Consider the following 72,089-nt stretch of genomic DNA (forward strand, 5'->3'; position numbering starts at 1 on the left):
TTCTTAATATATGTTCGTTTGTTTCGTTTGGAACTGTTTTTTTGGATGCGTGTTGGCTTTTTGGCAATGTATTTTATACTATATTATCATTGCTCAACATAGAAATTTTTTCATGTATCAATTCATAACGTTTTAACGATTGTCTAAGTGAGGTACTTTCCTTTTATCTTCAAAGGACTGACATCACTATTCATTTAGCTCAAGTAGTTTTTACAAATTTTTCGCTTCGTATGGGTAAATACCTCTTCAACACACCATAGTTAGATCTTACTACGGTGAGATCAGACTTTTATAAGAACTCTTATTTCTGAATTCTTGTGAAATCAAAATTATATTCTATACTTCTTATAAGAGTTCTTAAAAATGATATCACTTACACTTCATGAGATAGTTTGTAAGCAGGATTGTTTTTAAAGATTTACTGAAAAGGCATTAGACAAATAAGTATATAAAATTACCAGGATTTGAAACTTTTGAACCTTTATTGAACTAGTATAAATATCTGGTATCATCTATTTGGGTTGCGGAGATCCCGACATATTTAGAAAAATTCGTGTGTAAAATTGACCTGTTATTGACAATATACTTTTATACAACTGAATGTAAATGGTTCAATCGATTGTACTTTTTTTGTTTTGGTTTGATTTCCAAAAAAAAAAAAAAAATCGTAAAGTAGATTCGGATGGGAGCATGGTCCCCCAGGTGCATCCCCGTATCGGAATCTATGATCACTAATTTTTTTTTACTACTGGATCAATTTATTTTATTATCTTCTATTAATTTGCATCATCAGATTGATGCTCATCTTCGTCATTTACAGGTGAGTCCTATTGATAAACTGAAAAATATTTGTAAAAATGATCACAGACTTTATCATTTGATTTACACATAATTCTTGTGCGTTTTTGTGTGTCAAAAATCAAGTATAAATAAATATCCAGTGACACTGATTTATAATTTGATGATCTATGATTTACAAAACTACAATTATATAAAATAACTATTTAATTTGTTGTGATTATTTTAAGCAATTACATCCACTATCCATGAGTTATTCACTAAACCAATCAGTTATCGATATTCTAATTCAATTGCGTAGAAATTGGCATTTTTTAAAATATAATAATTAAGTATTAAAGATCTCTTTATGAAAGTAAAAAAATTCAATCCAATAAATTCTGAACGTTTAAAAAAAAAATACAAACTGTGATAAATTTAAATCTCAGAAAAAAAAAAAAATTCAAAAATTTAATGTAAAATCACTATTGACGTTTTAAATGACAATTAATACACAGATAATAGTGTTCAAAACAATAATCCGTTATCCTAAAGATGTTTTTATATATCATTTTAAAATGTTTAAAATAATTAAAAATAAACTATAAAAATCGCACAATGATTTACAAAATATTTTGTTATTGTGTATCTTTGTTTAGCGAAGAAGAATGGGTTTTGTTTTATTATTTTATTATAACATTGATTATAATAAACTATTTTAACGAAATCAGAAGAAAACTTTGTCCTGATTTTCATTGAATAATATCCGATATGTAGAAGTATCCGAAGTAGAAGTTATATATCATTATTTTGATACATTTTGATACACAAAATAACAATAAGTAAATCCTTATATATTATAAATGCGAAAATAAGCATGCTTGTTTGTTTGTTTGTTTGTTACACTTTCACACTAAAACTAGCGAATGGTTTTTAATGAAACTGTACAGCAATATAGCTGATATATCAGAATAACACATGAACTATAATTTATGAAGATATTTTTAAAAAATAAAAAAATTTAATTTAATTTGACATTTACCATTTTTTAAATTTTTACAGAAATCTTTAATTTATGGTTCAAAATGATGATTATAGATGGACCAGATCTATAATCATCATAATTCTAATTAAAGAATTCTGTAAAAATTTAAAATACTAAAATCAAGAGAGTGTAGAGGCTATAAAGCGGTGGTTTTTATACCATGCATATATGAAATATACATAGTATATTAAGTTTAGTCCCAAGTTTGTAAAGCTTAAAAATAATGATGCTAGGAAAAAAATTTTGTCATAGGTGTTCATAGAATCACCTAATTAGTCCATTTCCGGTTGTCCGTCCGTCCGTCCGTCCGTCTGTGGACACGATAACTCAAAAACGAAAAAAGATATCGAGCTTTTACAGCGTACTCAGGACGTAAAAAGTGAGGTCAAGTTCGTAAATGAGCATCATAGGTCAATTGAGTCTTGGGTCCGTAGGACCCATCTTATAAACTGTTAGAGATAGAACAAAACTTTAAATGTAAAAAATGTTCCTTATCAAAAATTAAACAACTTTTGTTTGAAACATTTTTTCGTAAACGTCACTGTTTACCCGTGAGGGCGCCAATTAGGCGGAAATTTTATAATATGTGTACAAACTATACACTAAATGTCGGTCGGTAATGCAGAAACCTATAAAGTCATTTACATATGTACTATACTTTATTAGTTATGTATGTGTCACATGTTTGTATGTGTAATGTGATAAAGAAATCAACACTGACTATGCATGGTATTTCAACAATTAACTCAGTCAATTGTTTGTTTTCACTTGTTAATTTTAAGCCCAGTCAAGCGAGCGTATATCAATCTAGTATAATAATAATAATACACTAAATAACCCGACGAATTTCGTTTCACTGAGTTCATTTGATTATAACTTTTGATCAGCCATTATTAATCTTAATTAGCATGCAGCTTTAATTAAGTAATAGCAATACTACGTTAAGCTAAGTTCACCCGTAAGCCCTTTTAGTCCACTCGCCACAAACACAAACTTTACTCCAATCTCTTGGACAATTAGACCAAACTCTTGGAGGTCACAGCAATTAGACCTAACTCTTGGCCCACTTTGCTCCGCTCGCTGAACTCAAACTGTATTTCCACCTCTTGGTCAGTTAGATAGTCTTCGCCCGTGCACCTCTACTTCATAAATACCTATAATATAATTGGCCTCACTAAACAAAAACTTTACTTCCATTTCTTGGTCAGGAAGGTTTTCGGTTTGGCTTGAGCCTTCAAGTCTCTCTCTTGCAGTTTTTCAGTCTCTCGAACATAAACAACGTAAGCAAATTATAAATTTAACTTTAAGAGTTAAATTTATATAAAAAAGCTTGAATATCTGTAGCATAGCTGATTTTTTCAAAAAAATAAACAATATCTATACCTCTAAAATTAGAATATCAAGTCTTGGTGATTTTACACCGATAAGTTGCTAGAAATGCTTAAGTAACATATTAAACTCTTGTGCTAGTCTTTAATAACTTTTTTTTTACAAGTACAAAATTCAAACACAATTTAAGCTATGTGATTTTAGAAATGAATCGCATTCAATCGATGTGTATTCAATCGATCGAGATGAATGCCAATGTAATATCAATTGATTGCTTAAATAAACAACAATGATGTCTGCTGATCTATTTCAATCAATATATTTTTGATTATTTATATCTTTGTCTTACACAATGAATTAGATAAAGATGAATAGAAAATATTATACGATTTCTTGGAATTTTCATTTATGCCATATAAATTTTTCTAAAAATTCTCTAGACTAAATAAAACGACAATATCTTCACGCAGCACGTGGACGTGAATTTTTATAATAATAATTAGAGTATTGTTGTCTACATAGGCCTTTTGTGGAGGATATATCGTTCGAAAACTGTTTGAGTTCTATACATCGTTGAAAATCTTTAAAAAAAAAAAACACTTACAAAATGTTAATTTCTTTTCGAAATTACCGGACGCCACTTCCATTACAAAGTGCAGTGTTGTAATATAAACATTTCGTATAATAATGAGGTAGCGCAGTTTTCTAAGCAATTCAGACAACGGTAAAAAAATGACTCTTGCCAAGTTGGAAATAACCAAACGGCTAGAACACGAGTAAAAGAGGCGAACTCAAATTTTTTGTTACAATGTTTTAAGCCTCATATTTAAAGTATAATTAATTTTCTTGTAAAAATGTATGCCGAGTTTTGTGTCTCCTTAAGGTAGTACCTACACGAAAGTGATATTCCAAGAATTTCTCAAAACTCAGAATATAAAATATTTAATTCATAATACACTTGCTGTTAAAATTAGGAGATGATTTACCATGCCATACATGAGATATTAGCAATTAAAAGTGACGCAATTTGTACATGTACATGGGAGAAGTGTATAAAAATACACAAATTTACAAATATTATATTTATTTACCAATGAATGACGTCCACCATCTCTATGAAAAACTAATATAATGTAGAATACTATATTTAGAAAATATATAAATAAAAATAAAAATTATTTACCATATAGTTTCGATAAAAAACTTAAATAAATAACTCGTTTTAGCGATATTTTTTTATGGAGAGGATATAATAACTAATGGTAAAGTTATATATCATAGTATGTGTGTGTATACGTATAGAAGATTTGTTAGTGAGGAACTACAGTCTTGTGAAAATAATATATGGTATATGTATAATAGTCATAGCACAGTTAATGCACTGAATGATAGTATTAGTCCAAAACTTTTTGACTGGACGGTCGCGGAGGAACTACCTTAAAATACGACAAAGTGTCAGATCACATCTACTTCTTGCGCCCATTGTAATTTCCACGTTTTAGTTCAAGTTCCTCCCAAGAGACGAAATAATCTTATATTAGTTAAATGTAAAGCCAGATTAACACCAAGATTTTACTATATTCTTGCTCTACAGTGGTGTGTTGTTTGTTGAGTTATCGATCCCCCATAATCACATAAATACTTCGTTTTATGCAACTGTCATTTTATTTTCTTCAAATAAATATAAAACAATCGATTTAAAAAGCCAGTCTCCTAATATTTATCAAATAAATTGAGTAATTTATTTTTAAAAGTTTCGTAACTATGAAACATTTTAAAAATATTTTCCAATTATAGGTTATTATATTAAGTTATTGTAATGGGTCAGATATACGAAATCGAAATTTTCAACATATCTTTACGTTTCATGGCCAGGACAAGGCATTAACAACAATTTGGAGAAGAAGTATGTGTGTGTGTGTGTGTGTGTGTGTGTGTGTGTACGTCTGTACGCTCGTGGTCAAATGGAAACGACTTCGTTGAGGTGTCGATCGAAGCGCCTTAACGTCAATATAATATGAAAAAATTTAATATTATATTTTATATTCAGTCGACTTTTTGATTTATTATACTGCAAAGTTATTTGTGTGGACCACAAGGGTCACACCAAACCACCCCACGACTTGGTCTTGTTTATAAAATTTGTATGAATGTTTACCCTACAAGTACTTTTTTCTGCAGTAGGAGTATAAAAATCAGTCTTGTCTTGGTTTCAGTTTTGAATCGATTGACATCTTGATAGCTGGTGTTGAGGCCCTTGATTTTGCAGTTTTGTGCATGATTAAGATCGGCAAATTCTATAGACACCTGCATTGAATATTTCATCAACCTAAAATCTGATAATACCTGGAATCTATTATAATATTTAAATAATTTTTTTTCGAAATTTTTTTGTAAGAATTGACCATTAGAAGATATAGTCGTATAAATTTATGATATTCGCATTCGAATTCGTTATACCAAAAAAGAAGTGAGATCCTAAAATTTTTTATTTTAAATTCCGAAATTCACTGATAAAATATTTTACCCTAAACTATTAAGTTTATTTTATACAAAATAAAATATTTGCCAATATTTAAAGTTTTACTTTTAATAAACAATTAATCATTGTATTCCATATTAAATGATTTGAGATTCCCTTCAAAACACAAACCCAAAAAACAAACAAAAAAGGAACTTGATCATTGTTTATTATTGGAACAAAAATTCCATTTATAAATAAAATCAAAACACAATAAACAATTATGAAATTGTTTCATAAATTTTTCAAATTGATATTGAAATTATTATATTAGGAGTTTTGTGCTTGTTGATATGAAAACAATTGACATTTTTTTCAATCGCTTATAGATATTTACGAAATGTTTTTATTTGTTTACAGATATATTGAGTTATGGACTCAACAATTCCAGGACAATGTATATGTGTATTGTTGCAATCTGGCGTTGTCTATTTTATCATTAATTAAGTTTTTAAAATATTTTATGATCTTTATTTTTGTTCAATTTATGTTAAAAGAATATTTAATAATCCGACCACACACGATGAGTTTGAATTTTATTCCATAAATATTTAAGGTGGTACAAACAGAATTTTTTCTGCAAGAAATGGTAGTTTACATATCTCATTTTGGTACATATTTTATGCATCATACACATAAACTAAAACGAAATAAAATAGAAAAGGTTTATCATCTGTTTTCGATAAAAAATATTTGTAGAGTTCAATTGGACTTGAAATAGTGAAATAAAGTACTATTACCAATTTCAATGACCTTCCTATTTCGTAGCAAAGTGATTTCATAGGGAATATCGATGCTTTTTTAATTGAATATTAAAATAGCGTAAAAAAGATGGCAAAAAAAGAAATTAAAATTAAAATCGGCCAAGATATACGGATAATACAAGCATCTTAAACTACTAATGAAACAAATATTAGACAGAGATAAGAATGCTAAATAATTTGCCAGAAAGAAATACAAACAAATCTTTGATGGCTTTTGGTTATTCTAATAGTTATTTGAAAAATAATCTTTCTATGCAGCTTGTAACATGAATAAGCTTTTATTAAAAGAAAAAAATACGAAAACAAAATTATCGATATTCCATATCAGTGCCCAATTACGTTTTTCAAACTCACCTCTAGAACAAAGGCAACCCACATCTTTGTAATTTTTATAATAATTTTTTATTTTTATTTATTAAATTATTTTTTAAGTTCAAGTGGAGGAAGAAGAAGAAACAGGGAAGATCTAGGAGTTAGCAGGTGGAATGTATGGCGTGATCTTCTTGATAGGGCTTACCCTGATATACATCTAGATCTCCTAATAACGACATCGTTCGAATTTAGTATAATCAGTCAACTTTTCTGGTCATTCAAGGCAAAAAAATCAGATACGAAAATCACATCTAGTAAGTAATCATTAGTCTGTATCTTAACACTAGTAGTTGCTCGGCTGGAATTAATATTTAAAATTAGCAATATGACTGAAAAAAATACAAGTATTAATTGGGCTAAAGCGTGAATTAAGTAAGTAAAATAACAAACTGTCAATGCAGTTATTAGACAAAACTTTCGAAAAACAGCCGATTTTGAAAAATTATTGATGTTTACAGCAGCGCAAACATAAAAAAAGTTATAGTAGTTCATTTAAAAATCAAAAAGAGGTTTCTGTATATGCAAAAATCATGAACCAAAAAAAAAAATTTTCACTCAAAATAGACTTTATTAAAAATGATTAAATACAATTAAAAAACAAAATCTATATTCTTTTTAAAACATTATCTCTTAACTGAAATGGCTATATTTTTAACTAAACTTCTGATTCGGAATATATCTACCTCAATTTGTAGATAAGTGATAAGATTTTTCTCGTCTAAGCTCTTATTAAATTATTAAAAAAAGGGCTTTTTATAAAGAAAATACCAAAACTTCATTTTAAAACAAAATAAATTTACCAAATAATTGAAGAAAAGAATAACGGATCAATTAACGAAACGATAGTAAAATAGTAATTAAAGTCGTACTAACTTAATGGTAGAATTTGTACATGTAAATTTGTTGTAAAAGCAGAAAATATTTCCAAGAAATTTTTTAATTAACTGTATTTACTTTTTTAATTATGAATTTCATAAGTACCAAACAATAATTTAATTATAAGTTTTTATGACCTTCTTATAATTAGGTAGATATACGATTATTAACACGAGTGAATTATGTATTAGCCAAAAGGACCACCTGCAGTTTGATTAGCTTAATCGACCATAGGCTCTCTTTTTGTGTGAATAAAAACATTGAAATTCTTAAAGATATTAAAATTAATTACGTGAATTAATTCATACGTGTAAATATAATTAGGAAAATCAAACTATGTTTTCGGTATCGCGATTAAAATATTTGCTTCCTTTTTATATATTTAGAAAGCTGGTATCAATGACATGCATAAATAAAAATTGAAACAAGTAAAATTCACTATATTTAAAAAAACCCCAACATGTTTCGGGTACAAAGCTCTATACTTGCATTTGAAACATAGCTAAGAACACTTTCCATTAAATAACCTTTTTCCTTATAGCCTTCCCAAAACTAAACCACTGTTGAAAATCATCGCCTCTTTTTTAGTTGTTTCGGGTACAGAACCCTACACTTGAAATATGGCTATGAACACTCTCCATTAAATTACCTTTCAAAAAAAAAAAATAAAAAAATCGGACATATGTTAAGGAAGTACTCGGACAGGCAGGCAGACACACATACACATAGCGGTCAAATTTAAAACACCCCTCTCTTTGGTTCGGGAGTTAAATATTCTAGAATATTGATCCTATAAATGTGAACAAAAAGATAGATATAACTGGCAGAAATGATTTTTGTTGGTTAAACATAACCATGAAGTAAAGCTATATAGATTGGCAAACACAGATAAAAATCTAGTGTTTCACATACTTTTGAGGAAGTGTCAAAAATGGTCCATTAATCAACTATATTTCTGTTTTTTCGACCAAATTAATTATTTTTATGGTCTTTTGACTAAATTAAGATTAAAAACCATGATTTTTGAAAATGAGACGAGAAAAAAAATGGTCCTTATTTCGTTAAACATCCAGTTTTAGGAAAAAAGGGCATATTGTTTAGTTTTTTTTTTGTCCAATTTCATAAGAAATGACGACTACTGTGACTACTGTAAAAGAAATATGGATCAAGTTCGGCTTACCAATAGTTATGTAGTACCTACGTATCAGTCTATGACATCATTGCTCCTTGTTCGATATGGAATGGTGGTTAATGTGATTGTATTTGAAGGTTGCTTATATCGATTGAGCTTTGTTTGAAGTAGGTTTAGTCGGCTTCAAATTATCAGCGATTTTTTAAATTTTGTAGACATTCGTTGATAATGTGGAAGCGCCGAGAAGAATAAAAATTCGGATTTTAACAGTGACAACTCATAAATATAATATTTTCGTTTCCACGGCACAATGTAAAAAATTAACTTCCGACGCAAATCGGACAGAAAAATGTAATCTATATGAAAGTATATCGAGTTGTTGTTATAGGTACTATTGTAAGAAAAGTTGAGTTGTTACGAAACATATAATGTATACTTGATACTGTCCAAATCAATCTACCCAGCAAAAGTCCGAATAGCGTAGTTCATTTGTATGTATTTTCCTTATAAAATAATAAATTAAAAGTAATGACTTTTTAACATTATTAAATGATTCTCCCCTCTTCAAACAATACAATTGAAATATAGAATAAGTTTTAATAAAAAATATTGTTATTTGTAGGTATTGATAAAATGAATTAAATACATTTTTAAAACATTCCATTAAACAATTAAAAATTAAAATAACAAAATAACTTGGTAGGTATGTTTATTACAACAAAAATAACTTATGCGTAACTAAAAATAAAATAAAAAAAACTTCGTATAAGTTACAATCATATAATATAGATTATTTTTATTTACTCATACAATAACACGTAGATAATGATAATTCTACGCACTGTTCTTTGAGCGTACGTGCACGTAACAGTGTTAGAAGAAAGATGTCGTCCTATCTTCCAATTCGCCCCAATATTAGATCTTTATGGTCCAATCAGGGGAGAAATGTAAACTTCCAAAATTAAAATAAAATCAGAGGTGGCTTTGTAAAATGTCTGTATTGCGAAATATATCCAGATTTGAATGAGATCGAGCCTTGATGCAAAACTGTATCAATGGCTGTTATTTGAGATTAAATTATTCACGGCTCGTGGGCCAAATTTATTTGTTTCTCTCAAATTATCATTTTCGTTGAATAAGAAAATTTATCGCAATCAATGAGTAAAATAAGGTATCTATTTTCCATTGCCAGACCGTAGGCACAAAAAGCAAGCTGTAACGCTTCATTCGAAAATAAAAAGTGTGTGCTACTCGTGCGAATTATCATTAAGCACAGGGTAAAAGCTCTCTTTTCGCTCCACTTTTGTGTACAAATAACAATTTAAGGCACTTTGTAGCAGAATATACTTTTATAATAAGTATTATTTATATTTTATTATTGTTAATGGATATATTTCAAATATTTGCAATAAGCTTGGAAAGCAACCTTTTTATTTGAAACAGTTTATTAGTTTTTAAACAGAAAATTGACAATCTTAACCAACGAAGAAATAATATAATATTAAGCTCGTTTTGTTCGCGATCGTTAATTATAATTAACAACACACATTTAACAATTGTTCTAATCTTTTGGAAACAGTTCGATTTTCTGAGATCTCATCAAGCTTACCATTTGTTATGCAACGAGATATATGGAAAAATTTGTTTGTAATCTCAGTATAGGTTTCTTCTTTAGTGATTATTAATTTGAAATTTCATTTGTTTTCTATTACCTACTCTATAAATTGAATATAATTCAGACTAGGATTCGAGTAAAAACTCAACCGTGCTGTCTTAAATTAAAATTGTAAAAATGTCACTATTTAAGATAGTGTCTCCTAAATTAACTATCAAATTAGTGAATCTCTTACTATTTGGGCTCATGACTGCTGAATTCACTACCTAAATAGTGAAATAAAGTAAACTTCGCCTCATAGAAAATTATAATCTAGGGGATATAATGTAAACTACAAATTTTCCTTCACTGTCAAAAAATGTGCTATGTTTTTGTGATTTTCTAACTTTCTTTCTCAGGTAAGTTAATTTAATTATTTTATTCCCGTTTTGATTAATTTAAAATAAATGACTGTTTTCATGATGTTTTTTATGTTATTAATGGACTTATGTTATTCCATACCACTAGAGTTATGTTTTTGTTGAAATCAATTTTTCAATAATTTTTTGTATTAAATTGCTCATGTCACATTTTCAACAAATATCGTATCGTTAGATACTTTTTCAGTAAATATCTTATGGTGCGCAAATTTATGAAGTTTTTTAATTGAAAAATAAATGTAAACACGTTATATTTACAGAGGCCTGCACAAAAAATTCCTTGCCGCGTACGATGTTATAAAGAAATTTCATACATATAAACAAACTAGCATGATACCCGCTCGCTTCGCTGGGTTGGAAATCTAGTAAATTTAATGAAATCTGATAAAACTCAGTTAAAAGAGGTCACCACCTTTGAACGGCTGAACTGAATTTCATCTTACTAATAGTTTTTTAATGTACACATCAAGCCTTGTTGATTTGACATCAGTCTTGGATATATTTTAAATTATTCGACCGTTCAACCCCACTTTCATCCCTCCAAATATCCTTACGTCGAGGTTACAGTATAATTGCCTTCCCAGACCAGTACCTAGCTTCAATATCTAAGGGAAATTATGCCTTCGAAAGTTTTTGTTATGTAGATGTTAACACGTTGGTTATGCATGGCATTTCTGAAACTATTACGGTCTTAATTTAATCTCTTAATTTATATCTCTTTCTACCTTTCTACAAAAAAGGCACCCCCTTGGGTATATTTGAAGTTGCTTGACCCTCAATAAAAACTTATCTGGACAATTTTGGAACAAGTCATTTTTATTTGTAGAAATTTAGAAAAATTTGGGCAAAAATTAAGCAACTCATTTGTATATTTGTCTTCCCTGACAAGTACCTAGCTTCAATATCTTACAAAATTATGCCTTCGAAAGTTTTTGTTATGTAGATGTTATCACGTTGGTCAGGTATGGCAATTTCTAAAACTATTTCGGCTTTAATTTTAACCTTTTTCTACCTTTCTACAAAAAAAGACATTCTGGCCCTGATAGTCTTTTGTTTTTATTGTTTAATAATAAAAATGAAAATGAAAAAATCATTATTACTATACTGAATGTTAGCAATCTAGTATTAAAATACATTATCTTTGAAGTGCTCAGCACATTAATATATGTAATATATGTAATAACGTTTTGTTTGTGTAATCATTGGATAAAAAAATATACCATTGATTGCATTTTATTCCCGAAGGAATATGAATTGAAAGCTTCATGTCAAACAGAATGCATATAATACTTGGACTATCATGCCTTATTGTTTTGTTTAATGCCAATCAAATGAGTACAACTGATTTTTTTATAAAATTTTTTTGTAGCAAGTTCCATTGTAATTATTGACTTATAAAATAGAATATAACCAAAATAGAGCCAACTTTTTTCACTTATCATTTCTCGAATACAGAAATAAATTGATAAATTGATTTTGAAGATATATTCCATTAGTTCGAAAAGTTTCGATACTTAAATATTATGGCTACTTTAACTCTATACTTTATGAATTAGTTGTAATATTACTTTAAAATAGACATCCTTCTGATATAATAGTCAAATCAATATGGGGAGTACATTACGTTTGGTTTGATCAGGATATTTATTATGACACAACATAAAATGTCCCTGAACTTACTTTAAATTATCTCTAATATGTTTAACTTCTGATTTTTGACTACTCATTTTTTTGAATGAAAAAACATAAATTTTGGACAGAAAAATGCAAATTGACAGATTTTAAAATATTAATGCATTTTCTCTAAAATTCATGGCAAGTTGAATTGATTAAACATGTTTTACTTTCCTAGGTAACCAACATGTCGGGGTTTTGGGGTCATTTTTATTAGTTGCACTTTTTTTGGTTTTACCACCCAACCAGCAAACAAATTATAGCATGCGTAAGGAACATGGCTACAAAAATCTATCTAATGAAATGAAAATCAAGCTATCAAGTTCATCCTTTGCTGTGACAGGAGTTGATACTATTTCGTATTTTTTTTCGAGTTTTTCGACTGTTTCGATTTTTCCCTTTTAATTATTTTTATTTACCCTTTAATTATCATTATCTTTTAGGATAATAACTTGTATACCTATAAGAAGTTTAGGCATACCCAAGGTTATAGCAAGACTAGTATTTTTCCTGAAGCACAGGCTTTTGATATTTACTGGTCTATATAAAGTGTCCATCGACTTGCTCTTTTCTATGTATATACGTAATAAAAATTTTCGTTTTATAATTCTATGGTTCAGAAACCTTCATAAAGAAATTACTTATATGAGAAATGTATATCTCGTTTATGCAATCAAGATCGAAACAACAACAAAAAAATAAAAATACCTCTAAAGAATCTCTTATAAAATAATATTTCGAATATTTCACCAGAGTATATTTTTTCTTCTGGCTTATCTTCGATTCTCTTCAAACATTGTGGTGGTGTGGTTTGTGGTTAACGCAGTTGTTTTTGTTACTGTAACACGTTGATGCTAAAATGACAAAAACAATAATAATTAACAATGATGATAAAAATATTGTATTATCACCAGCCAATCAAATAATATTTCTAAATACAAAAAAAAAAACTTATTTTCACAATATTTGTAAACGCCTACTTTCGATAAAATTATTATATCTGATTGGTGTATAGTGTGGAGGACATTAGAGCCATAGTAGGCGAGCCATTGTTCATGTTATTGGGTTGTGGCTTAAAGTGGAGTTAAGAGTCTTTTGTTTTTATGTGTATACGTATTTATATGTATGTACTTAGATAAGTGTACTTACCATTAAGTCAGTATTATTTTCCTGGATTCTTTTTTATTACGTCTTAGATCGTGTGTGTCTGAGAAACACGAAGTGGCATTACAAACTGATTGTTGTTCTGTTTTGTAGTTTCAATAAAACGATATTCAAGTTTTTTTTTTCTATAGGTCTGTGATAAATATTTTTTCTCTTGCGTTGCTTCTATTGTGAGTGAAATTTTTTTTAATCATATTTATTCAGTTTGAACGTGTTTATGGATTTTATTGAAGGGGTCCAGACTTTATATACCCAATTCTTTCATTTAAAATATGGAAGCCAAAGTAAATCATTCTTTGACTCTTCAAATATTGCTTGCAAGGTTTTCAATAGAGAGAAAAGACTGCACCGCATTTCTTATGAAATTATAATGACATAAGAAAGAGAACGCAAATTTTGATTTGAAGAAAAAATTCGATTGCATTCATTTTTATAAATTTCGATTACCTATTTCGTTTTATTTCACTTCGTTTACCTGCCCAAATGTTACAAATCTTGTTATCCAATGTTTTTACGAAAGCTTTCATTTAGCTTTGAATCTGCTTATAACATACATTTTTGAAACCACAAAAAGAAAGCTTCAATAAAGATTTATGGAGGCAGTGATGCAAAATCTATATCGAAATAATATCGAAATAATATCAACGGGAAACTTTACTATTTTTTTTAGTTCATTAAGAGATACATACTTATTTATTGTGCTAAATAAACGCCTATAAAACTTGAAATTTGAGACTAAAAACTATCGATAACCCTTGCCAATAATAAACCTCCACCATTCAAATTTCTCTTTCATATCGTGTTCTTAAATTTCTTTTTTAATGTAGATACTTTTATCTATCTGCACCATATTTCACCATAATCAAGCATTCTTAAAAAGTAGATCGTATTAAAATGAAAAACTCCATTACATAACATTCATTCATATACAAACAAATTAAGCTTATAAAGAGTAAGTTATTTGAATACAAAAAATAAGAATACCTCATTCAAACTCAGATAAGCAAGAAATTATCTTTATGTACACATTTTCACTTTTATAAGCGAAAGTATTTTTTCAAATTAATTAATGATGCTCACAAAAAGCTTAAAACTTTTGGATATTTTTCTTCTAGTTAGTAAAAAGAGTATGTTGTAGTCCATACAAACTTGTCTAGATTGAATAGACTGTTTTACTGCGTTTTTGCAAATGTCTCAAGATACTTTTACAACCGATTATGCAACCTTTTCTCAGGATTTTTTACTTTGCGGAACAAATACCTCATCAACGCATGAAGATAAAATATCATTAAATTGGCTTCTACCACACAAGACATGTGTTAAGGATGTGTTCTCATAATTGTGCTACGGTTCTCTATCAAAAACACTAGTTCGAATTCAACATGTCACGTTGAGAATGTCTTTCTTTTTCATCCCATTCACTATAACTTCTGCTTGACTGTTGCGTGATTTTCAGTTTTAGAGCAATGATATATTTATTATATGCGTCTGATAAAATATCTTCTTCGAAAATGGTTTTTTTAAAAGAATTATCCTACAAAATTAGCTGTAACAAGTGTCATAATACTGAGTCTTGACGTCTGCTGAACTTGCTAGTGAAAAAGAGGTTCCGTCCTGTAAAGTAGCCTTGTATCTAAATGAATCACAATCACACTTCTAATATGATCAACATTTTTCTCGAATTGGGGATTTTTGTTCTTCTATCCAGAGTTGAATGAAAGCCCAAAATAATATATTATTTTGATTCTATTAGAAGCATAGTAAAATTTTAGTTTTGAGCAGAACAAATGCTGCAAGAGTAAGCGAAAATAACAATGCATCTAGTGGAATAAAGTAGATCACAATTTGTTCAGGTAATGAAACAAAACCACTAGGATTTTGATTAAACGTCATTATTTAGATGAAATTTGGTGAAATATGCTGTTTGAAGTGTTTATTAAATTGTCTGACGATAGGTGCACTCTCGTCTCCTACAGGGATCAAACGGCAACTTTAATCTTAGCAACTTGAACTTGAAAATTAAATAAAAAAAAGTTCAGACAAAAGTTAGACTTTATAATATGTGAGAAACTGCGTAGTGATTTACAATTCACTATCATACCTCAACAACATGGTTTTTGTCCTAAAAAGTCAACTATTACCAACCTTCTTACTTTCCAAAATTTTATTTTGGACAGCTTCAACTCTGGACATCAAGTAGATGCAATATATTTAGACTATGCAAAAGCTTTCGATAAAGTAAATCATTCTTTACTTATTTCAAAATTGATAGCCCTGGGTATCTCGGAACCGTTTAGTAAATGGTTGCGCAGTTATCTAACAAATAGACAGCAAATTGTAAAAATAAAATCCTTTACATCACTCCCTTTTCATGCTTCTTCCGGTGTCCCCCAGGGATCCCATTTAGGCCCTCTTCTATTCCTTATGTTTATAAATGACATTTCGTATATTTTTCCAGATTCCAATTTTTTACTCTTCGCTGACGATCTTAAAATATACTCTAGAATCTCTTCTATTTCCGATTGCAACAAGCTTCAATCGACATTAAACAATCTTATTGCTTGGTGTTCCTCAAATTATCTTCATTTAAATATTTCCAAATGTTCTATTATTTCCTTCTCTCGTCTTCATCGCACAATCCAGTTCTCCTACTATCTTGCCAAATCTCCTCTCGTTAGGGTAAGTTGTATCAAAGACTTGGGTGTAATATTTGATAGCAAGCTTACGTTTAATAGTCATATACTTACAGTAAGAAATCACGCCATGAAAATGTTAGGCTTCATAATACGAAATTCGTACAACTTTAAAAACCCTCTTAGCTTTGTTGTTTTATATAAATCATCAATTCAACCAATTCTTGAATACGCTTCCCCGGTGTGGAATCTTACTTACCTTAATAACAATATACTCCTTCAGTCCGTTCAAAACAAATTCCTAAAAACACTTGCCTTCAAATCTAATCTAATACCCGACGATAACTCCTATACTGTCCTTAGAAATATGTACAACATCCCTACCCTCCAATCTAGAAGGGAATACTTTGATATTATTTTTATATTCAAATTACTCCACAACCTCATCGATTCCCCTGAACTCCTTTCCCTTTTACAACTTCAAGTCCCTTCTATTACACTTAGAACTCCAAAACTATTTTACATCCCACCTCAGAAATCCAATTACATGCTTTCTTCCCCTATGACCCGAATGATGTTGAGATGTAATGACATAGGCATTAGTTTAGATCTGTTCAATTCTAGCACAAGCATTATAAAATTCAAAAATATACTTCGCACTCATATTAGCTAAATTTGTTACTGTTATTAATTTATATTTATATTATTACGTTGTTCATAATTAATGTTATTTTCATAATTATTGTTTTTGTTATTGTTATTGTTATTATCATATTTATTTTAATTGTTAAATCTTGATAGTTTTTACATTTTTCTATTTCTGTTATTTATTTCTTACTACTTGCACATAAATTTTTGAATTATTTTGTGTAAATGGATTTGTTCCGTAAATAAATAAATAAATAAAAGTAGCTGGCTTGATTTCGTACATTATCGTTTTTTATACGATTAAGTATTACGGTATGAAAATCTATTAAATTTTTAAATAAGATAAGAGGTCGCTTAGATAGCGGGAGAAACGAGATGATAACGAAGCAAAATGAGATAGTTTCTTTCAAAATAAGAAAATTGTTGCTTGTAATCGAGGAAATAAAACCGAAAAATAATAGTCTAACTAAGGAATTGACTCATCGTCAGCAGATGTATATGGGACTGATGAAAAATAATTGCTGAGTGTACTTAACAAAGTCATGTACACGAGTTAAAACATACTTAAAATTGTCGAAAGTATAATATCTAATTGCTTTCAAATTGAATTTTTTTATAATTCAATTCAATTATTATAATCATATTTTCCTCAAAAACGAGTTTTCGGCGAAAATCCGCATTTAATTTCTCAAATGTATATATCTCGAAAAAGGTGCGGCTTGATAAAAAATGTCAAGAATCAAATTCTCCAGTATTAATTATATGAAAATCAAATTATAGAGAAGTTTAAGTGTAAAGCAAGCACAATTTGATCGTACCAAAATATGCCATCAGTATCTTTATAGATATATACGGGATACCACAACTGTGGATGCATTGGGAACATAATCATCACGAAGCCACAAGCATTTGCATGTCTCCTCTTCATCTTTGCCTGTATCTTAATTAACTGAGAACGATTGCCGATTGGTTAAAAAAAATCAGTTTTCTTATTCCTTCCGGCAAGTTGCACATAAAATAAAAAAAATTCATTTTTCAAGTGCATTTGTCCGTTGGTTTGGTTCATAAAACAGAATTGGTGTACCGAAAAAAGGAAATTATTAGAACTGTAAACCTTAATTGCTGGCGAGCTTTCCTATGTTGTGCTTGCTTGGACTTATTTTTAACACCGCTCTTATTACTTAATAAAAACTGTTTAGTCTTTTTTTACACAACAGACAAGAAACATATTAAAGAAACATAACATGAACTCAGAACAATAACACTCTTCAACTCATATTCAGTACAAATTAATGATAATTTTAAAATATAATTATTTTATAATTGAATATAAGCAAAGTGTGAAGAAACACAATTGAAATTAAAATTTAAAAAAGTGTAAATGATAAAAAAGAAAGAAATAAGAATGACTGACTGACATAGACGACACATTTAAATAGACATATAATCAGACAACAATAGACATCATATTATATTATACCACATGTGTATGTATGTATGTATGTATGTATAATTATTATAATAATGTTTACTGAGAGAAGTATGATGATGTGCTCCACCCATTTATATTATATTTATTAAAAAAAATAAAAATAAATAAATAAAAAATAATATTGTTATTATATATATTTATCTATCGTTATTATAATATGATTTACCTGTATATTTATTGTATTTACAGATATGATATATAGATGATGTATGCATAATAATAAACGGGACCCACTATGTAGCGCATTTTAAATAATTATTGTTTTATCTATTGTACTTCATTTGGTATTAAATTTCATGTATTAATATAAAATGTATCTTACGTCAATTAATGTACTTTTATCGGAGTGAGAGAGAACACAGAGAGAGATTACTCTCAGATATTGATCATTTGTGCAGATAGTACCTATAGCAAGCAGCTTTTACAACTCACTTCTAGTAAAAAGTTATCTTTGTGTTTTGTTTTCCGGAAACTAATGGGTCAATTACACCCTATTTATCCTTAAAGCACCCCTAATGTGTTTATTTAATACTTATATAAAGTTTTGTTTTCAGAGCTTCTTAATAATAACAGTTAACCGCCACATCGCTGGTCAATTTCAACTTTAAAAACTAGACTACCTCATTACTACCACTTTCCCTTCCCTTATGTCTGCTTTTGTTCCCAATGAGTTTTAATTTTTTAATTCGGAACTCTAAATTTTATAAAAATACAGCCCATGTAACTTGCTGATAATGTAGCATTTTATAAGTGAAAGAATTTTTAAAGTCGGTAAAAGTAATGTATTCATAAATGATCGATTTGCACACAAACTTTGCCCATTTTCACCTTCTAAGGAGCCGAATTTAGGAAAATCGTTCCTAATCGGATGCCTTCGTAATACAAAGAACACACCCTTCATGTTTCAGGTCTCTAGGATCAACGGCTTAGGCTGTGCGTTGATCTGTCAGTCAGTCAATTAGTCATTCAGGACAAAGCATTTTATATGTATAGATAATAATAATAATATATAGATGGATGTCAGAAAAGCGGAAGTTAAAGTCCATTATTACTATTAATAATAATAATGGTAATAAAAGGGTTTAACCTCCGCTCTTCAGACATACATCTATAACAGGAGCCGCCCGCATTATTAGTTTTAATCTTTACGTATTTTAAACTACATATTTATCTGCGCTTCCACCAATTTGTGTCTAATTTTACAATGTATCTGAATATAATAATATATAAGCATTATTAAGCAGAGTTATTTTGAATTTTATAATGACTTTCAGAACATTTCATTGAAGATCAACTATACTTCGGCAAGAAAAAAATAAAAACTAATAAAATGACATGAATATTACAGTGTAATTGAAAAAAATTGTCAATGTTATTTACCATTTTTGAAATGATTGTAGTAATAATGGGGATAGAAAATTTTTTTATTTGATTAAACTTTATTTTTATTTTTTAACATGTAGTGTTATACAAATTCATTTCACAATAAATATATGAAAAAAAGTAATAATCATAGTATTTTTAAGCCCATCTATAGTGAAAACAAGTTCAAAACATAGCGAATAGATCGGTTTTATCTTTTCAAGTTTCACGAATTAGTCACATTAATAAATATCAATTTTTTTTTGCTAGAATTACGTATATACTATACAGAAAAAAAGTAAACGCGTATTTCATGAGTTTACGATTTCAATACTTAATTCAAAAAATAAGTATTTGAATGATTAAAAAATAAAAGTATAGTAAGTGAATATTTTCTTGAACCAAGAAAGTATTTAATTCCTATCATGTTAAGAACGTATTTTCTTGTAACTAGTACTTTTTTTACTGTGTATTTAAAGTTGAAAGTGAATCAATTAAACTACAATTTATCATCTGACCATCTGACTAATTTTTACACAGAAATTGAAATTAAAATTTGTTACATTCGAAAGTATCTGATTGTATATGTTTCAAAATTTGGAATGTAATTAAACAAGAGAAAATGTTCTGATTATAAAATACATATCTGCAACTTTGCTTATTAGAAAAATTTTCATTTTCTAATATTACTCGAGAAATTCGGAATATAAAAACTATAAATACTAAAGCCATATCTCGTTAATGATGCATCAAATCAAATGGCGATTCCACTTATTTAAACTTATTATATAAATTATTTCTCCAGAGGTTTATTGTACCTTATAACAGTATACAGGCCGTTTTAGTACTATTTACGGGATACCAATATCTCTTGTATGACAGAATACATGCGTTAACATACAGAATACAGATCTTCTGTTGTGTGCATGCACCTTACAAATACATGCTCAATATATGTATATAATACTTCTTACTTTGATGCATTGCTTGACGCATGTATTCTGTCATACTAGTGATATTTATGCCTAGATGGCACAATAACAGATAATCAGTATATAATTTATTTATAAGTTTCTTTTCAATGCGAAGCAAGAAAAAAATTAATCATTTATAATTATTCTTCTTAATTAATTCTTAAGTTTTATTTCGCAGCTTTTAATTAAAAACACATTATTCTCTCTTAAACTTTCAATTTGAAGCATTTCCAGCTTTTAGTATAAGATTCATTATTCACTTAGTGTTCAATTTTGTTACTACGTACTTTACTTCATCATATTCTACGCAGTCAATATCATAACCTTATTCGAGTAATTTCTGCAGGTATTTTTGTAATAATATTGATCCTCATTATGGCATATCCTATAATCATTTGGTCATACAATTAAAAAATTCTAATCAAAAGTTACGGCCTAGGAGTAATAATCTCGATTCTGCCAGATCTGTTCCTGTATTTCCTTACAATTTCAGGGATAATATGCTTTAGTAATTTAATCGATCTTTGTGGAGAGCAATATCTTTGCGAAATACTTTCCTGCTTCATAACTGGCCGATCTTCTCACTTGCATATTACCCTTCAAATCAATATGCGTGGCTGGGAGTTCAACGTAGATAGACTCTGACATCATATATATTCGAAAATATATCATAAACATTGATTTTGTGGCAAATTTCGACATCGTTCTACAGAACTAACAGCACCTGTGAGTGTATACTGGAGGCATCAGAAAGGGTAAATTAAATGTCTTTTATTTTTATTTTTCTCAGGCCTGTTTTAGGGGTATGTGTGCATTTAAATTTTACCAAATTGTTACCCAATATCCTGGAGAATGCTTGTCAGGAAGTAAGAATTTATATTTTATACACGCATTTTCTGTGCAAGTTGGCAAAAATAAATATAAAAGGGAAAACTTAACATGTTTTTTTTGTACAAAAAGCATAAACAGAAATCAGACACATACTCGGCATAAATAAAAATTGATAATAGCGAACGAATATGTACGATATGTGATAAAATCGTGAACATGTTCAACAACTTTTCATTTGGATTATCAATTTAATACAACAATATGAAATATACTTGGAATATTATGTGATAGAATAAATTTAGAAATGTGGTATATTTCTTAGAATCTGTTCTGAAGTTATATAGCAAAGCTGGTACAGTACAATATTGTGAATTGTTTTTTATATATTACTATGCGTTTCTAAGATTGTCTTACTTGTTGTGTCTATACAGAAACTGTATATAGAGTGATATGAAAATCGAATGCAAGTGTAGATCTTAATTTTCAAGTTTTTTATGACTTAGTAGCACCACTTGCCAATATATCATGGTAGAAGCGAAACTGCAAAGACAATTTTTAATTTAAGTTTTAAAAAGTTTAGCTGATGAAATACCATGTATAGTCAGCGTTGATAACGCAATCGTTTGTTTTTTTACGTCATGTAAGTAAATAAAGATAGTCACTCTTAGAGAGCCACATATACGGGTAAACAGTGATGTTTAAGACAAAATATCTTCATACATCACTGTACATACTGAAAAATACTGAAACACTGAAACTGTATGTTTTCGTAAACAACAAAAGTAGTTAATTTTTTTGTAAGGAGCATTTTTTCTAACGATTTACAAGATGGATCCTACAGACCGAAGGCCCTGACCTATGTAGCTCATTTACGAACTCAACCTGACTTTTACGTCTTAAACACGCTATAAAATCTCAGCTTGATATATCTTTTCGTTTTTAAATTATCGTGTTATTGGACGGGCAGACGGACATTTCTATTTCCATGCAAACATAACGTACCACAGTGAAGCGTGGCAGGGTACAGCTAGCAATAAATACATAACATAATGTTGACAAACATACCTTAAATAAAATTCGTTGAGTTGGAAAAATTATACATTGTCCCAAGAGTTCAGTCGGTTAAGGTGCTTGGCATGAATTCAAGAGCCTTATTGAAGCCTTCATTTGAAAAATTTTAAATTTATTATTTGAGCTATTTTTGTGAATTTACTAGCGTCTATAAAATATACCGTGAGAGACGTTAGAGATACAGCCCATGTTCAATTCATTCGCTTGCTCTACGTTACTCGCATATTTCTGAATAATTGTTATATTGTTACGTTACGCGATATTGTTAGTCAACAAACTTTAATGCCTCAAATTTTCCCATAACAAAACATTATAAAAAAACCTGTATTTGTATAACCACATGCATACCGTGTTGCATAGGTGTTACCAAAATCGAATCGATATTTATCTCGTTGAATTCGATATTTATCTCGTCACTTGAAGAGATGTTCTTTTACTTTCTTGTGATCTCTTTGACACTCGAGTCGCCTTTTATCGTTTCGTTTGTAAAATTCACAACGATATACGAATTTTTTCTGTGACTTATGTTTTCGTGTACCACAATCGAAAACTGTTTAAGAACAACACTCTGTATATTATTTGTCGTATTTTATAAACTTTGTATAACCAGTTGTCTATATCTTCGTAATTTATATAAGTATTATTGTTAAGACAGACATGTGTCCGATGTGGCGCTTATAAAATTTAATTAGCCTCATTTTTTTACATTGTATTGTACCATTGTATGGTTTTGTATGTACTTACTAAACTGTAGCTAGTCTTTTGATATTAATTTATTGTTGTATTTCTTGTATGTGATACGAATTGTTAACTGCGAAAATAATATTATTGCTTGCTTGCCAATGTAATCTTTATATGTTTTCTTGTAAAACTTGATTGTTGATGTTTTATTTTTTGTTTGTTCAGTTTTATTGTTTTCGATTTTAAGTGAAAATTGTTTAAAGTTTTCATAATGATAGGCGCCGATATAAAATTTTATGGAAACCAATTCAGATCATTAAGCCTTTTTTTGCAGAAGGTCTGATAGCAAAATAACTAATAAAAAACATAGTTTCAAAAATTATTTATCGTTCTTACTCATTTACGCATTTTATTGCATGGATTGAGGATAACATTTTTTCGGATTTTTGGAGTGGATACAATTAATTTTGTTTTAAAAAAATGGGCTCGTATAATAGTAATATCTCTGTTTTCTTGAAACCGGGTCAGATCATTAGATCACATTTATAGAGTACATAAAAAGTGTTTAATTTTAATTACTTCTTACTTTAAGGTATTTTTCAAAAAATAACAACAAAAAAACTGCGATTTAATAACCCATCAAAATGCTTTTAGAAATTTTAGTGCCTTTGTTTATACACTTAAATTGGTGATGAGATAAAGGCAATGTTTTGTATTTAATACAGCTATTCTAGGGAGAGTTAATAGAATGGCGCCATTTTTAGCCGAATAGATATTTTTATTTATGTTTGTGTAAGTGCTAAAGCCAATCATAGACTTATGATCAGGCAGTATCTGGCCGAACTAAAATTAAACTTTATTGGCTTAACTCTTTCTTAAAAGCTATTTAGTAATTTGTTAATTCGTCACAACAACACGTGACAACAGCAAAATAATTTCAATTTTTTTCAGTGAAATTTTAATTAGTAATCGGATTATCTGTTTTAGGAAGCTACGATGCCAAAAAATTGATTCGTAGATGGAACCGATTCTGATTTTTGTTTTTGAACGATTATTTTATCGATGGTGTTCTTCTTTTTAAGAAAATCTGCTAATCCGTTACAAGACCGTCACCTCTTTTCTAGTTTTTGTTATGTACGGAACTCTAAACTTCCAATTTAAACATTGCCAAGATGAATTTCGATCAAATTACTTAGAAAAAAGGATGTGGGTACTTATGTACGCACTTTTTTTGTGTTTGTTCAAGTGGATCCGATGATGGTTAAGATATGCCATTCGGTCAACTACAACTTTTTTTGAGGATTTCACACAAAAAAAAGAAATTTCATTAAATGGTGGGAGCGCATATAAATCATATATTTCATTATTATTACAACTGACTGTATGTACTATATATTTTTAAGGAAACTGGGATATTACTTATTATTATTCAGGTATTGAGAATAATTTATTCAGGAAGGCTTCAACCAGGCAAAAGATAGAAGGTCAGGCCGTGGCCTGTCCAATAGATTGGAGTAGAATTTGGGATTAGCTGGAGTAGTTTAGCGGGATGGATATAGTACGATGGGCTTAGCGAGATAGGTTAAGCGTAAGGGTTTTTTCTTACTTTTTAAATTTTGTCTTAAAACTACTTTTTGTGGCTAAAGTGATCAATTAAAGTTAAAGTGAACGCCGTCACTTTTGATATATTGCATCATGTTATATGTATTGCTTTATACAGAGTGATTTCTTACAAAGTTTTCGGTCAATTTTTTTAAGGGGGTTTGGAATATCAAAAAACGTTAAAATCCTGGTTTGCTAATTTTCGAGGGAAATAAAAAAAATTTTATTTTGTCGACAAGAAAGTTTGTTTCGTCTTTTTGTTAGCATTTTGGCGAAAAAAAACACAATTTATTTCAAAAATTTTTTTCTTTCGCCTCAATTTTTGGTAACTAATTTTGCGGTTTTAACGTTAAAAATTATAGGAATGGTATAGAAATGGTATAGGAATGGAACAAATTTTGTAGTCAATTTATACTATACTTTAAAGTATAAGAAATTTTACTTTAAAGAAAAAATCAAAATCGGTTCATCCGGTTAGAAGCTGCGATGCCATAGACACTAAAAACTACTTCCTAAAATGTTATTTGTAAAATATTCAAATATTGTATTCCAACTAATCTAACTCCTTTATGACAATATCAACTCGCCCACAACGGAACATGTTAAATCAAACTGACTGAACTAAAAATATTGGTTGCAATTCTTAAGAAGGTATTAAAAAACACATCTAAAACTCCAACTTACCCTAACATCCACTATGTATATTTATACACTCAAAAATTACTGGTTCCTTTTCTGTTAGGTTTTCCAATCTCGTTCATACAAAAATATGTCCAGAAAAACTGTAACGAACTAAACGAGATAGTCCTTAGTTTTTTGGAATAGTATCTTTTTTTCGATTCAAGCTATTCTGGACCCTAGACGTATCATTGTATAACGGTTTAATTATTGTTATATACTTGTTATATAGATTGTTAAATAAAAAATAAGATAATTTAAGATAAGATAAAATATCCTAGATAATTGTATTTATGTAAATTAGTGCATATAACCTATACGTGTGTTGTATAAAGATCCTACATTTGTTTATGCTTACGTTAAACATTATGGGTAATTATAATTGGGCGTTGTTAAAAAGGTGTATAAATTATTATCATAAATATACATACAGTGTCTTCCAATTTTATTCACTTTTATTACAATTCAAATTACGAAGAGCATCTCTGTGGGCTGTATTATGCATTTTGTTATTTCTATGATTGATATTTATTGGTTCCGATCAATTACTTTTATTTATCGGATTCGTATTTTTCTTTAAACTTTTTCCGAAATGATTTGGAAAATTTTCGAAAATGATTAAGCAAACCTTTGGAAAAATAGGGAAACTGAAAATATTAATATTACTATAAATTTTTTCGTTCATGTTGTGTTTTGGAATAGAGTTTAACAAGGAGCACCCTGTGAGTTGATTTCTTCAAAAACATAATTCTCCGCTAGCTCTCTCCGAAATTCCAAATTAACAATAAGTTACCAAGACGGGATGTTTCATTGACTGACAACGCACGGTGATTTTTGAAGTAATGAATTGTATATAATTGAATTCGTATGGCGGGTGACAGACGCATGTGCAATATAGCCCAAAATATCTTATAATTTGCTTTTTTTTTTAACTGAAAGAAATTTTGTTTTAATTTTAATTTTTTACAGCAATTTTCAGGTTTTTTCAAGTGAGAAACTTTGAATAAACCAATTCTCAAAATAATAGTTTTTTGTTCAGATTACAGAGGGAAGTAACTTTTCTACAAAATTTTTACCCTATACCATTCCTATAGTTTTTAACGTTAAAAACCGCAAAATCAGATACCGAAAATTGAGGCCCAGAAAAATTTTTTTCAGATAACTGTGATATTTTTTCCGCCAATATATTTCCAAAAATACATCCCTTTTAAAAAACAAAGACAAAACAAACTTTCGTGTCGACGTTCATGCAAAATAAAACTCTTTTCATTTCCCTCGAAAATAAGAAAACCAGGACTTTAACGCTTTTTGATATTCTAAACCGGATTTAAAATTTACCGAAAACTTTTTAAAAATAATCACTTATATAAAACAATACTTATAATTGTGCATTATATGAAAAGTGTCGGCGTATATTTTAACTTTATTTGATCACAAAAAGTAGTGTTTTAAGACAAAATTTGAAATACTGACTGTCTTAAACTAATATAGTTTGTTATACAAGAGCTAGCGGACACGACAGACGTCCTGTGGAAACGTAACCCCAATTCGTTAATACCTATACATTACTTAACCTGCTCGCCAAACATATCCCACTAAATCCCTCCCGCTTAACCCATCTTGCTATAATAAAAAATATCTCAGTACTATTAAAAATGTATACATACATTCAGTCGTAATATAATGAAATACATGATTTATATGCGCTCCCACCTTTTAATGAAATTTAATTTTTTTGGTGAGAATTCTTCAAAAAAATTTGTAGTGGTCCGAATGGTAAATTTAAACCATCATCGGATCCACTTGAAGACACACAAAAAAGTTCCATCAAAATCTGTTCTTCCGCTTAGAAGTACAGTCACTAACATCTACACACTCGAAATATATATAATTGATAATCAGACTGATAACTAACCTCTTTTGTTATTACTATTACTATTGTAGTATTAGCATATTCAAAACAATTGAATCTATAGGCTGTTTGATAATATGAAAAATGATGTCATAAAAGATGACATCTGCATAGATTATGGGTTTTCAAATCTATTTGTCAAAATTTGATAAAAAATAATATATTATAAAAAATTTGATTATAAAAAACTAAGCTTTAAATTTTTTATCTGTTATCACGTGATCTAAAACGATTTGAATTGACTGTATTTTGTAAAAAAATTACAAATGAGTTTTTATTATAATTTTAAGGAGAGTTTTTAAAGGGAGAGTTAAGTCAATGTTGCTATTTTCAGACAAATAGGTTTTATATCTGTGGAAGAATAAAATCTATTGTCAATCATAGACCTCTTATTAAGCAATATTTAAACTGTATTTAAGCTTAATTATTGATTCTGAATAATAAATCTACGATTGGCAGTAGGTTTTATACTGCCATAAAAATAAAATGTATTTACCTGAAAATGACAGCAGTGACTTAACTCATCCTATAACAACCCTATTATAATTAGAAACAAACAATTTGAGCGCTACCTATACTATCTTAATCGACTAATTTGTATTTGTTATTTTTTCGACAAAACATATAAAACACTTATAAATATGTAAACACTTTGTATGGGCTTTATAAATACTATATATTATTAAACCAACCAGTCAAATACCCTATTGCAAACCTGGATAGTTTCTCATGGAACATACTATATATATCACATGTATGATATTATACTTTGATTATAACAATCCGTCGAAACTAGGTTGGGCATTAATATAATATACTCTTTAGTTAATAATTACTAATTATTAGGTAATACTGGTAAATTATCTTTCTTTTTATGTTGTTGTTGTCTATTTAAAAAACACACCCTATATATATGACTTTTATTTTAACCGTATTTTATGTCCCACAGAGAAGCTTCTTTAAAAAAAAAAATGTATTTCAGATATGTCATACAAAATATGACTATTTAAACAAAATGAGAAAAAACAATTAATTTTTTTACAATTCTATGCGACTTATTTTTTAAAGCAGTCAAATTAATTTTTTAATGGTCATAAACTAGTTTTGAGCTTCAACAAAGCTTTAAGAAGTATGCACATCCTTAGAAACAATTATTTGCTAAGATTATATGAACATTACCGTCAAATGCATTAATAGGAAAGCACAAACTAAAAATGCCACTCTAGATTCTAAAGAGTTGTCAAATTTAAGTATTTAGAACTTATGAATGACGTCGAGCGCATAGTTTTTATTAACATTGCAGAAAACTCCCACAAGTGCTTAGCGGGACTACTTCGTTCTTCGTTTCCTATTTAGTATAAGTTTCACTATTAAATAAATATTAAAGAAATACGGAATTTACTAATAGTATTGGTTCTTGATCTAAAAATTTTGAAATAAGGTATCCATATTCCATTATTTACAAAAGAATTGGTAAACTAACATATGTTAAAACTTGAAACTTTTTGCGCGAAAGAAAAAAGGGATCTAGGTGTTATTATATCCTAGAAATATATTCAGTCCTTATTTAAAAGATTTCATTTTTTAAGTTATAAAAATTAAATTGTCATAATATATTTTCTAGTTAAAATTATTCGTTCTCATAAATACTAATAAATTAAAATTTACTTTAAAAAAATTATTAACTAAAAATAATCGGCTATTTATATATTTTAGTCCGGTCAAAATAACGGAACTCGACTGTAAAACTAAGCACTTAAGGCTGCCATCTCAAAGTTTCGGGAAGTCGGATGATGAAACAGAAAGTCAAAAGATAGTGAAATTAATCGAATCATACCACGACTGGTAATACAGTTCGATATTGTTGATGTTTTGGGTACTCAATTTTCAAGTAATTTAAAAAAAGAGCTGCTAAGAAATATCGATCTGAATATAAACAAATAATAGTAAAAAAAATTTTTTTTACTAAATCCTGGATAATTTATGTTGATCTTGCGAGTCGGGAGAGAATACACGATTTCGGCAGTTCCCGAACAAATCTGGAACCGAAAAGCCATTGTCTTATGATCACTAATATTGAAAATGTGAAAATATATAAACTTATGAGTCTTGGGTCCGTAGGATCCATTTTCTTAGCCGTTAGAGATAGAAAAAAAGTTTAAATGTAAAAAATGTTAGAAAAATAAAAAAATAACAACTTTTGTTTGAAACATTTTTTCGTAAACATCACTGTTTACCCGCGAGAGCGCAAATTGGGCGTAAATTGTATAGTATGTCATGTATGGGAATATCAGTGTGTGCAATATATGTATGTGTAATGTGATAGAGTAACCAACACTGTTTATGCATGGTATTACAACAATTGACTCAATCAATTGTTTGTTTTCACTTGTTTCAATGAAAATTAAATATCAAATATTATTATTTCGGTATCATTTTGAAGCGTAATCCTAATTTTTGTTAATATTAACAGATAGCTTAAACATGTTTAATAATTCTAAAAATGAAACTTAACGGTATACAAATTATTTGTTTTAGAATTGCTATATGAAAGAGTCAATGACAACCTGAATTGAATTTAAAAAAATGGAAGGGTTAATTAAAATAGATCTTAGATGGATGAAATTTAATTTTTTTATATAATTTGTGGTTTTCAGTGTTCAGAAGTCTAAGATTATACTGCTAAAATACTGTACATGTTTGACTGGACTATAATTATGTGTAGTCAAGTAGACAGTTACCTATTATATGTAGTAAGTCAATCATCATCTTTATACATATAAGTCCACTCTACATGACTATTAAAACTGACTCCTAAGTCCAGTAGTCATAATTGTGAAAGGTAAGTAATATAAGGTATATTCATTCTTACTTAAGTAACTATAAATATAATGATAAGTTTGGTGCACATAATTTTAAGTCAAAATGTATTATTAATTAATTTTTATATCTTTTTTTAATACATACATACTTTATATAATATTATCTTTGTTTAAAAATATATATTACTCTCTTATAATATGTTATAAAGCGTAAGTCAAGTAGCTTGATTGGATAACGCCTACTTAATTATTAACAACATAAAATTTAAAAGTTACAAAAAATAAAAAATGTTTTATTAAAAAACGTTTAAATTTATACGTAGTTTTTCAGAGTTATTTTTAAATCTTTGATAAGTGTAGTACTGATAGTGAAAAAGATTTTTTTAGACTTCTTTTGGAATTTTAAATGCCAAAGAAAATGCATTATTTAAACTACGAAAAGTTCAAATATTACCGTTTTAATAAATGTATTTTCTAAGAAAAAAGATTATCCCCTTTTAAATTTCAATTTAGTTCTAGAAATTTTTTTCAAAATTGAAAATTTCAAAGTGGCAAGTAATTTTTTTTGCAGACATTGTGTCCCGGTTTCTTTTTTTGTAAAATCAAAAACGTAATGTTACAAAGTCCATATTTATGATAAAATCCTTGCTACAAAATCATTATTGTTGTGTGCAAAGTAAGATCAAAACTAAGAAGGAATTTGCTAGACCAAAATCTTCGAGACATTCTTTAGCAAACGGTTGAGAATTGATTATTAAACCAATTCTTAAATAAAATAAACCGCATTAATATCGAACCTTCTAGAGACTTCATTTTGCGTCCTAATTTGAAATTGGTGTAAGGCCATCACTTCTTACACAAATGAATATTACTTAACAAAGAAAAAATGTTTAACACCTGAAAAAATTTCCATCAATGCAGCTCTAAGTTCCATTCTTATTAAGATAGGTTTAAAACGTATATTCAATTGGTTCATCAACTTTGGAAGTTTTCATACCACAGACAGGGGCACAAAGATACAAGATCTTCAAACGTTTTGTTTCCATAGATTTTCTGCAAATATGTGTCTAAAATATTATGCGATTAGAATGAGCTTGTAAATTAATAATCTTAAAATAAAATTCAAGCGGTTTTAACCTTTGTAATTTGTGATTCGTAATACAAAACCCTAAAAGAACACAGAAAAAGATTCATTCAACATATGATTAATATCTTCCTGTTTTAAAGTCACGTTACTTTAAAAAAATTAACTTTACTACGTTTTAAAAAAATACAAAAAGTTCATCATATTTACATTATCAATTATTAACAATCTTATAACTTTTATACCAAAAAAAAAAGAGAAGTTATATCCGAAATATTTCCGGCGGTAAATTTTATTAAGTGTAGACCAATTTAATACCAAGAATATGATAATGTTTCTTATTCAATTACATTAAATTAATAATATAATTAGTTTTGTGTAATTTTAATTATTGTTCTTTTTTTAAATTATAATAATATTAAAAAGTTTTCTGTTGATTTATATTTCGTATTATTCTGTAGTCGTAAAGTAGTAGTAAAATTGATTGATTCAATGGTGTTGGAGTGAAGAATATTGATTCGGAAATAAAATTTTAGTCGCACTTTCTCCGAAAGGTATTGTATCGAAGGTTGGAGTCTGAAATTGCGTATGTATTTACTGAGTGGAATGATGAGCAACTTAGACGGGATCTCCAAGAGGAAAGCCGCGTTTACTAGTGATGAGCAAGACCAAATCAAGGTTAATTTTAGTGTCTTGATCTTACACACTTAGGCTTGAACTTTGCTCTGTGTCTTACATACTTATCTTGGTCCTGATGTAATTAACTGCTCCTATCTATCCTGCTTGGTGTTGTACTTTGATCTTGCTCTTACACATATGAAAGGCCAAACAAGACTTGCAAGACCAAGGCCAATGAATAAGACAAAGATGTTTAACCCATTACACTAAATTCGTTAAAGGAAGATAGTCAAACACAGTCTTTGTTTTTGTCTTTGTCTCGCTCATCACTACCGTTTATCGATGTTTTAAAAGCTTTTCTCATCTCTTCAACTCCGTCAAATTGGGTGAGAGTATCAAAAATTTGTATGTTGGTTCATTTAGTGTCAAGAAGATGTCTTATGGGCTGCCGCACAGCACTTTTTCTATACCGAAGTATAATATTTTTCACGGTTTTTAAGGTTTTTCGCAACTATACAACTTGAGCACGTAGAGTTGGCGGCTTCATAATTTCTAAATGAATGGAGTTATGTTAAAAAGGTATCTTTCGCTGTTTTCAAAAAATCCACTTTCCAATAAAGAAAATGTAACGATCCACTTTTCAATGAAAACCAGAAATCGCTAATAAGGAGCAAAAATGTCTTTGGTCTTGGCTTGCATCTCACGACTATTTTTTTTTTGGACCTTTCGTACTCCGCAGGATAATTTTTTAGATAAAAAAAATCGACCTAATTAAACATAAACATGACAGAACTGTACCGCTGCTTCCACTGACAGTTACATCTTTTTTACTCGAATTAAATTAAGTGAATCAATCTTTAATTATAAAAGGAATTCTAGAAGTTCATATTTATCACCGAATGATTTAGAATGATTTTGTAAAATTGCATAAAGTAAGCAATTATTTTTAAAATCAATGGACACTATAAATTTTTCCATGAATGAATGAATGAATGAATGAATTCTCGAATCAGAGATGTTCATTCCAACACTAATTGATAATATTTTTTGATTTAGCTTGTCAGAGTAAACACGTAACAAACGTAGTATGTTTTTTTTTAAAGATCTACGATTCTGATAAACTGGGGTCACAGGAAGTACATGTCCTATTTATGATCATATTGTACGCGACTTTATTCAAAAATTATATAATTATATGTATGGATGTATTTTTTTTTTCAAATGTTAGTGCCTTTTTTTGGTTTCAATTTTCTTTTTTAATTTATATTTTTATCAAAATCAGTTTTTATTGTTTTATTGTTAGGAGACAATTAAAAAATTATTAATTTAATCGATTGGAAGACATTGAATTTAAATGTGAAGTTAAAACTTTGAACCCAGAAATCGCCTACATAGGAGAGGAAGGCTTTAAACTTTTTTTTGGGTCTTGAAAAAATCCAGTTTTTTGACCAATTACAAAAAAACTATATTCAGCAACTAAAAATTGAAGCTGAAGTTTTTTCAAATAAAAGTTGTAGCTGAAGTATTTGTTCACATTTTCGTTTTATATTCGAATTTCTAATTTTAATATTGCGCATTTTTGGCTCATTCTAACATACGCGAAATACTCTTATTTAATTTTTCTGGAGCAAATTTTATAAATATCAAATAGTATGCTTTGCCATTTCTTAGAGGTTCCAAAAAATATCAGAAAGCATTTTAAAAGGTAGGGTATGAATTTCTTAACGATGCTTTTAAAAAAATTTATAATTCATAATAAATACTGAAAAAATTAATTTGAAAAAAAAATTATTGCTGATATGATAAGTTTTTTAAATTTTTAGTACTAATACTTAATACACCTTTTTATTATCTTAGCCCACTAAGAAATTTCTTCCTAACACAAATATAAAACATTTCGTGATTTTACTGTTATTTTTTTAGAAAAAAATTACAATTTTTACACTTGGTTAACTGCATATGAGTGGGCAATCATTGTGATTTTTGAAGGAGTTTGAATCTTGCTAAATTTTTTTTATTTTGTATATCTATGCGAAAGTGGGCAATAATTATTTAATTTCCTCAACTAATTTTAATATTTCAAAACTTATTTCAGAAATTTATTTTAGAAAAAAAAAATGGTGGACATTTTAACTTGTTAAAACAAAGAATTTGATTTTCGCACTAAATAGTCTACGCTTTGTATTAATTATTAAACCCAAGATTAACATTTTTGGAAATTTAAGTACCGCGTAAAAGCTTTTGTATAGCCCACAAATATCTCAACTTACTTTATACACAAGTAAAAAATATGTTTCATAAAAAGTATATCTTCACTATGTCGATTTGAAATTCTTTATTATCGAATACATTCAAAATATTTATCGTGGAAGCTTAACAATTCCATATGAATTTTGAAGAATGATAAACTTCAAACAGAATCTTTATTATACCTTGCATATATGTAATATGCAAGGTATAATAAATTTAGTCCCAAGTTTGTAACGCTTAAAAATATTGATGCTATGAACAAAATTGTGGCATAGGTGTTTATAAAATCACCTAATTACCCCATTTTTGGTTGTCTGTCCATCTGTCTGCCAACACGATAACTTAAAAACGAAAAAATATATCAACCTGAAATTTTTACAGCATACTCAGGACGTAAAAAGTGAGGTCGAGTTCGTAAATGAGCAAGATAGGTCAATTGGAACTTGAGTCCGTAGGGCCCATCTTGTAAACCGTTAAAGATAGATCAAAAATTTAAATGTAAAAAATTTACCTTATAAAAAAAATAACCAACTTTTGTTTGAAACATTTTTTCGTAAACATCACTTTTTACCCGTGAAGGCGCAAATTAGGCGTAAATTATATAGTATGTACAATTATATTTTATGGGGATATCAGTTATGACATGTATGTATGTGTAATGTGATAGAGTATTTCAACAATTAACTCAGTCAATTGTTTATTTTCACTTGTTTTTTAAGTAAAAAAGATGCGAAAATTATGAATTGTTTATCCAACGGTTTTTGAAAAATTTATACCGTGACTTCAAAATTAATCGGTTTTAATAGTTTTTTGTTACACTAAGTGCAACCAAAACACACGCATACTCACCGGGGGTTTAGAGTCAATAAATAACGAAAAGATGGTAATTTATTTTGATAAAATGCAGAATATTTAATATTTATTCCATTTAAAATAACAAAGAATCTAACATGCCTAATTAAATTCCTTTCTAATTAAATTAAAGAAAAAATTAGTGAACGAGACTAAGTTTTTGAAAAGAGTTTAATTAGAAATGTCGAAAATATATCATAATCTAATTTAACGTTTTTGTTTTTTATTATGAAAAAATCAAAAATTCTTGAAATATTTCGTTTGTTAAAAATATAGGTAAATCTACCCGCCCTTTTTAATCGACTTCAAACAAAAACGGAGGAGGTTATCAATTCGACTGTATTTTTTTTATGTGTGTTACCTCAGAACTTTCGACTGGGTGAACCGATTTTGATGATTCTTTATCTGTTTGAAAGCTTCCCGTGTAGTCCCATTTTATTTTGGTCCAGTTCTGACAACGGCATCCATGAGAAAACTATAAAAGTCTTAAATTTGCATTAAGTATGCACGATAAGAGGGCGGATAACTCAATATCAAGCCATCCGATTTCGATGATTTTTTTTAGTGACAAATTAGTAAGTGTACTATACAGATTCACTAAAAATCACAACAAAAAAAAAAACTTTTAACAAAAAGAAAACGACTTTAATAGAAAAAATTTTCCAAAATAAATTTATATGCACTAAAAAGTAAAAAATAACGATAATAAAATTTAGTTAAAATTATTGTTATTTTAACAACATTATATTATCGTTATTTTTTTAATTTTTAGTGCATATTAATTTATTTTGGAAAAGTTTTCTTTTGAAGTCGATTTTATTTTTGTTAAAAGTTTTTTTGTTGTTTTTATTTAGTAGTCTGGTTATCGTCTAAAAGGCACTCGACTATGGAATTTCTTATATAACAATCAAAATTAAAAATAGTAATTATTAATAAGGCAATAGAGGTACAGTAGGTTATTTACCCCCGCATTACACTTGTCAAAATATTTATTTAAAAAAAAAAAAGAATACATATATATATTTTTGGTATGTTTGGAATTTTTTTTTTTCATTTCGATCATTTCTGCTATAAAGTGAGTGAATGGAACATAAAAGGGGTTAAACTTCAAATTCTCCAATAATTATGCCTTTGGGTGATTTTATTAATTTTTTTTTTTGAAACTTGTACTTGGTGTCCAGTATTCGTTATTAAGGCAGTCCAATGAATCATCTCTTATTCTCATTGTAATTCCATTTGGTATTAAATGAATCGTTGAAAAATACAACAAAGACCAGTGAAAGTTTATGTCACAAATCTGGTAGATGTAAGAGAGTATATTATTAACATTACAATATTCTCATTTTCTATCTTGAGATTTTTCAAATTTACGAAGCGTACAAAATTAAAACATCAGATATGAGAAATACAATATACGAATATGTAGTATGCCCCATGGTCCTATTCGCACCGTGTTTTATTGGAGGCGTTTCCATGGTAACGATACACTACTTTAACTATAGAATTACATTGAAAATTTAATATTATTGTCTCACAAATTTAAATTAATAATTATGATAATTTACATTTGAAAAATAATATTTGTGCAATTTGATTTCTTATTTTCACAATTTTTAAAGCATTAAGTTTAATTAATTAGTATTTTTCAATAATTTTAATTTGACATTTTCTATAATATTAACATGTAAAGGACTGCAAATTAGTCATAACAGCGTCCTATATCGCCAAAATTTGTCACTGGAACCATTGGCATCGATTTTATTGTCCCTACCATGACTACGCACACAACGAATACTGCTTGTCTTGTTTTGATACCTAATCATGAAATAATTTTATGCGAATCTCATTTGACAGAGAAGAGAATAGAAACCTAAAATAGAAATGATTCAGTAGATTTTTTTGCTTATACATATAGACAGTTATATTCAATCCTCTTAAAATTAAATAAAATCGGAATTCAGAAAAACGCAAAAGTGCAATGTGCCATTTTCTATTTGATTTGGATAAAAATGTGCTCAATTCACTTGAATTTTTTTACTCGTGATATCTTGAAAGTTCTTAAATTGTGATAATTATACTTGCAAAATAAACATTTGTCTTTATACAACGATTTGCACCAATATGAGTAGAGGGCAATTTTAAATGATTAATATATTAATATGTCTTACTAAGCAAATAGCATATCCCGCTTATGTGATACAAATGCCGATATTCGCAAGTATGGTTTTCCCACCCGCATTTAACTCCGAGAAACACTGAGCTACCGTGGTACAAAAATGCAAGCCACAAAATCTCGCATCTCCTTGAGTTAATTGAGTCCCGAAAGACTGTTCTTTCGGCTAGAATATCAAAAGTAACATGTTTACCAGATCAATATTTATTGGGTTTTATCAATTTGTTCAAAAAATAATAAATTTTTATGAGCCAACGTAATAAATTTGGTATACAACTGACATATCTCTATTTCGTCTAAACATTTCTTTATTTGCATTTTACTGGGCTACTTTCCCAAATTGAAATAAATATGCAAATTGAAATAAATATACGCAGCGGTATACCGAGCAACGCAATCGATATGCCATTAATAATAATCATTGTATTGAAAAATATTTGTACCTACACGGCTTTAGCCATTTATAAGTTCTTATTTATCAACATGATAAATAAAGATCACTTTACCGATAACTGTAGATACAAAACACATTTTCACTAGAATTTTGTCTCATAATTTTGTAAATGAAATGAATCGTTGAACTGTTATCAACAAAAAATTTTATATCTATAGACAAAAAGTTAAGTTAAAGTGTTATGGAAGTACCAATAAGTAGTAAGAAGATTTCGATTTATGTCTTATAACGATATTTATTATATTGATTGGATAAAAGTTTATGTATATCGATTTTTTATTATTTTTTTAACATAAATAATTATTAAAATAAATGTTGAACGAGCTCATAATTTTTTATAAATATATATTTTAAACTCGCCTTAAAAAAAGTAAAATAAAGTTTTCAAGTTATTAATGTTATGAGAATCTAAATATTTAAGATCAATTTAAAATTTAAAATAATGTGTCTGAGCTGTTGTGTTAAACTATGATATTATGTCACAGCCCAAACGATTTTTGTGTGTATACATTTAATTTTAAATTTCAATTTCATTCATTTTAATTTGAAATTATTTACAAAAAATATTTTGTTATTCATAATCTATTTTGTTCTTGACGAAATTCTATCTAAATATTAGGTACAGAAAAGAATCTAGAAACTATGGCATTTGTACGAAATACTTTCAGATTTTTAATTCAGTTTTCATGAAACAGATCATGAAACCTAATACCTTATCATTCCTTGAGTGACTCTATCAAATATTTTCGGAAAACCATAAGATACACGGTCTTACATAAATGTATGATCATATATAATTATTGACAACTTTCGTACGAAAATTGTTTCGAAAAATCAACAAATTTCGCATAATATGATGTACTGGCAAATTAAGCTACTACAGTAAAGACAATTTTGAACGTAAAGAGTGGAATTTGCAAAGACATTAAGAAATGTCCTGAAACTCAAATATTTTAAAATTATTAACATAGATAGGGTAAAAGTCATGGAAATGGCATTGGTTTGGTGATTTTCTGGTAAAGGATTTTTAGAGATTTGAGAAACTTATTTCTTAATTCTGTCTCATTTAACAACAAACGTCAATCAGTTTAAAATTTTACTAGTCATGCAACTTTATCTACTAGATTTTTAAATTTCAATTACATTTTACAGCAAATTGATAAAGATACATAAAATATTTTGAGTAAAGGTACCGAAGGCAACATTTTTATACATCGAATTATAACTCGAAATAGTTAGTTACGAAGTAAAAACCTTCAGAACATTAATATTAAATAGAATAATCTTCATTTTAACCTTCAAAAAATATTTAGATATAAAACACTTTAAGTATCCCGGAAATTAAATGTATTCCATAAAAATTTGTAAAAATTTAATAATAAAAATATTTATAATAATCGCATGTCAGCACAATAGTAAAATCGTGTTATATTCATTCAACACACACAAATAATCATGTTATCCTTCATTCTTCAAAAACTTAACTGTAAAAAACCAAATTACTATGAATTTTTTGGCTAAAAATATAATAATATTATAGTCGTAAATTTTTTTTTAATATATTTTTATATAAAATGTTTTAAAACAATCAATGACCATGAAATTAAATTCCAACTGTCACTCCTTTTAAAATTTATTTGTTTCGAAAAAAAATCTCTCTTTAATTAATTAAATTAATTATATAAAAATATATATTTTATATTATTTTTATATATTATATTATAGGTACGCACACAAGTTGCAAGTTGTATTAAACCGTGTAATTTATTACAACCAGAGCATAACTTGAACAAGATTTTTTTACAAAAAAAAAAAAAATAAAATAGTACATTTTTGATAAACTAACAAATATAGGATATGTTTTAAGAGAGAGTGTAGTACCAGAGATCAACATTTATATTTATTTAAAGCCCGTATTAAAAGTTGCACATGCAAACAGCCTTTGTTTATAATACCTACTGTTTCAGTGGCGGATTTACCAGCAGGCTGAGTAGGCTGGAGCCTAGAGCGGCAAATTTTAAGAGGCGGCAAATTTAGTTCATAAATTTTTTATTTCGATTGATAAAATTTAGAAAAAATTATAATACACACACAAAATACGAATTTCAAAAATTATAGAGGAATTAAAATATTCAACAAAAACCGAAATATAGTCCTATATACAGTGCTAAATAATAAATATCTCAAAATCTCTGCATAAACAATTGCTAAACGCTTTTGATTATAATGTAATGATCATGAATTTTTAGAATATCGCAATAGCGATTCCATATTATAGTCGAAATTTAGTTATTTTTACATATTTTCTTCACTGATAATTACTATAATTTTTTCTCCGTGTACCTAATAATTATGAGATCTCCTTACACAATTCAATCCAGAGCTCTCTTGTGCATAGAGTCAGAGCTAATAAACAAGATTTCGTACGACGATATAATAAATGATTTTGCGAATTCAAAGTGTCGCAAAATAGTATTGTAATGCTTTTATAATTTGACTTGAATTATAATACTAACAAATAATTAAGAAAGGATATATTTATTGTGTTGTTTTGTAACTGTAAGTGTAATAATAAATATTTATCAACGTTCGCCAAATATAGATTTTTTGTGTAAGCTTTATTCCTATTACATAAGTATTGTATAGTTTTAACACATACCTTAACTTACTTTAAAATTGGTACATTTTGAGATATTTTTTGCATAAAATATTGTTTTTTGATAATTCTTTGCTGTAAAAATAATCAAGGATCTAACACGGTACCATAGTTCTCGATGAAACTAACCATACGGGAAAAGTTGATGTAATGAGGATAATGGAGCACAAATCATAAAGTTGCAATTTTATTGATAGATAATTGATATGATTGTGAACTAAGATATCAAAATTTAGAGGCGGCAAAAATTGAATAGCCTACGGGCGGCAAATCTCTAAATCCGCCACTGTACTGTTTGTTATTCTTCAAAATTGTAACTGTAATTTGGGAACAGCATCATATAATCCAGACAATCTCATTTTCCTGAGCCTAGAATCGTTTCAACTGTAATGTTTATTGACTCCCGGGTAGATAAGACCCTTTGATTCCACTTTTATTATGTTACATGGTAAAGTAACAAATGAGAAAGAAGAAAATAATTATAAAATTTACAGCACATCTGTTATAGAGTGTCTGTGGTACAGGACGATTCCTGATCTGAGGTACATGAGAAACCCACTTTTCAAATATTACCTTTTCAACGTTTTACGTAATGTTTCAATCTGAAGTATGGTATATATAAATACCCATCTAGTTTTTTCTATTAAGAATTTAGAAGACTTGTTCGGCATGTTCTACCTGTTCTACATAAATTTAAGTTAATGTGAGATGATCATTCATATTCGAGACTAAACAAAAATATTTTCCACTCGACTTTTTGTAGCAGTGTGTTCACAGATCAGTATCGATAATCACCAATAGAAATTTTTATTTATAGAACGTGCATACGTATCAGGATTTCTTATATTTGGTATAGATATAGATTAATTCAAGTATAATAGATCGTTGCTGTGGAACATGAAATTTGAGCCATGTATGCCGTTGAGTCCTAGGTGGAATTGCAAAAACAACTTTAAGAAAATGTTTGTTTAAGCTACAAGGATGCCAATTGCTTTGCACAACTTGCGGGGTTCAATGTAAATCCGATACCCTTTAAAGATATTCTACGGTATAAAGTCGTAATTTTTCAGACTAGACGCTTCTAATGGATTCATTCTAGAAAATGCCAATATTTAGAGGAGAAAAACGTGCTTGCGGCAGAGTAAAGTATATATGATCAAAATACAATCGAAAATAGTTTTCTAGCCATTTTTTAATATTATTTTGGAGTCGACTTATGTTGACGACAAAACTATTTTGCTGTTTTTGAACGCATGAATAATTTGAGGAGTGGTGACTTCTTCTTGTTCGATCCTTTCATATCTCACAGTTATGTACAGAGGAACAGCTGTTAAATGAAACCTTACTGGCAAGGACCGATCTTCTAGATTTCTCAAATACTATTCTATAAACAGTTCCAAATTATATTTCAAATTTCCTGACAGCTTGAACAAATTAAATCTGTGATTCTCTCTTCAGATTATTCCATTCGCTCATCCAATAATTATTATAAAAATAAAATAAAAAATAATTTTCTGTTGTTTCTTTGGGCGTTTCATTTATTATATTTTTTTATTTTTATCAGCTTCTGTTACATTATTAAACTGTTTTTGGACTGCTTTGGTTTATTATTGATGTTGAAGAGATGATCGCTTGATCGCTGCTGCTACTCGCTTACTTGTCTCTATGTAAAATTAAGTAGGCGCTGTGTAATAATAATTTTTTGATTTAAGATTTGAATATTATTTTTTTCTTTACAATGTAATGTTATCCATATAAGATTTAAAAAACCTGTTGAAAAATTTACGATATATGATAAACGGTCTCTTTACTATATAAAGTTGAATATGTCTTACTCCAAGTGCGGATGACTTAAAATTTTTGAAACTGATGGTTCTAATATTTTTTTATGCGTAGAAAAACCACGTTTCTACGAGGTCCCAACTAGAAAAATAAAAGTAAGACCAATCGTGGCCTCAATGGATTTCTCTTAAGGGACAGCACCTAGGAACTGTGACGCAAATGCATGTCCTGCCTAATTAGGAATTCCACTTGTGTCCCGATGAGGAAAACCCAAAAAGGTTCCATTACGGTATACAAACTGAGCGACTCCGGCTTCAGTTCCTAGTAATTTTTATATATGTCCTATATTGGGGCTTGATTGCGGTTCTCTTAAGGGACCGCACCTAGGGACTGGGACGCAAACAATGTGCGGCCTTAATTAGGAATTCCACTTGTGTCCTGATGAGAAAATCTTAGTTTGGACCCAGCCTTTTTGCCCAATTGGGATTCCAAATGAGAATGGAACGAAGATAAGTACTTGGCTCCCAATCGAACAATCCCAATCAGTTCCCAATCAGCTAATAAACAAACAAACACAATAAATTATTTGCATTCATATCCACCTTCTCCACTTTCTTCATCCCAAGGTTGATTTATCCTTTAGAATTTGAAACAGAACTCGTAAGTGCATAGAGCTTACAAGTTTGAAAGACCATCATGCATTGGATATTCGACACCAAAATGATGATGAATATGATAAATCTGTCTATATTGAAGGTTTAAAATACATTTAAAAAAAAAAACAAAAACAAAAAAAACAAAAAAAACAAGTAATGACCAGTTAATCCACCCTCCAGTGGCACAAACCGTCATGGTTTTAACATGGATTATATTTTTATGTTTTAATTCGTTACAGTCTTTTCAGGAGTCAAAAAATTACTCTTTATCAAAGATGATAATCTCAAAATAATATGTTCCATATTATTCCATAATACATCTCTCAATTTTTGATATATAATATACATAGTAAAACAAGTTATAGGTAAAAGAATTGAAATTATTGGATTAACAGTATTGTATGGTTTCCGTAACTGAGAGATTAGAAACAAATTAATTTCAATCAAATTTTCATCAAGTGATTTTCACCATTGGTTGTGTCTGTAAGCTAATTATATTTTAATACAAGTAAAAACAAACAATTTACTGAGTTAATTGTTGAAATACCATGTGTATACAGTGTTGATTACGGAATCGTGTTTTTCACGTCCTGTAAATAAAGAAAGATAGCCACTCTTAGATAGCCAAGCATACATGTATATCACACACACATGACTAATATTCCCATATAATACATACTATATAATTTGATGTTTACCGATAAGGGCGCTTGTTTGAAAAAAATGTTTGAAACAAAAGTTGTTTATTTTTATATAAGGAACATTTTTTACATTTTACAAGATGGGTACGTAGGACAAGACCGAATTGACTTATGTTTCTCATTTACAAACTTTTCACTTTTTACGTCCCGAGCACGCTGTGAAAATTTCAGCTTGATATCTCTTTTCATTTTTGATTAATTAGATGATTTTATGTACACCTATACCAAAATTTAGTTCTTAGCATCAATATTTTTAAGCGTTACAAACTTGGCACTAAACCTTGATATATTTCATATATTCGTTGTGTGCGTAGTCATGGTAGGGACAATAAAATCGATGCCAGCGCTTCCAGTGTAAAATTTTGGCGTTAAAAGGGGCTATTATTACTAATTTGCAGTTCTTTACTTGTTAATGTTATAGAAATGTCAAATTAAAATTATTGTAAAACGCGAATTAATTATAATGCATTAAAAATTGTGAAAATAAGAAATCCAATTGCACAAATATTATTTTTCAAATGTAAATTATCATAATTATTTATTTAAATTTGCGAGACAATAATATTAAATTTTCAATGTAAGTCTTAAATGCAATCCATACAATTATATAAGCATCCATACAATTCTATAATTAAAGTAGTGTATCGTTACCATAGAAACGAAACTCACGCACGGAGCGAATACATGGTATAGTAATTATATGAAGAAAATTGAAACATTTCATTGAAATTTTTCTTTCAAACAAACGTATAGAATTAGAAGAGACCAAATTTTGTAATGGTGAATGGAATTACTTTGACAGTTTGCAAATATGAATTCATTAAAATATACCTTTTGCAACAGTTAATTAGGTATGCCAAATACATTTATTTGGAATAAATTAAACCAATGAGTCTTTGTAGCGTTTGTTTTCTATCACTGTCAAATATATTTACTATTTATTGCTAAGCCTTAAGCCTTAGAAATTGATCCAATATATATCGGTACCTAATAAGTCTTTCCAATAAATATATTGGTACCTAATAAGTCTTTCCAATAATGTATTGCTACATTATAGCCCTCACTAGGACTCAATGGGATTACAAACCATTAAAAATATTACTTAATGTTGTTTATTTAATAGTGAGATATTCTAGAGCTATAAATCATTAAAAGAAGCAAACGCTAAATTTTCTATACTAATTAACTTTTACATTATTGAAATCTATCTTGTAAAACATTGGAATAACCCGACCAACGTATTATTGAGTAGCCTGTTTTGAAATAAACGTTAATCCAATCAAAATTTTGTTTGGTTTTTTTCTTTACTGTTTTTGCTATGTTATTATTAACAGATTTTATTTGGTTTAAGCGCATTCTCTCATTCTCTTCATAATGATACAAACAGTGCCTTATTCGATTTTAGACGAATTTACCTTTGATTAAACTATAACTTGTAACAAGGAAACCAAAAACATTTACGGGTTAAATAATACTCTCAAGTATTCCAATTTTGCTTGAATTAAACATATAATGGGTATTTCGATTTAGAAAACTGCGATAACTTTCTATACAGGTCCATCAAGTTGATGTCATATTGCTGACAACATAAATACAATGATATAAGTTGTTAAAAAAAAAAGGAAACAAAATCACATGTATGATTTATGATGAACCAACAAAAACAGAAAATAATAATTTAATTAGGTACATAAAATAATTTGTATGATTTACAAGAAGTATAAACCATAATACATTAAAATCACAAAATAATCATAACAATAATAATAATAATCATATTATAAATGTATAAATAATATTATATTTCTTTTTGAATGGATCGTTTTTTTGTTGTTGTTGTTGTTTAAAACAGAGATGGATAAAGAAAAGGTTTTTAGGAGGGGATCAAAATTAATTTAAAAAAGTTGTTTTAGAAATAGAAAATATAATGTTCGATAGGTAATTTGTTGCGAGAGAATTAAAAATCAATTATATACAGTAGAGTCTCAGTAATTTGAACGCTTTTAGTCCGCCTTTTCCACCCCGCTCCTAACACACATGAGAGTACAATCACTGAAAATGTTATATTGTACATACAAAATATGCATTAATATTTCTACACAACCTCAGTATTCAAAATAAATCCAGTTATCCGACACGTCCTGGTTTCATGAAGTAAGGATTATCGAGATTATTTTAGTAGCCTGCTTCCATGTTCCATATATTAACTTATAGTACCCGTACAGTGACCGAGCGAGCAAAAGCGCCATCGTGGTATGTTGTGGCTTGGATAAGAACGAAGTAGCTTAATCTACTCATATCATAAATTTAATTGTATAATCGGATTTAGTTTAAAATAAATTAAGATTAAACTTAATGATGTGGGTGGCCTCTGTTATGCCTGAAAATGGTTGGATGCTTGGGAAACGGTGTTTAAACCCCATTATTATTATAATTAATAGTATTATTATTATTACTATTATTTACTTATTGTAATTACAGATTGCAAATTTTACAGTTAAAATAATTTAGTACTTGCTTTTCATAAACGTGTTTTCTTATTTTTACAAATTATGATTAAGGACCTATTCATTGCTACCAACCAAGTGTGTGTCTTCTCGTTACCTCCACCATCCATGATTTTAGTATTTTCAAACGAAGGCGGTAGAGGACCGTAATGTTCTAAGTAACATTAGTTACATATGGGTAAATTATATATGGATAAAAGAAGAAATTGTGTGTTTAAGTTTAATGATTTTTACTGATTACTATTTATAAAAATAGATATTAACCATTTTTACATTCGTTAATAACTTTAGTCCCAAACATAGGGCAATTTTCATTTTAAATGACAAAAAATCACAACCTATAATATTTTATGCCCCATATATGGAAAATTTTAAAAAAACTATTAGGTAAACTTTTTTTTAAACTTTCAAATTATCGGGTAGTTAAAATATTCAAGTCAAAATTTAAGAAAAAGAAATTTTGTTCTATCTATCAATTAGGCTAAACGGTTGCAAAATATTTTTTCACGTATTTGAGACAAAAGTTATCATAAGATAAAAGGTATGGAATCATAAATTATTTACGATCAATTTTCTTCCCAAAAGATTGACCTTTACATACACTTATTTTATTTTCAAGATTGCTTAACACTAATAACAGTAATATCATATCCGATGGAATTGAAGACAAGGTAACGATTAGCTCAAATATAAAACTAAAATAATTTTTTCCGCACGTAGGACTAAAAAAAAGATTCCACACTCAACCAATATCCTTGCCTCTTCATGTAATATAACAACCTTCAGTGACTCCGAACATGATCATAATATGCTAAACAAAAACAAAAAACTGCCACAAGTGTAATACAGTAAATTGAACAAAGTATTGTAGTAGGTAAACATAAAAAACATTAAAATGATGTACGTGTACGCAAGCATAAAATATATTTATATGAATAACAACATAACATACCAACCAAAAACATAAAAAGTTATTGAATAACATAATAAACAATACAGAAGTCATATTAAATAGTATATTATAATTATGCATAAATATATTGGACGATGATACAGATCTGACTGAATTGATTACTTTACTTGTAGTAGGTAAAACTGGATTGGAATGAACTGAATTGGCTACTGAACTAACTACTTAAATGTTGTATAAACTTTACTTTGAAAATAAATGGCTGGGTTATATTTTAACTTTATTGTTAATTTTTTTTATGAACAGTTATCAGATTAATTTCAATTCCATTCATTTAAGGCATTTTAAAGGGATAGTACAAATGAATTTAATTCATTAATCGAACTAAAAATTTTGGTTTGAACATTATTTGGAGTGCTTAATCACCAAAAACAGGAAAAAGAAATATAGCCTATGGACCAAATTTATCTAATGCCGGTTTTACACTAAACGGACAAAACAAAAAAACTGAAAACAAAACACAAACTGCAATAGCAACAAAACTGAAACTGTAATAGCCATTGGCTAGTGACAGAAGCTTGAGGTAACAGAAGCTCATTGATATTTCCTCTTTTTTCTGACGCATTAGAAAAGAATGCCATTACTCATACAGACTTGAATTATGGGATTGTTGTTTAGGTCAGGTATATTTTTAAGAAGGTTCATTCGTCCAAAAAAAATACAAGGAATTCATTAGTATGACTGCACAGGTCTGGGGAAAAATATTATTTTTCAGAGAAGGAAAAAGTAAACCACATTTAAAAAAAGTTAAAATTTATACCAGGCTGGTTCTTTACCGCGTTGATTGTGCGGAATGGATTAAAAGTGATGTGATTTGATTTATTTACGGGGCTAATATAAAGGCAAAAAAACCACATATCGTAATCCAGACGAACTTAATCACAGAGTAGTATAGGCCACAAAATGCACAGATCCAAGCTAAAATAAATCGAGAACAGACACGGCCAGCCTCAATAACCAGAATGTATTTTAAAATTATACATATATCTCTACTTCATTGTAACAATTTTTTTTTGCACATTCGAAAATTTTTCGCCTATATTTTGTCATTTGAAAGATATATTACCATTAGATATTTTTTCATTGATAATTTTGCATTACAAATATGCTATGTAAAACCACTTGACGTCAGCGAAAATAAGAAGAGTGACCTAATTTCCTAATGTCAAAGTGGATCAATTCCGAACATAAATCACCAATTTTTTGAAAGTTTGAACTTACAAACAAATCAACTTAGTATGAAAGATCATTCATAATGTGACAAATAATACAGAATAAATCATTTACATTGAGTTATTTTACAAAAAAATTTCATTTTGAATAATGTAGGAAGGGGTTATAAATAAATAAATTGATACTGAACTTCTGCATTCTTTTTTTTTTAATTTCAGGAATAGTAGTATCAAGATTTTTTTTTCAGAGTACCTTTTTCCAGATAGTTATCTCAGTGCTCTAGACGTATTGACGTATTGCAGTTTGATATTTTGGTATCGGGCAAGATTTTTTGGAATTAGATATTATTGTCGTTGTCATTTATATATTTTGACTTTTTTTTATTAGGTATTTAGACGGACGTTTGATATTTGTTGTTGTATGAGACATTTAAATGTAAAAATTAAAAAGGGTAACTTCCAATGAAAATGTTTTAACTTTTGCCTATTTCGATATTTTAAAAATATTCCATTATAAATTTAATATTTTATTATTGTTTTAAGTGAAATTTTCAAAAAAATGGTAATAAATAATGAAAATAAAGCCATAGAAGCACTTACAAAACGCAAAACGTACACAAAAGAGGAGTAAAAGTTCACAAGTGTCGAAAAGGTTGAAAAATGGTTTTGTGTTTTCAAAAGCACTTCATTCTTTATTTAGACACTTGTCTCATTTCTTGTGTTGCCAATGATTTTATTTAACATATATAGCAGACAAAAAATCATTTAAAAACAAGAAAATCGAAAAACTCGATTCCCAAAAATTCAATAAAACGAAGCAAAAACCTGATTTTTCTTTATTACCAAACTTATCACGGTCTATGCCTCCTACAGTTGGTTTTAATTTACCAAGTACCTTTCCCAAAATGATGCTTGAAGCAAGTTTTTTACTTATTGCGAAGAAAATAAGAGCTGTAAGATTTTTATCCTCCCGGCGCTTTTTTACGAACTACAACGACTGTAATATCATTTATAAACAATTTGCCATTTGTTAGTCTTAAAGATATCATCTACAATAAATCCTATATTATAACAGTTTGTATGGATAAAGGACATACAATTATTACGACTATTTAAACTTATCATTATCAAAGATCAAAACACATTTTTGTCCTATTTTAGTATTAAATAAAAAAAAGTACAAAATATTAAATGTTATATTTAAACATAATTACAGTTCATCTAAACATTTGCTATTAAATCTATTTAATTTAAAACTATTATTAAAAGAGACATAAAAACCAATTATTTAGACTAAAAAACCTTTTACTTAAAAACTAAACGACTCCGACATTAGTTGGCTATTATCATCATCACAAAATAACTGTATTTTTGTCCAACAACAAAATTCTAATTTAATAATAGGTGAGCAACGAACACCGTGTATTTTTCTAAATTAAATAATTGTAGTTACAAAAATGATATTCTTTAAAAAAAAAGTATCATAGAAAAAAAATCGCTTTTTAAATATAAAAATTATATGTTGAGTTTTTAAAATTAAATGTTTTTTTGTTGTTGTTGATTTTACATCTATATACAGATTCCATTTATGTTGTCTCAAAAGATGTTTTTGGTTACCATTTTTCTGCTGTCTAGAATATCTTTTTCAGTCTTTCGAGAATGGCTATGATATTCAATTTTTGTTTTAATCACTCAATATGATTTACAAAAAGTGAAATATGCAAAATTAAAACCCGAGACGTTAACTGTCTATTTTGTATCGAATGTTATCATATTAATGGAAGTGCGGGAAAGCAATTTCGATGGTACCCAATGCAGAAATTTAAAAACAAAAAAATTCACTAGCGGTCCATAAAGATCCATCTCTCGTATGAGAGACATAAAGGAATATATTATTTGTAAGTTTTAACGCGGAATCTAACGGGGACCTTAATTTTGATATTTGATAGTGCATATTAGAACGAAATATGATTGCTGGAACTATCGATGTACAAAAGGAGAATTTTTAGACTTTTCTCATGAAGATCGAAGTCAAAATTATGGTCAACGATAGAAAATAGCATATTAATATAATTTTACCTCACCTTATTAAAAAAAATTTTAATAAAAAATACTTTGAAAGGGGCAAGCATTTATTGACCTAAAAAGTAGAAAATTAGTTTTACTATGAGTCACTCATAGACAAACTGCTACAATATAAGACTAAAATCATCCCTGTAGACCAAAAGCTTCCGAGATAAATTCTTTCAAAGTTTATCATTTTTTCGAACTTCGCAATTTTTTGTAATATTCTGTCGTTCTGAATGAATTTTGACCCAGAGCAACACTAGCACACTCCGTCGGAGATAAGTAGAACTACCCCGTCTAGAGTAATTAGATTGATGTCTGAAATATTGCAAAAAATTGCGAAGTTAGAAAGAAAAATGAGTTTTGAACAGCTTTGTCTTGGAAACTATTGGATCTACAGCGATTATTTTAGTTTCATGTTGTAGAAAATTTGGTCGAATTTAAAAAGATCTTGAAAATATATTTCAACAACTATTGATAAAATTTGAAAAAAGAAAAATTTTCACGGTTTTTGTCCATTTTAGACAAAGTTGCGTTCGGCACTCGGGGTCACCAACTTGGAACATGCATAAAACAAACATCATGAACAAGTCTGCAAAAATCAGCTACCGGATATGACGCAATTTACCTCGTACTTTCAGACGACTATTACTCTGTTATTAAAAACACTAAAATGTAAATCCATGTGTGGGTTATACATAGAGGTATTGTGGAAAATTATTACCTACATTTTTGAAGATTAGAACACACAATAATAAAATAATACAGAATGTGAGTGTATAGACGATTTATTTAATGTTGGCACCAATGTAATGACATAATGACACCCTTAAAAAGACATAATAAAATCAATGTTGGTCTGTTTGTAGACAACACACAAGAGAAATAAATATATAAACACTACAATTTTAAATAAATTCCTTTTATCACTGCTCTCTATAGTCTTCAATTATTTATAAACAAAACAAAATAAAATAAAAATATAATTTTTATATAAAATTAGAAATTACGAAAAAAAATCGAATTTTAAACATTTCATTTATTACAAACTAGATAAAAATGCCCGGGCTTCACCCGTTTAGTTTTCAAAAATTGAAAATAATAAGTAGGTAATGATTTAACCAAATGCGTTGAAATTTAACAGAAGTTTAAAAATTTACAAGATAAATAATCTGTTTTTCTATAGTTAAATTAAAGCATCTCTCGAAAGATTGTCAATTTTCTAGAAAAATTTATCCATTTAATGTGTTTAGTTTATTTACCAATATTGTTGAATTTTCTTGAAGATTTGTTTTAGCTTATTTTAAGTAGATATAGGAATATTAATTTAGCCACTATATCCACTGTACCCCGTGGATATTCATTTACGTAAAAGTCTCAGGACTAAACCATATAAAGTTTTAGGTTTTAAATGGCTTTAAAAAATTTCTACATTCGTACGAAGCAATTGAAATTATGAAGAAAATTGGCAGGCTTAGCATGTACTTTGTCAGGAAGGTTATGCTTTATATCTAGAGTAAATAAGTGCTCTTTTGTGCATGAGTGCTCTAAAGGTCACAGCGGGAACAAAAACCATTATACTCATGTTTAAAATGGTCGAAAATGATTGAGTTGGTCAAGTGAATAAGTGACGAATTTCAAAAAATAATTTTGTAATGGTGCAATTAAATATTTTATAAAACAGGGTGGGGAGATATAGTGCATGGACATCTGGTAAACCAAGGTTATCAGATATACTTTTTACATTTAAAAAAATTGAAAACTAATTATTTGATACATATACTATAATTTGTGTAAAACAATCCAAGAAGTGAACTTTTGATTATTGAATATTCATTGAAAAGTCTAAAATAAATAGTCATTTTTACATATTACAAAAAAAAAGTTGTTCGTTTTTTATGTCACCTCAAAGCAATAATTAATATGTTTCTAAATAAATTAATTATTAGACATTTAATAAAACATGAAAGATTAAAAAAAACTTTTCATATTGTTTTACTTACTTTTAAAGATCTTTGTTAACTATTTACGGACAAAAACGAAGACTGAGCCGCGAGTTAAAACTGATATGAAAATGAAACTAAAAATAAATATGAACACGATAATATAAGGTTCCCCAACAAAATCAATGTAAGATTAGTCGTGATTTGAAGTTCAATAAATTAAGTAGAGAGTAAATTTTTCTCATCGAAATTCCTTATTTATTTTACTAACATGATATTGAACTGACCGTGGTTTAACTGAAAAATCACCCTCCTGAAAATCTTATAAAAATCTTATTAGAATTTTTTTCAAAAATCTTTCAGAATTTATTATCTGCATATTTAAAACCAAAGAAACAACATAGATATTGGTATTTTTTTTTAAATCAAATAAATAATTCTTTTTTTAATTGATTGATTTGGATGAAAGTTTCTAATAAGAATAGAGAACAGTCAAAAATAAAAAAAGTTGTCCTTGTCAGACATACGACAGAAAATATTTACAGTTACTCATAAATATTCATATGCCGAAGGCCTATCCTTTTGTAACAATATAATGACGCAGGCATACTACACTGAGCACTTAACAAAACCGCGCATCACAATTCAACTGAATTTAATAAAAAAATGCAAAACATAAAAAAACTAAATACAAAACAAGATTTAAAGTAAATAAAAGTCTCATAGAAAAAAAGCTAAAATAGAAGATTTGAATACATTATATATACACATAAAAATTAGAATAAAAAACATTGCCCGAGCATTCAGTTCATTATTTTCTTTCATAATTTTTTGTAAATTTGGAATGTGATCCAAATTAGGTAGACTTTTGACTTTTGTCATTAAGAATGAATTTGTACATACTATTAAAAACGCATTTGTAATAGAAAACTTTGATGAACATCGCAAATTGAATAGATCCAAATAGAAAAAAGAAATGGCCATTCAAAAACCATTTTGAACTTTCTACTGGCGAACTGAAAATCGAGTCAATATTAATACAAGTCTGGGTGTATATTTTCCTTGCTTCGCCAAAGCTAGCCTAGTCATGAATTCTTATCACATGATAGCATCGCTTCAAACTTGGGCGTTAGTAATAAAAATCATAATTTCCCGTTTTTTATCGTGTCATGATTAGTTTCTACCATTCAAGCACATCAACAAACTGAACTCATTAGCATTTGCTTGGGGATGAGGTGGCAAACAAGCCTTGATTTGTTAGCCTTGGTAAAAGTTTTGGCAAATCAAGGCTTAATTTGTTCGAATTTTTTTTTTAATGGGATTATATTGTATCGTTAAAGTGCTCGTTTTTAGTTAATTAATTTATCCCCTTGGCTAGGAAACTCTCCATCAGAATACATATCATTTATTGTGTGTTGAACTTCATTCAATGACTATTATCCTGGATATTTTCTTCAATATTTAGAAACATTCGACAAAAAGCGGGAATGGAAAAGTTCGTGAGTTTAAAATTTAGGATGGACTATTTCAACAGGCAATGCCAATAGAAATATATTTGATTATTTGCATTTGATTATCATGGAGAAGATAAAACCATTACTAAGGAGATGATAAAACTTCTGGTGAAAAAAATCACTGAATGGTGGACTATCTATCTTTGCATATTGAATGAACAAAAATATTTTTTCAACTTGGAATATTCAGTGCAATTTTTCATGTTTCCATGTTGATATAAAATTTTTCCTTGCTGCTTTTTATAAGGGTCTACAGGTGTTTATTAATCATGCGAGTTTTACTATTTGACTGTAATCAACTACCTGTTTTACTATATGTCAAAATTGTACATCGAAGAACCGAAAACTTTCAATAAATTTTTTATTGATTTACCAAGACACAGCATGAGTACAGTAATGATGATTATTTGTAACACAAAGGGAACACATTGGTACAAGGCAAAAATAAGCCTCTGTAAAGAATAATCAAATTCATTAATATGAAAACCACAGTAAAAAAATTAGATCTATTCAGTTTCAAAAACAATACTTCTTTAATGTAAAGGTTTTTATTTCATTTGCAATTATACAGGATGTTTTTTTTTAACTTGTCTTATACACGAGGCTGAGGCAAAGTACCCAAGCGGGTTAAAGAGCAACCAACTTTTATCGTTTGTCTACTTAGACTTAGGTTGCAGGTTCGAATTCAGACAGCGGCAGTGTGAGCAATTATAATTAAAGAGGGGGGGGGGGGGTTGGTGAGTTAAATTGATCACACTGTCGTCGCTTGGATAATAATAAAGTAACCGACTCCACCCACATCATAAATTTATTTGTATACGTATTTAATCTAGTAAATAAAAATTAAAAAATAATGATATGGGTAGCCTCTGTTATATACGTTTTTGACAGAGAAACAATTATTATTATTATCATTATTATTAGATACGAAGCTCAAGAAAGTGAGCTTTATCTAGAGAAATTCTTAAAGCAAAAACTGTTGGGTTCGTAGGCACTCAAACTTACACGGACTTTAAATCCAGTCTGGAGTTTGAGGCTCATTGAAACGCTTACTTTGCTTCACAATTGGTAAGAGATAGCAGAACACCTATAACTAGTATATCTATTCAGTTTTGAAAAAAATGTTTCGAACAAAATTTCGGAATTCGAACAATATAAAGAACAACTTTTTATATAAATTTTTCTTTCCAGTAAAAATCAAAAGAACCAAGAAAAATCATTTAATTGAAGAATAAGGAGAATTCATTATCCGCGTGAGATGTGCGTGTTAGAAACTAACTTTTTTGGTTTGAATCATTTTTTTCGATTAGTTTTATTTTTCGAATTTCGAATATATGTCAAATTTAAAAAAAACATCCTGTATAATACAGGGCTAGACCTCTTGAATGAACAGACAAACAGACCGTCATCTGTTATATATATAGTTGAGAATTGATGTCAAAATAATATTTATGTTTGTATAAAATTTTCAAACGTACATGTAAAAAATGTTTCAAACCAAAACAGGTAAGTTTGTATAAAGCCCATTACTTAATATCAAATGAAGAGGGCGCTATCAATAAATACAATACAAAAAATAAACAACAAAGTCTACTACAATCGAATTCAAGTAGTATCGACATTTTTTTGATTTTTCTGATTTTATTATTTATTTATTTCGTTTACATTTTATAAGTTTTAAAACGTTCCGTAACCTATTTCCTAAAATTAAAGTGCTGCTACACGATAAAGGGGCTTCAATTTTTTTTTATTAATCCCTGGAAATATAAAAACGATTTTATCCGAGTGTATGTTTGTTTATGGAATCATAGCTCGTAAACAACTTAAGTCAGTTTACTCCGGTTGATATTTTTTTAAGGTTTGTATTATCAACTTAGGTTAGGTTATTTAAGAGTAGCTCTCCTGGAAAGTGATTGCCTATACCCGGCCTCCACTGTATGAACCATTTGGAATGGTTTAAGAACAGCAGGAGTGCTTTGACCTTAATGGACTTCAGTTTAGGCTGGCTTAGGCCTGAGAAGGATAGAGGTGGAATCATATCTGAATAATAAAAATCCAGATGAATCGATAATAGCGTACAAAGTAAGATATGCCTAAAAAATCGGTAGTAGCAAAGTACTTTTCATAAGTAGACCATCAAAAGAGCATATGTCCTAAAATTCTTTATTGCTTCAAAAGCTGTTTGTTATCGAGCCAGAACATCACGTGAAATTAATTTTTGAATAACATCAATAACTACAAAAATATGAATGATTTGAATGTACAAATAGAAAAAAGGGAATATAACACTTGAGGACGTCATAACTTGCAATTGCCATAGAGACTACATATCAGGAATTTTTTTGCAAAAGTAAGATCTAAAAAATTGTTTAATTACTTATATCTTATATGTTTATCAATCGATTTTATTTATTCTCGCAATTTTTCAAATTTTAACGAAAGATGCATTGAAATCTACATCAGGGCAAAGGCTTATTCAGGGTAGAAATGGACAACTAGAAATTATGACGTGTAATAAGAAGAGATACACTCGTTTTCCTTGGTAGTTGTCATTTTATTATATTGGCTTATACGAACAAAGAGATATTTTAATATAAATAAATATTAGAGCAATGTATATAAAATGTAAACATTTTGTTACATTAAAGTCAAAAACGAGAAATACACACAAAACAAAAATCACAAACAAAAAACTTCTTTAGAAGTTTTAAATTTGAAATTTCAAAAATGAAATACCAACAAAATATCTTTGTGGTACATATGTTTAAAGAATGTTTGATCAAATACCATCCATCGATTTAACTATCACTGCACACAATCCAAAAAATAAAAAAACTCTACTCCTCTAAGTTCAAGTGTGTGCACTGATTTCATAAGTAAAAGTGATTCAGTAAAATTTTGGGAATAACAACAGCAGCTGTGTATTAAGTCAAATACAATATAAAACCACCGATGGATCAAAACCTGCAAAAAAACGATTAATACAGGTAAATTCTTTTAAAATGACATCACATTAATATTACATGCGACATGTTTCGGTCTCTGCGACTATCATCAAAGTCAAGTTTTACAAATTATGTGTTCTATTTTTATTTATAATAGAATTGCGTTATAAATACAAAAAACACATTGTATGTAATGAGAAAAAAAAACCAGCTAAGTCCTATCCTGTATGTCAAAAACTTAAAAATTTTAGTTACTCATTTTATCAAAGGTAAATGTTTGGGATGATTGTTGACACCACGCCCTGAACCATTAGGCTATTATCAGATTTTTCATTAGGCTATTTTCAAGTAGGACTAAACACTGAAATCTAGGGTAGAGTTTCATTCACACTGTTGCTGTTGCATAGGCTATTTTGCTGCCGCTTTCAAGTTTTTTTGAAAAAATTAGTGTAGGTGAAGGAGTTTGGAATCATTATTATATCGAGTACAGAAGTTGGACCCAAGCATTAAAGGATAAGTGAATGTTTTGAAACCTGAAAAAATTCTGACGCAAAAGTTCGAAAACATCGTCTTGGATTTGTGCCCTTGAAAAAAGAAACCAAACTGTACCCTCTTTCTAAATCTTAAATTATGATAAGTGCCATCAACCAAATCAATATTATTATTTTAGTAATTAACTTCCCACCATAGGAAGTTATCGTAAAGGATCCGATTTGCAAAATCAAAATTTTCAACCTTTCTTTACGTTTCATTTTTAGGACAAGGCATTAACACCAATTTTTAGAGTATGTGTGTGTGTTCAAAGCGTATTAAAGGCAATATGATGTGAAAATAATTTCAAAATATTCGGTCGAGTCGTTTCGAGTCGGACGAGTCATAATTTTTTAAAGTTTTTTATAACTTTTTATTATGTTGGGATGTTATTCGTGTGCACCTCAAGGGTTGCACTTGACTCGATCCACGCCTTGTTAATAATAAAGTAATATATAATATTTTCACAGAAGTCTTGAGTAGGTAGTATTCAAACGACAAATGATGCCGTAGCTGTCGAACTGATGAATGTCTACTTCCTAATCCAGCAACCGTGAATCAACAATTGCTTAAAGATCTCTTTTAACAATTTTCACTCTATGACATTTTTTTTAAATGTATGTGTTATGTCTGTATGCTGTCTACACAAAATATCCAACATTCGCTTAACTTGTTACTTGGTTTGTGATGTGAATTCTTTCTAAATAGTTTTTGATCAATTTTTTAAAAGTATCTTTTAAAAGTTATTTTTTCAAAAATCATTTACAATGTAAGTACTTATAAAATAAATAAAGTGTTGTTATTTTTAAGTTAACTATAAAAAAAAGCAGCAATTTAATAAAATATCTGTTATTTTTATTTATATTTTAAATCAATTTATATCATTTTATTCATTCTTTTTATCTTAATTTTTTATTATAGAATAATTTATAAAATATATTCTTTTTGCCTTTCTATATTTGGGCAGTAATTTGGACCAAGTGCAGTTATATCATTTTTTGCTAGAAGCAACTGTAAATTTCTCTACCTAAGTCATTAGTAAGTAAACTTATCTACCCATACTCATGTCTCCATGTTAAAAATATTAATGCCATGTTCAAAATACTAACGCTATAAAAACTTCATTTCCCAATTTTACTAATAAAAAATGTACAAATTGTCTGAAATCTTAAAGTCCTGAATTTAATGAAAACTGAAAGACAGCAGAAATTTCCAGCTTCTCTTGAATATAACGAGTTTTCGTGAATATGAATGAGTCACCGTTGTGACCATTTATTCCCGAAAGAAAAGTACACTCAGTGTCTTAGGACGTTTGCTGGAAACAAACTACCTTCTGATATTATGTATTAATTAACAACATTTGAGAGAAATTAAATCTAATAATTATCTTCCAAAATAATTGGAGAAAAAGTAAAAAAAAATTATAATTAATAATATTATGAAAAACGTATGAAAAAATAAATACCAACTGAGAGCATAAGCATCAAGTTAATGATACACAACCACATTCTGTGCAGTTTAGTGGCTACCGTTTTACTCAGAATCCAGTGTCTGAACATTTGAACTCAGAATCCAGTGTCTAGGATGCGTAAGGAACCCTGCTAAGAATAATAGCCCGTCCATGGTGATAAATGAGTGACTCAGGTTTGAATTGTCCGGAAAGAAACTCTTATTTGAAGATCAAGACGACCCCGTATAAGAAAATTAAATGGTATATATTTTTAATTACTCTCTAATGGGCTATACGGGTTTTTGTGTTTTTCGAATTCGGAATTCGATGTCAACATATTTATTTTAGAATTTCATAATGCGGACAAATAAATCATTTATAAATTTTTGAATCATAATGATCGCCAAATTTAAGATACGATGAGGATTTTTTGAAGTGACCGAAAAATAATTTGCTTATGTCGAGCTTAGTCTTCTTGTGGGACTATGAAGAAATCTTGTATATAAATTTCAAAATTCTATCAATATTCAACATTCGGTCTTCAATTACTTTCAAAAACAAGAATTTTAAAAACATAAAATAAATGAAAAATGAATATTTAATGACCCTTTACACTACACAAAGAATGAAAGAATCAAGAATGACCACTGACTGTATCATCATTATTGTTGACCCATGATCAACGTTTAAACGGATACCGCTCTTCGGCAGAATCCATAGAACGATATATAAATATAGACAAACAGCTGGAGGCAGAAAAAAATGTTTATCCGAAAATATTTGTATTAAAAACGAAACTGACATAAAACTAAACGCATTTAGAAGCTAGATTAAAAGTCGGAAATATATTTGACCTTATTAAGAATTGTCGGTGTCAGGTGTCGGACTGCACACCAGGGTGCAGGACTGCACACCAGGGTGCAGGACTGCACACCAGGGTGCAGGACTGCACACCAGTGTGCAGGATTACATACACAATAAGAGTAATTACGATTAGCTAATTCATACTGATGATGATTACTTGGTGGTCGAAATACGTATTTATAATACAAATAATTAATTTATTTAATATTTGATAATATTGATAATATTTAAATGTAACAGGAGGTGGTAAAAAAAAATTTTTTTTTGCAGGTTTTTCTAACCTTTGTAGCAAAAAGAGGGTGGAAGAGCCTGTCTGTCTGTCTGTCTGTGGCATCGCTCCTAAACGGATGAACCGATATTGTTTTTTGCTTTTTGGATTTGTTTGAAAGATAAATAGAGAGATTTAGCCATGTTTATAGTGCAAATTTAGGGTTACGTCCCCGCGTAAATTTCATAAATTTCATTTCTTGATTAAATAATCCATTAATTTTTTTATCAGATAATCGCCAAAAGATTTTATAAATCAGTACTATGTTTAAGAATTTCTGTATAAAAATCGTAGCCATTGTTTGTGTTTTTTAATAAACTTGGTACTTTCATAAACGAAAAATAATTCTTTTCAGTCTTCAGCTGCTAGTTTATGGAAACTCTTCTTCTACACATAAAAAAAAAAACAAAAACAAAAATAACGACAAAGAAGTGTACTTATGATTATCAAAGTTGTATCATTTTAAAATCAACATGGTTACATGCTGCGATCTCAACGACTTAAGTGTTTCATATTCAGAGGGAAATTATATCTTTTAAGGTAATTTGTCAAAACTATTTATACTCACTGCATGTGGATAATATTATTGTTAATATTTATTACACAATTTTTCTTTTAATTTTATGTTAAATTACCCACAACTTGAATAAATAATACTTTTTTTGTGGTATAAATAAATGCGCTCGATCTGTATACTTACTTAGTTGAATATATTTGTATTGTTTTCATCTTTTTCTCTCATTATATTCTTGTTTTAAAAAAGATGATCATTATTTAACATAAAATTAATTTGAATAATATTTATGTCGAATTTCAATTAAAATATTATTTATGAAATAATAAATTATTTTGAAAATTTTAATGTAATTTCGTAGCAGAGTTCTGCTTAACAAATTTTTATACCAGTTATATATATGTGCATATGTATGACATAAAATAAGGTATACTAAGTTTAGTCCCAAGTATGCAGCGCTTAATACTATTGATGCTACGAACAAAATTTTGGTATAGGTGTTCATAAAATCGCCTAAAGAGTCCATTTTCGGTTCTCCGCCTGTCCATCTGTTGTCTGTTCGACTATCGTCACGATAACTCATAACGAAAAGGGATATCTTAATAAAATTTTTATAGCGTGCTCAGGACGTAAAAAGTGAGATCGAATTCGTAAAGGAACAGCATAGGCCAATTTTGTCTTGGGTTCGTAGGACCCATCTTGTAAGTCGCTAGAATTAGAACAAAAGTTTAAATGTATGTTCCCTTAAAAAAAATTGATTCATCACTGTGTATTCTTGAGAGCGCTAATTAGGTTAGAAACATTATACAGGTTTGTATAAATTTTAAATCTATACGTTACATATATTATGTATGTGTTTGTTTGTTTATATCACTGAAGAAGAGAGAAGAAAGATACTCCTATTACTTGTGTGCAAGAGTGGCTTTTTTTCTTTACTTATTTGATGTGAAAAAACAAACGATCGCGTAATCAACACTGTCTATACATAGTGTTCCGACATCAAAAATCCCTCATATTAAAACTTATTAATTTCTTTTTATGAACCTACTAGAGTGATACCCACCCGCTTCACTGGGTTTAAAAGTAAGGATTGATTGCTTTCGCTTATCCTCTTTCTATAACCCTCGAAATAGTGGTAAGGATTGTTTTACACAGGTAAATTTATATGTATGGTTTCTATTTTTTTAAATGAATAATAGTCGTAATTATTTATTGAGTATATCAGAAAAGATGGCCGTGAAATGTTTTATATTGACTATTTTTACAGAAATCTGTAATTTATGGTAATGTCAAATTAAATTAATTTTTATTTTTATCTCATGTGTTATCATGATATATCAGCTATATTGCTGTACAGTTTCATTATAAATTATTCGCTTGTTTTAGCGTGAAATCGTAACAAACAAACAAGCAAACAAACATGCTTACTTTCGCATTTATAATATATAAAGATTACACTTAGAGCCCTTGGATTTTTAAAACGAATATAACGATACCTTAAGTTTGGAAATCCATAGAACCGTTTAAAATTTATTTCATTTAAAATTGAACGAAAGTAAGTGCAAAACACAATTATAGATTAGTTGGCATCGTTTGTCAAGGTGAGTTATGTAATTTTCAGAGGAGAATGAATCCTATGTATGATCCTGTTTACTACAAAATTAAACATAATAATATATTAGCATAAATTAAAAAAATAGACATTGTTTTAACAAATTGAAAATAAAACAAAATATTTATATTCTTAGCCAAAATTATTCTTAAAAACAGAATCGTATATTTTGAAAGTTATGCAAAGAATGTTGTCAATTTTATATAAAGCAATTATTATGGATATTTCATAACCATTAATTTTTCTATAAGAATGTGTAAACGATATCAAATTATCCCTTTTATAAAAATGTTTTTTTTTTTTTTTTTAAATAATAAAATCAAAATTGATTACACAAAACCAACCTAGGCATTAGAGGAGTTTCGATAGCATATAATTATTACGGGGATACATAGAGAAGGAATGACATATGTTTTGTAAGTCATTTTTTATTTTGCCTTGTATATATAATAGGTTTTATAAACTTTTTTGTGATATTATATATTAATAATAATATGGTTTGAAATGAACGACGCGGCGCGGATGGATACAATGATACTACACAACCTACAGGCTTTTAATAGGACCTTAAAACTCTTTTAATATTTTTTAATAAAAGACAATAGAAAAATCAACTAGGGTGCAGTGAAGATTTTGTTGTGTTGTTTTTTGTCTTTATATTTTTAACATATATTTATGATGTATACTGGGAGGCACGCTCATGTTTAAATATTTGTTTCAAATTGAACATTGAAAAACAAAACCCACACGGCCTCATCCAGCTTCATCATCATTTAAAGAGTCCCAGACAGTTTGTAATGGATAGAACATTAAGCAACAATTATAATTTTTTGATACAAAAAAAATTTCCCGATAGTAATCCTAAGCGAAATTGCTTTAAATATAACTAATTGATCGTTTTTCATGAATAATTTTTGAGAGAGTTGGAGGAAAACGTTCATGTCTCCGTATGAAATCAACTTGAGAATTTTTCACGTTTTAATTCCTTAGGAAAAAATAGAAAGACAAAAATAGACTCGAAAAAAATAGACCGAAAAAAATTATGTAATTGTTGTCTCAGTTTTGAACGCAACGGCTAAAAACTTCAAAACTCAATCAATTCCTCTATAGTCAACAAACTCAACAATTTTTCCGCTTACCCGTATATGAAATGATTCATAAAAAAGTTTATTTAGAGACAGTGTGAACAAAATATTGGTCATTTTTTTGTAGGTTTTGCTATACGAATATATTATAATTCAATAAAAATTTGAACTCAAAACGTGAATTTTCATAATTAGAAAGTTAGTTTAAGAGAAAAATCCATTAAAAGCAAGTTTTTATTATGCTCCACGAGGCCACTTGCAAAGTTTCAGTACGATTGGATTACGGGAAAAGAGGGGCTAAAAATCAATCCAAAGTTTGAAAGACAAGCAGACACGCAGACACTACGAGTTAAAGGAACGGGAGTAAGAAGAAGGTATTCGGAGTATGGATATGATGGATAAAACGCCTAAATACGATTATTCCTATTGAACTACTGTTTCGTTATGGGAGCGAAGATTGGTTATGGAAATGAAAGTCGTAGCATCGGTCAGCTGTGAATGTTAAATTTACAAAGTTTTAAAACCCCAACGTAACATACCAAATCTTTAACCAACAACCAGTTGGTTAAGGCGTTAGCAATTCCGTACGGGGTATGCCTAGGGTAGAGTACGATTCCCGCCGTCACAACAAAAATTTAATTAATAGGTGTAGTGCATGGTATATGCATGAAGGAGGTACACTCAGCCTCTGAAAATAATTGAGTATCTAATAAATGAAATTATCAGCGGAAAAGGTGGTAAAACACATATATGGTATCACAATGGGCTTTATAGTCTAATTGTGTCCTTCGTGGACAGCCAATATAACCTAACCTATGTTTGTTTGATAATTCAAGGCGATTAGAATAAATAAATACACATAAAAATAAATATATTTAATTATATGAATATTGGTGGGAGCGCAGATAATATTCTTTTTGCTACAAATACGTAATTTATAATGAAATTACGAAAATATGCAAGTAAGGTATTCTTATCTTGCAATTCATGATAGGAAATGTGGAAAGGTGTAAACTAAGATAATATTTACAATGTAAACAATTATTTTTATTAACCAATAATATAAATTAATAGTAATTATTAATTTAAAAACCAAAATTAAATAGGTACTTATGTTATATTAATTAGTACAGGAGATTGGGACAGGCCTAATTTCATACATCTGAACGAACAGTTTGTTGCCAGCAAGTATTATATTCGTAAATAAATTATTTTTCTTCTGATACCGATTTCGATTGATTTACAGGATGTCACAGACACTTAGTACATAATCCTATCAAATGTTTGATAGTCCTCTATGTCGGGCAAGGATAACATTGAGTATACTTATGACTATGCATGAATTTAGCTTATATTTGAAATTATTGAATACATTAATATTAGAAAATTTTCACATTATGAAAATATATTGCTTTGAATCTTACACAAAATATATTGCCAAAAATAATGCAGGAAAACCTATCTAGTCATCTTTCTAAATACACATTTAAAACCATTTCGGTCTTTTAATACCTTACAGTTAAATCTCAAAGCTAAAAGAGACTTAATAAAAAAAAACATACACACGAAATCTATGTGTGTATAGAAAAATGCATTTATAAAAAAAAAAGTTTCAAAATTATAGCGACAGTTTAAGTATATAATACTCATTTTTGAAAAAGTTTTAGAGTTGTCTCGACATCCGACGAAAGTACGACTGACTGGAGTGGCGGTGTTTGTCGTGGTAGTTATATCAAATTTGACCATATTTATTATATTATATATTTTGTTGTTTTTATAGTATCTTATTATTTTTTAACATCAAAATCTTCTTCATCCTATCGCACACGCCGATGGCAATACATAACACGAAATATTTATGGATTTTGATAAAAGGGTTAAAAAAAGATTTTTATATTTAAAAAAAAAAATATACAATTTTTTGTCAATAATTTTTTTTTTTTAAATAACATTTCATATTAGAAATCACCAATCATTATTTTTTGTGTTTTTCAATATTTAAATATTATTATAGCCGCATTTCAGAAAAAAATTAATTATAAGGTATTTTTCTAAAAATTACGACAAACCGTGATATTATTATAAAAATATGCTTTATTTTTTATGAACATAGATAATTAGTATTATCAAAAATGTTTCAGTATAGTACCTACAAATTTTTTTTGCCTTTTGCTTACAAATAAAATTGATCATTTTCTAAATGTTAACAAAAATCTACTCTGGCTCCGCAGTATTCCATATTATTTGAAAAATAACATTAAGAGTATGTGCGTTTTTTGTGGAAAATTTTTCATGTATTTGACCCAGCTAAGTTTTAATAGTAAAAAAAAGTTCATAAGACAGATTATATGCATAAAAAATAGTTTGTTAGATTAATAATGATATGAAACAAATTGATTCTTGGTTAATTTGGTTGATATTATCTAATGTACTATTGTGAAGTTTGAATAATCACGATCGATGACCTAAGAAATAACAGAAATTTGTCTAAATTATAGTTTAATAGTTTAGATAGATTAACGGGTGCTAATTTCAATAAAAACCGCCGGAAAGCGTACTAAAAAATGAGTATTTTCATTTTTAAAAAAATCTTTACACTAAACATAACTTACAATAGTTATTAAATTGAGATGGAAACAAGCGTTTACTTATTTTACTAAATTTTTAACCGTCTACAAACAAAAAAGAAAGAGGTTCTCAATTCGACTGCATTTTTTTTAACCGACTTCAAACATAAAAGAAAGAGGTTCTCAATTCGACTGTATTTTTTTTTAATGTTTGTTACCTCAGAACTTTTGACAGGGTAAACCGATTTGGATGATTCTTTATCTATTTGATAGCTCGTGCTTCCCGTGTGAGCCCATGTCATTTAATTTTGGTTTATGATTTGTTTTCGTCTGTATTTTGAAGGAATATATTTAATAATATAGAAAATCATAGTTTGGAAGTCTCTATAGAGGAAACCGAGTATTATGTTTTGTTTTTTTTAGTTTTTTATGATAGTATGTTTTTTCTGACATAAATATTAAAATAATAGTTAAAGAATATAAAATAATAAAATACGAAAATTGTTTGGCAGTTTAGAAATTTCCAATTTTTCTACAAGATCCTGCATATTGCATATATTGTTTGTGATTTTTTTTTTTCGGATATTATTTTCAATATACTTTTCTTTCGTATGTATGGCAAGCCAACAACTCCTAAAAAGAACTCAGAAAAGAAGTTTTAAATTGAATACACGATAATATTGTTTATGAAGTAAAAGCTTCTATAGATGCGTAAGATATATAGGCCTGAGGGCCCGTGACAATAAAACTGTACTTACATGGATTTTGAAACTTCGCATATGAATCAATACTATTTAACGATAGGTAGGTACAATATAAACTAAGTGGAAAACAACAAAACTAGGGAAACTCTTAAAAGGATAGTTTTTTGAAAATTGTTAATAGACGTTTTTAAGACTTGTTGTGATTTTAAACATACACCGAGCTAAAATTTGTAAATTGATCACAATATTATTCAAATTACACTGATCCTTCATATAATTATTACACGAATAGAGAACATTCAAATATAATTTGATATAAATTGCAAAATCGAATATTATTTAGCATACATATTTACATAACAAATAACGAAATAATTTGAACAAAATTTAAAATTGATAATTTAAAAGCAACAACAAAAATTACCTAAAGACATTTAAAAATACAAATATCGTCAAAATCTTTTTCATTCATCCAACATGAAAAATGAGCAAAAAATAATCGAGTTCTATTTCATTCAAATATATACATGGAATTTATTTTACAATATTCACATATACGTAACACACAATCAACATGTTGTATTAACCTCCACATCACCTCTATGTATAGCATACTCTTTCTGTAGGCTGATTTGTAGGCTAATTAAATCGCAGAAAGCTAGATACGGTATTACTCATCTTCTTCGCGGGTATGTAATTTTAAGTGTTATTTCACCATTTCAAGTGTAATGGTTTATAGAGCAAAATTGATTTTTAAAGTGATTTAGAACATAAATCTGACAAATCGCGGGTGACAAACATGAGAGCGGAAAGCGGCAATTTCGTTGAAAGTTGACACTGTCTGCACGCAGGTGAGACTAAATTGTTCTCACGGTATAGACCAGGATGGGGCTGAATGTGCAAAATATGAGAACCGCATTTTGCCAATTGATTCGTGTTCAGAAAAGCTTATAGATTTATATTCGGGATCTTGCCAGAAACCTTATAGGTCCAATTTTTGCTCCCCGACATACAAACAGTTAAATGACAATTTTTAAACCAAGTAAAGTTACTCCAGGTTCTTTGGATCATTTAACGTCAAAAAGGCTCTTGATGATTTTTTCGTAAACTTCGTTTTCGAGATATTAACAGTTTAATGTTTGGAAAAACTCCAAAAAAGCCATTTATTAAGCTAAAAACGGGTCATAAAATTATATTTTCGAGTTTATTTGATTCTTACACACTGTTATTAATAAAGATTATAACATCTTTTGCAGATTTAAAAGTTGAGACTTCTGAATTAAAGAATCTGTAATTACTTTTCTGAACTTCACAAAAGGTGTTCAAACATTATGGCCTTTCTGGAGTTTTCCCAAACATTAAACTGTTGACATCTCGAAAACAGAGAATTTTACGAAAAAAATCACAAAGCACCTTGCCGTTAAATGGCCCAAAGAACCTGCAGTAACTTTTACTTGGTTCAAAAAATGTCATTCAACTGTTTCTGTGGAGGGGGAGAGGGTATGCAAAAATTATACCAATAAGGTTTCTGGCAAGATCCAGAATATTAATCTAAAGGCTTAATGCATATTTTGCATACCCAACCCCATCTAGCGCCCTCATTATAGTAGTCATTAATAGTAATATGTATTTAAAGAAATAATTAATTTTTTAAGGGTCGTTTTTTAAAACCTAGGACATTAACGACTACTGTTTGAAAAATTTGGTGCGTTACACAAAAGCTAATAACTTGATTCAAATGAAGTTATTATCATTATGTTATTGTACAGTACCTACGTAGATTTTTAACTATACATGGAGGTTGAAATTCCAAAGTATAATTTTTAGAAGAGGAACAATTCAAAAGAAATAATTTGTTTTTTTCTTTTAAATGTTTGAATGTGGGTAATTTAAATGTCAGTCAAATTCTTAAATATTGACCTGCCTAATCTATATGTGTTGTGAGTTATAAAAGAGATTCATCCACGTGCCTAAAATAATTATCGTGTCGATTTAAAAAAAGAAAAAAAAAAACATTGAAACACATCAAATCAAATCAGTGTTGTGTTTTATGTTTCAAACATGCAATCAATATTATAACATGTAACACTTTATAAAACTTTTATATTTTAGTTCAAAGATTATTTAGACCTTTTTAAAACAAAAATTATTTACGTGTTTGCGTTTATGATTTCGTAAATTATGTTTGAAAATTTAAATTCATGTAGTAAATTTTATGTGATTTTAGGTAATCAAGAAAGATCCGCTAATGCCTTTGCTTATCTTTTTTCGATGCGTGCTAGGGTTAAACTATAAACATTCGAAATGAAAAAGTTTGAAATTTTAATTTACTTTTATAAAATAATAATGCAACGGTTCCAAATCGATAAACAGGTTGAGATTCACTGGGATTCAAAGTAAAAACCACCACTTTATAGCCTCCACATCTCTTGATCTCACTTATCCCCCTTCCATAATACTTGAACGGATTGATTTACGCAGCTAAAAGATATGCACAGTTTTCAATTTTTTAAATTGTGAAATTATCCATTGAGTATATCAGAAAAGGTGACTATGGATTGTTTAACATTTACTATTTTAAATTTTTACAGAAATCTTTAATTTATGGTTCAAAATGATGATCATAGATCTTCCCTATTTATGATCATCATTTTGAACCATAAATTATGGACTTCTATAAAAATTTAAAATAGTATGTCAGATTAAATCTTATTTTTTTAAATATATCTTTATAAATTATAGCTCATGTGTTATTCTGATGTTTGAGCTATATTCCTAGTCAGTTTCAAGCAAACAAACAAACAAACATATACGGGTAGGGATAGAGATTAAGTTGGAAAATTATTTTCGGTTTAATATATATTTAATTTAAACATGAACTGAAATTATTGCAATAACTTGAAAATCATATTAAAGTTTGTTAAAATTTCTATTGGTCCCTTAATTTGTCCGAATTGCCGTTACCATTCTTAAATATCGTGGTTACGTACCCTTACACAACCCAAATAAATCTGTTTAAGGGAGCAAATGATCAAATTTAAAAGACACCACTTTAAAAGTAAAGCTTGTTTAGTAAATAATAATTATCTAAGTTGATTAACATTCAGCAAAGGTATCCCGTAACATAAAAATACAGGCAACCGACAACCATAGATCGACTTAAAATCCGATAGGTACAGCAGTACGTTACAAGATTAACTGAAATAAGAAATCGTAAAGTGTTACATTAGAATAGAACAAAATTCTGAAAACGCCTTGAGTGTGCAAAATATGAGGAGCGCATTTTGTCAGTTGATTCTTGTTTGGAAAAGCTTATAGATTAATATTCCGGATGCTGCCAGAAACCCCACAACAGTTAAATTTCGTTTTTTTGAACAAAGTAAAAGGGTCTTTTAACGACCAAAAGACCCCTTGTGAATTTTTCGTAAATTTTTCCGCTTTCGAGATATTAACAGTTTACTGTTTGAAGAAACTCCAAAGAGGCCATTTTAAAAGCAGAAAAACGGAGTCTGAAGTTTGATTAGCTCAAAATCCTAAAATAATGTTTCGACATTTTTTAATAAAGTTCTGAAGAATAATTACAAGTGACTTTATTCTAAAGACTCATTTTTTAATTATTTAAGTGATGTTAATTGCCTTTTAAAACAGTGTGTAAGACAGCGATACTAAATATTTCGGTCTTGTTACTATAATACATTGTTATTAAGAAGAATTAGATAAATCGTTTTTGAAGAAAAATTTACGCTTTATCAGTCAATTGTTATTCTGGCAACATCCGAAATATTAATCTATAAGCTTAATATTGTTGCCTAATTATTATTTAGCTTAAAATTTATTATTATTTAATTAGTTAGTAAATTCATAATTATAAACATATTAAAAAATATGTGTTGAGTGCGTTTAGGATTGCGTTATTTATTTGTAAATTATACAAAAAATTTATATTATATTTATGAGTTAAAATTGAAGTAGGAACTAAAATTTATGTGTTAATGTAAATTTTTTTAAAAAACAACACATCCGCTTACAGCTTTCTACTTGTGTTTTTGAAGCATACCGGGGTCAGTTTGGAGGAGGTAAGTTTTGATTAGATTTTCACTTATTTTTTTGTTCTGTTGATTATGAATTCAATTTGAATGGTTTTGGAGAAATTCCGAACATTATTATAAGTTATTCAGTTAAAACAGATATAAAATATGATTTTAACCCCAACGGGGTCTAGCCCACTGAATCAAAACATATTAATTTCAAACAAGTATAGGTAAAGGGGTTGTAATATAAAAACTTTAAAATCGAGTAAAAAGATAACACTGAATCTATATCTATAAATATATAGGAGACTTTCTATAGATCTATATAGATAGATAGTCACTCATCACGATATCTCTGGAACTATAAGACCTAGAGACTTGAAATTTGGCAGGAATATTCCTTTTGCCAAGTAGAGGTCAGCTAAGAACGGATTTTACGAAATTCCACCCACAAGGGGGGTTGCGGGGGTGTTCATGAATAAAAAATTCATATTTTTAAATTATGGCTTTTAATAGTTCAAAACTTGGTCAGAATGTTTTAAATTACATTTAGAAATTTTTTTAACCTTCGGAGGGTAGAAAGGTGTAGCGAGAAAGTGGGAAGGAAATATCGAATATTTACAAATATACCTAAGTGGGGTATCAAATAAAAGAGCATGACGTGTACATTACAAAACTGTTATCCAACGCAAGGAAATGTGGAGGGAGGGGTGCAAGTGGGGATGTTGCCCAGCAAAGGGTATATTTTACGCCACGCAAAGCGGGCGGGTAACAGCTAGTATATATATAAAGCCTTTAATTTTTCTCTCTTAAACTCTTATAACAAATTATATGTTTATTAGCTACCTCAAAGAAACAAAAAGTAAGCTCACTGACATTAAAAGATTTTAATCTTATCATTTAAATCACGTTTCTTTTTTCGTTACCGAATACGCTTGATATATGAATCCAGTCAGTATTACACCATAACTAAAACCATAATTAAATCAAGTGATGATAACAATTATGTTTTTGAATATATAATTTACAAAATGAATAAATACAGTATGTGTGTTCAACCACGAGGTCTTATAAGGAAAGAATAATTGCGAAATATATTGAAGGTTGAATTATATTCCCAGTTGTGCGTTTTTTAAATAAAAACTTATAGAGATACCGCAAGAAGGTATTTGTCTGTCTATTAAAATAAAAATGCTGACAAACAAAAGCAATTAGTTTCGAGGGAGTGAGGTATGCAGATACTGGGTAAATTATACACAAATATTATTAGCTATACTCTTTAAACCTGAATTGTCTATACAGTTATGGCGAACAGACCATAATGGTTAATTGGTCGTAATTATACGCCAGGCATGAAGAATTTAATTTTAATAAAATTATTACGCGAACGACGCGACAAAAGAAGGAGTGTATATGTTTTTAAGGTTCGTGCATATGTGTAACTATCTTTGTGCCACCATAGCTTATAAATTCCTTAGCAGATTTGATGTACGGAGTATTCTTTGATACTTACTATGAATTTTTTGGAAAAATTTACTATGGAAGCTGTATGGATGCTATTTTCAAATAAGAACGAAAAAAAAACTTTTTTAAACAAAGGCAAATTTTTTTATACATATCTCATTTAACATTATACAAAAATAATGGTTTTAAAATTAAACTTGTACTAAAATGTATAAAAATTTAAAAAATATGGCATCCCTGTCAATAAACGAACTAAAAGGA

The sequence above is a fragment of the Chrysoperla carnea genome, chromosome 1 (genome assembly GCF_905475395.1).
Source record: "Chrysoperla carnea chromosome 1, inChrCarn1.1, whole genome shotgun sequence".
Lineage (NCBI taxonomy): Eukaryota > Metazoa > Arthropoda > Insecta > Neuroptera > Chrysopidae > Chrysoperla > Chrysoperla carnea.